General features: G+C 49.0%; 2 protein-coding genes across 5 annotated transcripts; one reads left to right on the top strand and one right to left on the bottom strand.

The window, feature by feature from the left end:
• Positions 1-19,627: 19,627 nt before the first annotated feature.
• LOC134352780 (zinc finger protein 239-like) lies at positions 19,628-31,132 on the bottom strand. The gene is made up of 2 exons (XM_063060230.1): positions 31,060-31,132; positions 19,628-21,287 (listed from the first exon to the last, which is right to left on the bottom strand). Exon 2 carries the CDS (start codon positions 20,689-20,691, stop codon positions 19,828-19,830), a length of 864 nt encoding a protein of 287 aa, XP_062916300.1. The 5' UTR covers positions 20,692-21,287; positions 31,060-31,132; the 3' UTR covers positions 19,628-19,827.
• Positions 31,133-31,155: 23 nt separating this feature from the next.
• LOC134352767 (zinc finger protein 239-like) lies at positions 31,156-61,920 on the top strand. 4 transcript variants are annotated; one of them, XR_010019459.1, is made up of 4 exons: positions 31,156-31,212; positions 34,441-34,516; positions 37,786-37,881; positions 42,162-42,388. XR_010019459.1 is itself a non-coding variant. In XM_063060202.1 (4 exons), exon 4 carries the CDS (start codon positions 58,907-58,909, stop codon positions 59,996-59,998), a length of 1,092 nt encoding a protein of 363 aa, XP_062916272.1. In that variant the 5' UTR covers positions 31,156-31,212; positions 34,441-34,516; positions 37,786-37,881; positions 58,030-58,906; the 3' UTR covers positions 59,999-61,920. The 4 variants fall into 4 exon arrangements, 3 of the variants coding, with proteins under 3 accessions (XP_062916272.1, XP_062916273.1, XP_062916274.1); XM_063060202.1 differs by lacking the exon at positions 42,162-42,388 and adding an exon at positions 58,030-61,920; XM_063060203.1 differs by lacking the exons at positions 31,156-31,212; positions 42,162-42,388 and adding exons at positions 32,355-32,456; positions 58,030-61,920.
• Positions 61,921-71,782: the final 9,862 nt, after the last annotated feature.

Raw genomic sequence — 71,782 nt, 5'->3', positions numbered from 1 at the left:
GGGGTCTCCAGTCTGATACATGGAGGGGCGCGGGGGTCTCCAGTCTGATACATGGAGGGGCGCGGGGGTCTCCAGTCTGATACATGGAGGGGCGCGGGGGTCTCCAGTCTGATACATGGAGGGGCGCGGGGGTCTCCAGTCTGATACATGGAGGGGCGCGGGGGTCTCCAGTCTGATACATGGAGGGGCGCGGGGGTCTCCAGTCTGATACATGGAGGGGCGCGGGTCTCCAGTCTGATCTCCAGTCTGATACATGGAGGGGCGCGGGGGTCTCCAGTCTGATACATGGAGGGGCGCGGGGGTCTCCAGTCTGATACATGGAGGGGCGCGGGGGTCTCCAGTCTGATACATGGAGGGGCGCGGGGGTCTCCAGTCTGATACATGGAAGGGGCGCGGGGGTCTCCAGTCTGATACATGGAGGGGCGCGGGGGTCTCCAGTCTGATACATGGAGGGGCGCGGGGTCTCCAGTCTGATACATGGAGGGGCGCGGGGGTCTCCAGTCTGATACATGGAGGGGCGCGGGGGTCTCCAGTCTGATACATGGAGGGGCGCGGGGGTCTCCAGTCTGATACATGGAGGGGCGCGGGGGTCTCCAGTCTGATACATGGAGGGGCGCGGGGGTCTCCAGTCTGATACATGGAGGGGCGCGGGGGTCTCCAGTCTGATACATGGAGGGGCGCGGGGGTCTCCAGTCTGATACATGGAGGGGCGCGGGGGTCTCCAGTCTGATACATGGAGGGGCGCGGGGGTCTCCAGTCTGATACATGGAGGGGCGCGGGGGTCTCCAGTCTGATACATGGAGGGGCGCGGGGGTCTCCAGTCTGATACATGGAGGGGCGCGGGGGTCTCCAGTCTGATACATGGAGGGGCGCGGGGGTCTCCAGTCTTCCGTGATACATGGAGGGGCGCGGGGGTCTCCAGTCTGATACATGGAGGGGCGCGGGGGTCTCCAGTCTGATACATGGAAGGGGCGCGGGGGTCTCCAGTCTGATACATGGAAGGGGCGCGGGGGTCTCCAGTCTGATACATGGAAGGGGCGCGGGGGTCTCCAGTCTGATACATGGAGGGGCGCGGGGGTCTCCAGTCTGATACATGGAGGGGCGCGGGGGTCTCCAGTCTGATACATGGAGGGGCGCGGGGGTCTCCAGTCTGATACATGGAGGGGCGCGGGGGTCTCCAGTCTGATACATGGAGGGGCGCGGGGGTCTCCAGTCTGATACATGGAGGGGCGCGGGGGTCTCCAGTCTGATACATGGAGGGGCGCGGGGGTCTCCAGTCTGATACATGGAGGGGCGCGGGGGTCTCCAGTCTGATACATGGAGGGGCGCGGGGGTCTCCAGTCTGATACATGGAGGGGCGCGGGGTCTCCAGTCTGATACATGGAGGGGGGGGTCGCGGGAGGTCTCCAGTCTGATACATGGAGGGGCGCGGGGGTCTCCAGTCTGATACATGGAAGGGGGTTCTCCAGTCTGATACATGGAGGGGCGCGGGAGTCTCCAGTCTGATACATGGAGGGGCGCGGGGGTCTCCAGTCTGATACATGGAGGGGCGCGGGGGTCTCCAGTCTGATACATGGAGGGGCGCGGGGGTCTCCAGTCTGATACATGGAGGGGCGCGGGGGTCTCCAGTCTGATACATGGAGGGGCGCGGGGGTCTCCAGTCTGATAGGGGGCTCTGATACATGGAGGGGCGCGGGGGTCTCCAGTCTGATACATGGAGGGGCGCGGGGGTCTCCAGTCTGATACATGGAGGGGCGCGGGGGTCTCCAGTCTGATACATGGAGGGGCGCGGGGGTCTCCAGTCTGATACATGCAGGGGCGCGGGGGTCTCCAGTCTGATACATGGAGGGGCGCGGGGGTCTCCAGTCTGATACATGGAGGGGCGCGGGGGTCTCCAGTCTGATACATGGAGGGGCGCGGGGTCTCCAGTCTGATACATGGAGGGGCGCGGGGGTCTCCAGTCTGATACATGGAAGGGGCGCGGGGGTCTCCAGTCTGATACATGGAGGGGCGCGGGGGTCTCCAGTCTGATACATGGAGGGGCGCGGGTCTCCAGGTCTCCAGTCTGATACATGGAGGGGCGCGGGGGTCTCCAGTCTGATACATGGAGGGGCGCGGGGGTCTCCAGTCTGATACATGGAGGGGCGCGGGGGTCTCCAGTCTGATACATGGAGGGGCGCGGGGGTCTCCAGTCTGATACATGGAGGGGCGCGGGGGATCTCCAGTCTGATACATGGAGGGGCGCGGGGGTCTCCAGTCTGATACATGGAGGGGCGCGGGGGTCTCCAGTCTGATACATGGAGGGGCGCGGGGGTCTCCAGTCTGATACATGGAGGGGCGCGGGGGTCTCCAGTCTGATACATGGAGGGGCGCGGGGGTCTCCAGTCTGATACATGGAGGGGCGCGGGGGTCTCCAGTCTGATACATGGAGGGGCGCGGGGGTCTCCAGTCTGATACATGAGGGGCGCGGGGTCTCCAGTCTGATACATGGAGGGGCGCGGGGGTCTCCAGTCTGATACATGGAGGGGCGCGGGGGTCTCCAGTCTGATACATGGAGGGGCGCTCCAGTCTGATACATGGAGGGGCGCGGGGGTCTCCAGTCTGATACATGGAGGGGCGCGGGGTCTCCAGTCTGATACATGGAGGGGCGCGGGGGTCTCCAGTCTGATACATGGAGGGGCGCGGGGGTCTCCAGTCTGATACATGGAGGGGCGCGGGGGTCTCCAGTCTGATACATGGAGGGGCGCGGGGGTCTCCAGTCTGATACATGGAGGGGCGCGGGGTCTGATACATGAGGGGCGCGGGGGTCTCCAGTCTGATACATGGAGGGGCGCGGGGGTCTCCAGTCTGATACATGAGGGGCGCGGGGTCTCCAGTCTGATACATGGAGGGGCGCGGGGGTCTCCAGTCTGATACATGGAGGGGCGCGGGGGTCTCCAGTCTGATACATGGAGGGGCGCGGGGGTCTCCAGTCTGATACATGGAGGGGCGCGGGGGTCTCCAGTCTGATACATGGAGGGGCGCGGGGGTCTCCAGTCCTGATACATGGAGGGGCGCGGGGGTCTCCAGTCTGATACATGGAGGGGCGCGGGGGTCTCCAGTCTGATACATGGAGGGGCGCGGGGGTCTCCAGTCTGATACATGGAGGGGCGCGGGGGTCTCCAGTCTGATACATGGAGGGGCGCGGGGGTCTCCAGTCTGATACATGGAGGGGCGCGGGGGTCTCCAGTCTGATACATGGAGGGGCGCGGGGGTCTCCAGTCTGATACATGGAGGGGCGCGGGGGTCTCCAGTCTGATACATGGAGGGGCGCGGGGGTCTCCAGTCTGATACATGGAGGGGCGCGGGGGTCTCCAGTCTGATACATGGAGGGGCGCGGGGGTCTCCAGTCTGATACATGGAGGGGCGCGGGGGTCTCCAGTCTGATACATGGAGGGGCGCGGGGGTCTCCAGTCTGATACATGGAGGGGCGCGGGGGTCTCCAGTCTGATACATGGAGGGGCGCGGGGGTCTCCAGTCTGATACATGGAGGGGCGCGGGGGTCTCCAGTCTGATACATGGAGGGGCGCGGGGGTCTCCAGTCTGATACATGGAGGGGCGCGGGGGTCTCCAGTCTGATACATGGAGGGGCGCGGGGGTCTCCAGTCTGATACATGGAGGGGCGCGGGGGTCTCCAGTCTGATACATGGAGGGGCGCGGGGGTCTCCAGTCTGATACATGGAGGGGCGCGGGGGTCTCCAGTCTGATACATGGAGGGGCGCGGGGGTCTCCAGTCTGATACATGGAGGGGCGCGGGGGTCTCCAGTCTGATACATGGAGGGGCGCGGGGGTCTCCAGTCTGATACATGGAGGGGCGCGGGGGTCTCCAGTCTGATACATGGAGGGGCGCGGGGGTCTCCAGTCTGATACATGGAGGGGCGCGGGGGTCTCCAGTCTGATACATGGAGGGGCGCGGGGGTCTCCAGTCTGATACATGGAGGGGCGCGGGGGTCTCCAGTCTGATACATGGAGGGGCGCGGGGGTCTCCAGTCTGATACATGGAGGGGCGCGGGGGTCTCCAGTCTGATACATGGAGGGGCGCGGGGGTCTCCAGTCTGATACATGGAGGGGCGCGGGGGTCTCCAGTCTGATACATGGAGGGGCGCGGGGGTCTCCAGTCTGATACATGGAGGGGCGCGGGGGTCTCCAGTCTGATACATGGAGGGGCGCGGGGGTCTCCAGTCTGATACATGGAGGGGCGCGGGGTCTCCAGTCTGATACATGGAGGGGCGCGGGGGTCTCCAGTCTGATACATGGAGGGGCGCGGGGGTCTCCAGTCTGATACATGGAGGGGCGCGGGGGTCTCCAGTCTGATACATGGAGGGGCGCGGGGTCTCCAGTCTGATACATGGAAGTCTGGGCGCGGGGGTCTCCAGTTGATACATGGAGGGGCGCGGGAGTCTCCAGTCTGATACATGGAGGGGCGCGGGGGTCTCCAGTCTGATACATGGAGGGGCGCGGGCTTCTCCAGTCTGATACATGGAGGGGCGCGGGGGTCTCCAGTACATGAGGGGCGCGGGTCTGATACATGGAGGGGCGCGGGGGTCTCCAGTCTGATACATGGAGGGGCGCGGGGGTCTCCAGTCTGATACATGGAGGGGCGCGGGGGTCTCCAGTCTGATACATGGAGGGGCGCGGGGGTCTCCAGTCTGATACATGGAGGGGCGCGGGGGTCTCCAGTCTGATACATGGAGGGGCGCGGGGGTCTCCAGTCTGATACATGGAGGGGCGCGGGGGTCTCCAGTCTGATACATGGAGGGGCGCGGGGGTCTCCAGTCTGATACATGGAGGGGCGCGGGGTTCTCCAGTCTGATACATGCAGGGGCGCGGGTGTCTCCAGTCTGATACATGGAAGGGGCGCGGGAGTCTCCAGTCTGATACATGGAGGGGCGCGGGGGTCTCCAGTCTGATACATGGAGGGGCGCGGGTGTCTCCAGTCTGATAGGTGGAAGGGCGCGGGGTCTCCAGTCTGATACATGGAAGGGGCGCGGGGGTCTCCAGTCTGATACATGGAGGGGCGCGGGGTCTCCAGTCTGATACATGGAGGGGCGCGGGGGTCTCCAGTCTGATACATGGAAGGGGCGCGGGGGTCTCCAGTCTGATACATGGAGGGGCGCGGGGGTCTCCAGTCTGATACATGGAGGGGCGCGGGGGTCTCCAGTCTGATACATGGAGGGGCGCGGGGGTCTCCAGTCTGATACATGGAGGGGCGCGGGGGTCTCCAGTCTGATACATGGAGGGGCGCGGGGGTCTCCAGTCTGATACATGGAGGGGCGCGGGGGTCTCCAGTCTGATACATGCAGGGGCGCGGGGGTCTCCAGTCTGATACATGGAGGGGCGCGGGGGTCTCCAGTCCGATACATGGAGGGGCGCGGGGGTCTCCAGTCTGATACATGGAGGGGCGCGGGGGTCTCCAGTCCGATACATGGAGGGGCGCGGGGGTCTCCAGTCCGATACATGGAGGGGCGCGGGGGTCTCCAGTCCGATACATGGAGGGGCGCGGGGGTCTCCAGTCCGATACATGGAGGGGCGCGGGGGTCTCCAGTCTGATACATGGAGGGGCGCGGGGGTCTCCAGTCTGATACATGGAGGGGCGCGGGGGTCTCCAGTCTGATACATGGAGGGGCGCGGGGGTCTCCAGTCTGATACATGGAGGGGCGCGGGGGTCTCCAGTCTGATACATGGAGGGGCGCGGGGGTCTCCAGTCTGATACATGGAGGGGCGCGGGGGTCTCCAGTCTGATACATGGAGGGGCGCGGGGGTCTCCAGTCTGATACATGGAGGGGCGCGGGGGTCTCCAGTCTGATACATGGAGGGGCGCGGGGGTCTCCAGTCTGATACATGGAGGGGCGCGGGGGTCGTCTGATACATGGAGGGGCGCGGGGGTCTCCAGTCTGCTACATGGAGGGGCGCGGGGGTCTCCAGTCTGATACATGGAGGGGCGCGGGGGTCTCTAGTCTGATACATGGAGGGGCGCGGGGGTCTCCAGTCTGATACATGGAGGGGCGCGGGGGTCTCCAGTCTGATACATGGAAGGGGCGCGGGGGTCTCCAGTTTGATACATGGGGGGGCGCGGGTGTCTCCAGTCTGATACATGGGGGGGCGCGGGGGTCTCCAGTCTGATAAATGGAGGGGCGCGGGGGTCTCCAGTCTGATAAATGGAGGGGCGCGGGGGTCTCCAGTCTGATACATGGAGGGGCGCGGGAGTCTCCAGTCTGATACATGGGGTCTCCAGTCTGAGGGGGGCGCGGGAGTCTCCAGTCTGATACATGGAAGGGGCGCGGGGGTCTCCAGTCTGATACATGGAGGGGCGCGGGGGTCTCCAGACTGAGACATGGAGGGGGGCGGGGGTCTCCAGTCTGATACATGGAGGGGCGCGGGGGTCTCCAGTCTGATACATGGAGGGACGCGGGGGTCTCCAGTCTGATACATGGAGGGGCGCGGGGGTCTCCAGTCTGATACATGGAAGGGCGCGGGGAGTCTCCAGTCTGATACATGGAAGGGGCGCGGGGGTCTCCAGTCTGATACATGGAGGGGCGCGGGGGTCTCCAGTCTGATACATGGAGGGGCGCGGGGGTCTCCAGTCTGATACATGGAGGGGCGCGGGGGTCTCCAGTCTGATACATGGAAGGGGCGCGGGGGTCTCCAGTCTGATACATGGAGGGGCGCGGGGGTCTCCAGTCTGATACATGGAGGGGCGCGGGGGTCTCCAGTCTGATACATGGAGGGGCGCGGGGGTCTCCAGTCTGATACATGGAGGGGCGCGGGGTTCTCCAGTCTGATACATGCAGGGGCGCGGGTGTCTCCAGTCTGATACATGGAAGGGGCGCGGGAGTCTCCAGTCTGATACATGGAGGGGCGCGGGGGTCTCCAGTCTGATACATGGAGGGGCGCGTGTGTCTCCAGTCTGATAGGTGGAAGGAAGGGTCTCCAGTCTGATACATGGAAGGGGCGCGGGGGTCTCCAGTTTGATACATGCAGGGGCGCGGGAGTCTCCAGTCTGATACATAGAAGGGGCGCGGGGGTCTCCTGTCTGATACATGGAGGGGCGCGGGCTTCTCCAGTCTGATACATGGAGGGGCGCGGGGGTCTCCAGTCTGATACATGTAGGGGCGCGGGGGTCTCCAGTCTGATACATGGAGGGGCGCGGGGGTCTCCAGTCTGATACATGGAGGGGCGCGGGGGTCTCCAGTCTGATACATGGAGGGGCGCGGGGGTCTCCAGTCTGATACATGGAGGGGCGCGTGTGTCTCCAGTCTGATAGGTGGAAGGAAGGGTCTCCAGTCTGATACATGGAAGGGGCGCGGGGGTCTCCAGTCTGATACATGGAGGGGCGCGGGGTTCTCCAGTCTGATACATGGAGGGGCGCGGGGGTCTCCAGTCTGATACATGTAGGGGCGCGGGGGTCTCCAGTCTGATACATGGAGGGGCGCGGGGGTCTCCAGTCTGATACATGGAGGGGCGCGGGGGTCTCCAGTCTGATACATAGAGGGGCGCGGGGGTCTCCTGTCTGATACATGGAGGGGCGCGGGGTTCTCCAGTCTGATACATGGAGGGGCGCGGGGGTCTCCAGTCTGATACATGTAGGGGCGCGGGGGTCTCCAGTCTGATACATGGAGGGGCGCGGGGGTCTCCAGTCTGATACATGGAGGGGCGCGGGGGTCTCCAGTCTGATACATGGAGGGGCGCGGGGGTCTCCAGTCTGATACATGGAGGGGCGCGGGGGTCTCCAGTCTGATATATGGAGGGGCGCGGGGGTCTCCAGTCTGATACATGGAGGGGCGCGGGGGTCTCCAGTCTGATACATGGAGGGGCGCGGGGGTCTCCAGTCTGATACATGGAGGGGCGCGGCGGTCTCCAGTCTGATACATGGAGGGGCGCGGGGGTCTCCAGTCTGATACATGGAGGGGCGCGGGGGTCTCCAGTCTGATACATGGCGGGGCGCGGGGGTCTCCAGTCTGATACATGGAGGGGCGCGGGGGTCTCCAGTCTGATACATGGAGGGGCGCGGGGGTCTCCTGTCTGATACATGGAGGGGCGCGGGGGTCTCCAGTCTGATACATGGAGGGGCGCGGGGGTCTCCAGTCTGATACATGGAGGGGCGCGGGGGTCTCCAGTCTGATACATGGAGGGGCGCGGGGGTCTCCAGTCTGATACATGGAGGGGCGCGGGGGTCTCCAGTCTGATACATGGAGGGGCGCGGGGGTCTCCAGTCTGATACATGGAGGGGCGCGGGGGTCTCCAGTCTGATACATGGAGGGGCGCGGGGGTCTCCAGTCTGATACATGAAGGGGCGCGGGGGTCTCCAGTCTGATACATGGAGGGGCGCGGGGGTCTCCAGTCTGATACATGGAGGGGCGCGGGGGTCTCCAGTCTGATACATGGAAGTGAGGTAGAAAAGATTCAAATCTGGATTGGGGAGAAGCCTTATGAGAATAAGTTGAGTGAACTCGGCCTTTTCTCCTTGGAGCGACGGAGGCTGAGAGGTGACCTGATAGGGGTGTATAAGATGATGAGAGGCATTGATCGTGTGGATAGTCAGAGGCTTTTTCCCAGATCTGAAGTGGCTACACGAGAGGGCACAGTTTTAAGGTGCTTGGAAGTAGGTACAGAGGAGATGTCAAGGGCAAGTTTTTTTATGCAAAGAGTGGTGAGTGCGTGGAATGGGCTGCCGGCGACAGTGGTGGAGACGGAAACGACAGGGTCTTTTAAGAGTCTCCTGGATGGGTACATGGAGCTCAGAAAAATAGAGGGCTATGGGTAACCCCAGGTAATTTTTAAGTTTAAGGACATGTTCGGCACAGCTTTGTGGGCCAAAGGGCCTGTATCGTGCTGTAGGCCTTCTATGTCTATGTTTCTATCTCTATCCATGGCCTCCTCTGCTGTCACCATGTGGCCAAAATGAAGGTTGGAGGAATGACATCTCATGTTCTCTCTGGGTGCCTCCAACCTGATGACATGAACATTGATTTCTCTAACTCAAGGTCATTCTCTTTCCTCACCTCTCTTTCCATCCCTTTGTCTACTCTCTCATCCCATTTCTTCTCACCTGGCCATCATCTCCCTCTGGCGCCCCTCCTCCTTCCCTTTTTTCCATGGTCCTTTTCTGCTCCCTCACCTATTAGATTCCTTCTTCTTCAGCCCTCTATCCTTTCCACCTATCTCATCCCAACTTCATTCTCTCTACCCCACCCACCCGTCCACCCTCCCCTCACCTATCACCTGCCAGCTTTGATCTCCCACCTGCCTTCTTCCTCTTTCCTTTCTAGTCCTGATAAAGAGTCTCAGTCCAAAGTCTCAACTAGTTATTCCCCTCCATAGCTGCTGCCTGTCCCGATGAGTTTCTCCGGCATTTTGTGCGAGAGGCATGGACCAAGGTGGGGGAAAGGGACTGTGAAGGAGAGAGATCCCAGGGGTCACGGAGGGGTGGGTGGGGATGGGGCAGCCACAGTGGGAATGGTCCCTGTAGAGGAGGGAAATGTAGAGGGAGGAGATGATTGCACCTGCTAGAAAGGAGCTGGCAGCTGAGGCTCCATCCAGAGATTCCTACTCTCCCACCTAACTTCAAGCTCCCCAAACTCCATCGGTACCACCACCATCTCTCACCCAGTTCCAAGCTCCTGGCACCCCTTTTCCTCTGTCCCCCACTGCTGTTCTCACCATGGGCTCCCACCTTCTAACTTTATCCAGTCCTGGATTCCTCATTCCCCACCCTGGACCCCCCATGCCGGACTTCTCCCTTTCTCTTTCCCTGTGCTCATCCCCTCTCACCCGTCCCTATATCAACCCCCTCCCCCCACCTTCCATGACCCCCCCCCTTCCCATACACCCAGCTCCAACCCCTACCAGGGTTTCTCCAAAGACCCCCTCCTCCCACCCCCCGCCCCACACCAAGACCAGCCCCTCTCTGATGCCGAGTGCTGTAATCTTTGTACCCTTGCAGCCATAGTGGGCCTGCCATAATATCCTCCTTCACTCCCGTCACTATTTCACCCCCAATGATGAACCTGACTCAAGTCTCCTTCGCTGCCCTTCCCCTTGGTCACCACCTTTGGGCCTTCTTCCCTGTCCTGAATTCTCCAATTGCACTGACATCAGCGACCTGGGTCTGTTCCACTCCCCTGGCCCGCTCCAACTTCACCTCCATTTCGTTGCACCAGTCAGAACCTGGTCATTAAGCCCACAGTCTAGGGCAGAGCCATTGTAGTCTGGCTGGCTGACCACTACATTGCAGAGGCCAGACACCTCTGGTATCTCCTCATACCAGCCTCTGAACCACACCTCTTCAATGAAAACCAGGCCACAATTGTTAGAGATCTCCCCTCCATAGCCTCTACCCCGATGAAATCAGTCAGTTTATTATCCCAGACAGGTCGTGAAATTTGTTGTTTTGCAACAGCAGTACAGTGCAACACAGAAAATCACTATAAGTTATAACAAAAATATGGTCAAAATTCAGTAAGTATGGACGGCTAATCCGGAAGATTGTGGATGATACCATGATTGGTGGAGTTGTGGATAGTGTAGAGGACTGGCAAAGATTACAGTGATCAGTTGCGGACATGGGCAGAGAACTAGCAGATGCAGTTTAGCCCAGATAAATGTGAGCTGTTGCACATCGGTAGGACAAATGCAAGGAGACGGTACACTGTTAAGGGCAAAGTCCTCAACAGTGTTGCAGAGCAGAGAGATCTTGGGATCCAAGTTCACGGCTCATCGAACGTGGATACACAGGTCAATAAGTTGGTTAAGGAGGCTTATGGAATGCTTGCTTTCGTTAGTTGAGGCATTGAGTTCAGAAGTCAAGAGGTTCTAATGGAATTTTATAAAACTCTGGTTCAGCTACATCTGGAGTATTGCGTACAGTTCTGGTCGCCTCACTATACGAAGGGCGTTGAGGCTTTGGAGAGGGTGCAGATCAGGTTTATCGGGAAGTTGCCTGGTTTGCAGGGAATGTGCTATCGTGAGAGGCTGGACAAACTTGGGTTGTTTCTCTGGAGTGAAGCTGAGAGGAGATCGGATAGAAGTTTATTAGAGGCATAGATAGACTGGGCAGGAAGTATCTTTCTTCCAGCATAGTAGCCATGCATTGAAGGTGAGAGGGATAGGTTCAAAGGGGTTGTGACAGGCAAGTTTTTTTTTAACTCAGAGTGCAGTGGATTCCTGGAATGCACTTTCTGGTAGAAGCAAATACATTAGAGTATTTTAAGAGACACACAGGCACATAGATGTAAGGAACTTGGAGGGATATGGACATTGTGTGTGCAGGAGGGATTAGTTGTAGGGTTTTTAAAATTTACTTTTTAGCTGGTTTGGTACAACTTTATGGGCCGAAGGGCCTGTTCGTGCACTGTACCATTCTATGTTCGAGGGAGTACAAAAGAAGAGAAAGAAGTGAGATAGCATTCATGATCTACTCAGAAATTTGGTGGCAGAGAGGAAGAAGCCGTTCCTAAAATGTTGAGTGTGTGGCTTCAGGTTCCTGTACCTTCTCTAAGATCCTCTTCTAGGTCTCCTGCTTTCACCCACTGAAAATTCTCCTCCAGTCTCCTGTTTTCTAACCAGTGACAATCCTCTTCCAGTCTCCCACTTTCCACCCACCGACAATCCTCCTCCAGTCTCTTGTTTTTCACCCACCGGTAACAACCCCGCACCCCCCCCCCCCCGCCACCTGGAATTATAAGAAAAGTGGAAAGTCTGTAATATTGTCAACGTAGAAAACTGGGATAAAGGACAATGGAAAAATGGCCAATTTGGGAAGAAATATGGATCGGGAAAGTGTTCAGACTACAAGGCATAGCTAGCTGGAACATGAACATTGCAAAATAGCTTTAAGTGTGGAAGAGCTGTACAGAAAGATAAACTGAGTCACGTTGCAAGGACATGACCATAAATTACAGTACCCATTTGCAGGGGGAATGGAGGAAACAGCTCTCTGGCAAAGGAAAGCAAAGTCCCATTTGTCAGGCAGTTACAACAACCCCTGCAGAGATTAAGCAAAGATCCAACGTTGCAAAAGAAAAGTGGTCAACATACAAAATATAAACATAAGAGAGTCTGCAGATGCTGGAACTCCAAGCAACACATAGAAAATGCTCCAGGAACACAGCAGGTCAGGCAGCATCTATGGAAATGTTTTGGGGTGAGAACATTCATCAGGACTAGATGGGGGGAGATGCCAGAATAAAAAAAGGTGGGCAGAGGGAAAGGAGGGTAGCCGGAAGGTGATGGGTGAATCCAGGTGATTGGGGGAGGCGAGTGAAGTATGAAGCTGGGAGGTGATAGGTTTAAAGGGTAAAGGGCTGGAGAAGAAGGAATGTGATAGAAGAGGAGAGTGGACCATGGGAGAAAGGGAAAGAGGAGGGGCACCAGAGGGAGGTAATAGGTAGGCAAGGAAAAGAGAAGACATAAGAGTGTGGAATTGAAGAAGAGTGAAAGGGAGTGGGAAAAATTACCAGGAGCTGGAGAATCAATATTCATGTGGTCAGGTTGGAGGCCTCCCAAATGGAATATGAGGTGTTGCTCCTCCAACCTGAGAGTGAAGCCAAGGACCGACATGTTGGATCCGAAATGAGGATTGGAATCAAAATGTTTGGCCACCGGGAAATCCTGCATTTTGCAGATGGAGTAAAGGTGCTCGACAAAGTGAAATTCCCAATCTAGTGCACGTTGTATGCTGGACCCTACAATGTACAGGAAATCACATCAGGAGCACCAGATACAGTAGATGACTCCAATAGATTCACAGGTGAGGTGTTGCCTAAACTGAAAGGACTGTTTGGGGACTCTGATGAAGGGACTCGGTCGGAAAGGTCAACTGTTTATCCTCTCCACGGACGCTGTCTGACCTGCTGAGTTCCTCCAGCATCTGCAATATCTCTTGTGATAAAGCAAGGTGGATGACAGATGAAATGGTGAAATTGTATGTTACTATGGTAACACCAATCCTATAAATCACTGCAAGATCAGTGGAGTATCTTTGAGCTCACAGTCAAAATGCTTCTGGACAACCAAGCCTGAATAAGCCGATTTGTTCGAGAAACTCACACTGCTGTACGAAAGATCGGGGTTCATTCTTAATTATAAAATTATACTGGGGCCTTAGAACAGCCCGCTTTTCCTCCCACGTTGCAAAGACGTACAAGTTAGTAGGTTAATTGGGCCAGAAGGGCCTGTTATCATACCAAGGTTCCTTTGAATTTTCTTTGCAACTGCGTAGAGCAACCATTGCTCTGCGCAAGAGTTTTACATGGCCTGAAAACTGCATGGCACTCTAGTAAAACTTTTAAAAAATTCCAGATGCACAGCAACAAAGGCTACGGTCATCTCTGTTACTGTGCAGCCGTGCACCTGTACAGCTGAGTGTATTGTACCTGTACATAAATGTACAGAAGGGATAAGCGGGGCAGCCATTGTCGGGAGTAGGTCAGTGGCGAGAGTAGCAGTGACAGGCTTTGGCTGAAAAGAGGCTTCGTTCCGGAACAGGGGTCACCTCTGTGTAAACTGTCTGTTAAGGTTTCCTTTTTATCTTGTTTCCCTCTCTTACTGTACCATCTAAATGGCGGTGGTGTGTTCTTCATGCCGGATGCTGGAGAACTGGGAGGCCCAGAGTCTCCCGGGGAACTACATCTGTGTGAAGCGCATCCAGCTGCAGCTCCTTGAAGACCGTGTTAAGGATCTGGAGCAGCAACTGGATGTTCTTCAGCTTGTGCGAGAGAGCGAGGATATAATTGATCAAAGTTACGGGGAAGTAGTCACCCCCGAAGTTGCAGGAGGCGAGTAGCTGGGTGAATGTCAGGAGAAATGGAAATAGGTAGCTAGAGCAGAGCACCCAGTGGCCATTCCCCTCAAAATCAAGTATACTGCTTTGCATACTTATGTGGGGGAAGATCCTGGGAGAATCTTCGGCAGCAGGTCACAGGCACTGAGCACGGTCCGTGGTTCAGACGGGAAAGAGAGAGAAGAAGGGCGCAGTAGTGACAGGGGACTCAATAGTGAGGGGAACAGACAGGATATTCTGTGGATGTGAGCAGGACACCCAGATGGTATGTTGCTTCCCAGGTGCCAGGGTCAGGGATGTCTCGGATCAGTTTTGGAGAGGGAGGGGGAGCAGCCAGATGTCTTGGTACATATTGGTACCAATGACATTGGAAGGAAACGGTGAGGTCCTGAGAAGAGAATTTAGAGAGCTAGGTAGAAAGCTGAGAAGCAGGACCTCCCGGGTAGTAATTATTTCTGGATTGCTGCCTGTGCCATGTGCCAGAGAGGGTAGAAACGGGAATTTTTGGCAGGTATTTGCGTGGCTGAGAAACGGGTGCAGGGGGCAGGGTTTCAGGTTCTTGGATCTGGGGGAGGTATGACCTGTTCAAAAGTGACGGGTTGCACCTGAACTCAAGGGGGACCAATATTCTCACGGGCAGGTTAGAGCTGTTGGGGAGGGTTCAAACTAATTTGGCGGGAGAGTGAGAACCGGTGTGGAGGAACTCAGGATAGGACAGATGGTAAAGAAGTAAAGATAGCGTGCAGTCGGATTGTCAGGAAGGGCAGGCAGGTGATGGGACAAATTTGCAGCCATCATTGTATTAAGGATGCAGAATCAAAAAAGGAAGCAAAAACAGTACTCAAAGTGTTATATCTCATTGCACGGAGCATAAGAAATAAAGTGGATGATCTTGCTGCACTATTACAGATTGTCAGGTATGATGTGGCCATCACTGAATTGTGTTGCAGTTGGAAGCTGAATATCCAAGGTTACACATTGTATTGGAGGAATATGGAGGTAGGCAGAGGGGATGGTGTGGCTCTGCTGGAGAAGAATGGCATCAAGTCAGTAGAAAGATGTGAGATAGGATCATAGGATGTTGAACCCTTGTGGGTTGAGTTAAGAAACTGCAAGGATAAAAGGACGTTGATGGGAGTTATATACAGGCCTCCCAGCAGTGGCTGGGATGTGGACCATAGGTTACAACAGGAAATAGAAAAGGCGAGTCAAAAGGGCAATGTTATGGTAGTCATGGGAGATTTTAACATGCAGGTCGATTGGGAAAATCAGGTTAGTAATGGATATCAAAAGAGTGAGCTTGTTGAATGCCTAAAAGATGGCTTTTTAGAGCAGTTTGTCGTTGAGCCTACTAGGGGATCAGCTAGACTGGATTGAGTATTATGCAATGTACCGGAGGCGATTAAGGAGCTTAAGGTAAAAGAATGATGATCACAATATGATTGTGTTCAACTTGAAATTTGATCGGGAGAAAGTAAAGTCTGATGGAGCAGTATTTCAGTGGAGTAAGGGAAAATACAGTGGTATGAGAGGGGAGTTGGCCAAAGTAAATTGGAAGGAGCTGCTGGCAGGGATGTCAGCAGAGCAGCAATGGCATGCATTTCTGGGAAAAATGAGGAAGGTGCGGGACATATGTATTCCAAAAATGAAGAAATACACAAATGGTAAAATAGCACAACTGAGGCTGACAAGGGAAATCAAAGCTATTGTAAAAGCAAAAGGTCATACAATAAAGCAAAACTTAGTGCGAAGATAGAGGATTGGGAAGTTTTTAAAAACCTACAGAAAGCAACTAGAAAAAAAATCATTAGAAGGGAGAAGAGGAAATATGAAAGAAAGCTAGCAAATAATATCAAAGTAGATAGCAAAATTTTTCTCAAGTATGTTAAAAATAAAAGAGAAATTAGAGTGGATATAGGACCACTAGAAAATGAGGCAGCAGAAATAATAATAAGGGAAAAGGAGATAGCTGATGAACTAAATAAGTATTTTGCATCAGTCTTCACTGTGGAGGACACTAGCAGTGTGCCTGATGTTGTAGTGTGTGAAGGAAGAGAAGTGGGTGCAGTTACTATTACAAGGGAGAAGGTGCTCAAAAAGCTGGAAGACCTGAAGGTTCATAAGTCACCTGGATCAGATGAACTGCACCCTAGGGTTCTGAAAGAGGTAGTGTTAGAGATTATGGTGGCATTAGAAATGATCTTTCAAAAATCATTGGACTCTAGCATGGTGCCAGAGGACTGGAACATTCCAAATGTCACTTCACTCTTTAAGAAAGGAGGAAAGCAGCAGAAAGGAAATTATAGACCAGTTAGCCTGACCTCAGTGGTTGGGAAGATGTTAGAGTCAATGTTAATGATGAAGTGATGGATTACTTGGTGACACAGGCCAAAGATAGTACAAAGTCAGTGACTGGGTGGCTAAGCATAACTCCAACACCATATACAAGTTTGCTGACGACACCACTGTTGTGGGATGTATCAAAGGGGGTGATGAATCAGCATACGGGAGGGAGATTGAAAACTTGGCTGAATGGTGTAATAACAACAGCCTCTCACTCAATGTCAACAAGACCAAGCAACTGATTGAAAACTTCAGGAGAGGGAAACGAGAGGTCCATTTGCCAGTAACCATAGGAGGATCAGAAATAGAGAGGGTCAATAACTTTAAGATCCTGGAAGTCACTTTCTCAGAGAATCCATCATATAAATATTATTGCAAAGAAAACGCCACACCTCTACTTCCTCAGGAGTCTGCAGAGGTTCGTCATGTAATTGAAAACCTTGGCAAACTTCTATAGATGTGTGGTGGAAAATGTGCTGATTGGCTGCATTACGGCCTGGTTTGGGAACACCAATGCCTTTGAGTGGAAAATCCTACAAAAAGTAGCGGATTCGGACCAGCACTTTACGGGTAAACATCCTTCCAACCATTGAGCACGTCATAGGAAAGCAGCATCCATCATCAAAGATCCTCTCCACCCAGGCCATGCTCTTTTCTCACTGCTGTCATCAGGTTGAAGGCACAAGAGCCTCAGGACTCTCACCACCAGGTTCAAGAACAGTTACTACCCCTCAACCACCCGGCTCTTGAGCAAAAGGGGATAGCTACTCTCATTTAAGGACTCTGTTATCTTGCTATTTAATGCTTTATTGCTATTTATTTATATCTGCATTTGTACAGTTTGTTTACAGTTAACAGTAACTGTTCAATAGATTTGCTAAGTATGCCCACAGAAAAGGAAGCTCGGGGTTGTATGTGGTGACATGTATGACCTCTGATAATAAATTTTACTTTGAACTTTGAACCCATGGACTCACTTCCAAGGAGGCTACAACCCATGTTTTCAATATCATTTACTATTATTAATTTTTTTTGTATTTACCGTTTGATCCTTTACACATTGGTTGTTTTTCAGCCTTTGTGTTGAGTTTTTCACTGATTCTGTTGTGTTTCTTGTACCTACTGTAAAGGTCTGCAGGAAAATAAACCTCAGGGTAGTAAACGGTGATAGATATGTACTTTGATGATAAGTTTACTTTGAACTTTGAAACCTTATCACTGCTAGTAAGCGATATTGTTTTGAATTTCTATGGTAAACACGAGGAAAATCTTTGTAACTAACTTGTACTGAGCGTGAGAACGTGGGAACATGAAAATCGGAATCACACACATCAAAATGCCATTCAGTTCACTCAGTCCATTCTATCTTTCTAACATGGTTTGCTTCCTTCTCCACTCTTCCCCCCACCTCGCCTGCCCTTCAAACAGTTTCAAGTTGCTGGGTGACAATATATCTGAAGATCTATCTGGGCCCAACATATTGATGACCTTATGAGAAAGGCATGCCAGTGGCTCTACTCATTAGCGGTTTGAGATTTGGAATGTCTTCAGCAAATTTCAATAGATGTACTGTGGAGAGGAATCTAACTGGGTGCAACACTGTCAGATACGGAGGCACCAGTGCACCCCTGGAAAAAGCTGCCAAGGGCTGTTAAGCTCGGCTTCATCAATCATGGGCACCGGCCTCTCTAGCATCGAGGACATCTTCAACAGGCAATGCTTCCTAGAAAGGTGGCATTCATCACTGGAGACCCTCACCACCCAGGACATGCCCTCTTCTCATCTCTAGCATCAGGAAGGAGGTACAGGAGCCTGAAGACCAACACTCAACGTTTTAGTACCAAATTCTTCCCCTCCGCCATCACATTTCTGAATAGTCCGTGGACCCATGACCACTACCTCACTTTTTACATCAATTATATTTTTATACACTGTATTTCTTGTTTTAACTTTTTGTTATTGTACTGGAGTGCTGCCACAAAACAACAAATTTCACAACATAATGATAATAAACTTGATTATGTTTCCCTCACTTTCACCTTCCTCCTCCTGGGTATTCTCCTACTTTCGGTGGCTGAAGATAGAGGAGCCTACTGTCTTCGCCCATCTTCTTCAGCAATCACCTCCCAGCTTCTTACATTATTCCCTTCTCCCCCCACCTGGTTTCACCCTTCGCCTTCCTGCTCCTTCACCACCTTCTCATTCTGGCTTCTGCACCAGTCCTGGTGAAAGGTTTCAGCCCAAGACATCGACTGTACATTTTCCTCCACAGATGCTGCTTAACGTGCTGGGTTCCTCCAGCATTTCATGTGTTTTAGAAACACACACACACACTCACAATTGCCTCTGTGTGTCTGTGTTGATCTGCTTGTTCCCCAAGGCCCAGTAGTGATTTCCTCTTTCTACAAGGAGATCCGATTCGTTTCCCGATCAGAGAAGCTCAGTGTTGTAACGCGATGGTCAGGGGAGAGCAGCTGAGGGCCAGAGTATGAAAGGAAAGCAGATCCCTCTGGAGCAAATGGGGGAGACAGAAGTTTAGGGAGATGAAGGGCCTATTGGGGGGAGATGGTAAGGAACATGTGGTCAGTTTGATGCACAATGCTGATTAGAATTATCCAGGGTATTAGGAGATGTGGGTGCCATTCAAAGTCTCTTTCGAAAAGGGCACTGGAAGCAGAGTTCAGTAATTTTTTTAAGGCAGTGGTAGACTCTTGATAAGCGAGGGGGGCGGTGGCGAAGAGTCACTAGGAAGTTACAATCAGACCTGTGGTTGATGCGGTAAAACGGAAGAGTTGGAGTGGACTGCTGCTCCTACACAAGTGCCTGGAAGGGGAAGCTCGATGAACACAGAGAGGAGAGGAAAACAGAAGGATTTTTCAGTACTCCACCATGGATGGTGCCAAGGCCGGCTGCAGAGATGGGCACAGGGTTGGCAATGTCATCCCGTAAAAACCCAGAGCTACAGAAACACCAAAGGCCTCAGCCCTGGGAGAGGAAGGATCTTCGACAGGCTACACCTGGGGACAATTTGAAAGGCTGACCCGTAAGACGACTCATTGCTAACATCAAGGAGGAGGTACAGGAGCCTGAAGACACACACTCAACATTTCAGGAACAGCTTTTTCCCCTCTGTCCTCAGATTTCTGAACGGGTAACGAACCCATGAACACTGTTCTTTTCCTCTCCTTCTGAATTACTAATTTTAATTATATATTATACACTTACTGTAATTTACAGTTTGCATTATGTGTTGTAACACACTGCTGCCACAAAACAACAAATTTTGCAGCATATGCCAGTGATACTAAACCTGACTCTGACTCAGGCGAGCTGCTGTCGGCAGTCAACGCCGCAGTAGAGCTTAGGAAGACGAAGAGTTGGGAAGAGGCTGGTGTGGAGCAACTAGACCGAGGGGCCTCTCGATTGTAAAGGACCCAAGACACGGAGTTTTAGACAAAACGGGTTTATTTGTCACAGGTACAGAATGCTACACTGCAGCCTGGTTATAGTAGTGACGGACATCAGAAGAAACAGACCCCAACTGTGGCCAGCGATCAGCCTTCAATCCTGACAGCACCCAGCAGCAGCGGTACGAGCTGCCCCGTGTGCTTGCGTGTGAACTCAGCAGCAGTAACAAACATGCACAGCATGTGTGATCGGTCTCCTCAGGGTGAATTTGATGGCTTTTCACTGGGCGGCACAACTAAGTGAACCCCATCCCACACCGAGCGGGCAAACGAGCCCTCCGCAGTATGAATCAACCGGTGCGTCAGCAGCTGGGACGAGCGGGCGAACGCCTTCCCGCACAAGGAGCAGGCGAACGGCTTCTCCCCGGTGTGAACGCGCCGGTGCTTCAGGAGCTGGGACGACTGGACAAAGCCCCGTCCGCACTCGGAGCAGGTGAACGGCCTCTCCCCGGTGTGGATGCGCTGGTGTATCAGCAGGTTGGACGAGCGGGCGAACCGCTTCCCGCACATGGAGCAGGGGAACGGCTTCTCCCCGGTGTGAACTTGCTGGTGGATCAGCAGCTCCGAGGAGCGGCTATACCCCTTCCCGCACTCGGAGCAGGTGAACGGCCTCTCCCCGGTGTGGATTTGCTGGTGGATCAGCAGGCTGGACGACCGGGCGAATCTCTTCCCGCACTCGGAGCAGCTGAATGGCCTCTCCCCGGTGTGAACCCGCTGGTGCGTCATCAGGCTGGACGACTGGGTGAATCTCTCACCGCACTCGGCGCAGGTGAATGGCCGCTCCCCAGTGTGAACCCGCTGGTGTCTCACCAGGTGGGACGACTGGGTGAAGCCCTTCCCGCACTCGGAGCAGGTGAACAGCCTCTCCCCGGTGTGAAACTGCTGGTGCCGCATCAGGCTTGATGAGCGGGTGAACTTCTTCCCACAGTCGGGGCAAGCGAACAGCCTCTCCCCAGTGTGCACTGTCTGGTGCGTCAGCAGGTGGGACGACCGAGCGAACCCCTTCCCACATTCCGAGCAGGCGAACAGCTTCCCCCCGGCGTGACTTCGCCGGGGTGTCATCTTGCTCGGCGGCCCCTCTCCCACTCTCAGTGCGGCCGAACGGCCTCTCCGCGGCGCGGACGACTGAGCGAATCCCCTTCCCACACCGGGAGCAGGCGGGTGTCCAATCTCCAGTGAGGACGTGCCTCAGGGTTCGGCATCAATGAATTTCCAACGGGTGCACGAGACACTGAACTTCATTCCCGGCAAAAAGCAATTACGCGAGGACGGAAAACCTTCACAACAATCCACACCAGTACCCCAATTTTATCATGGAAATACTTGCTCCCTTTTCAAACTTGTGAAGAAAAGTCACGTAGCTTCTCGCCAGGGTGGTTCATCAGAAGGTAACATACATGTTTGTGTTTTCCATGGAGAGATGGTGGCGCTCCCTCCTCGGGCTGAGGTTCCCGCCACAGTCGGGGCACTTGAACACTCTCACAGCCGGACAGACCACCCCGTGGATTGTAACCTTTTCTCAGAGATAAAACAGACGAGCATCTTCCCTTCCGTATCAAAGGTCAACGACAGGCAGGGGGGGATGAACCCACAGTGCAGATCCGATGTGATGTTGAGTTTGCGAGCTGTCCATTCACACGTCCTCTGCCTGTTCTACCCTGTTAGAGGAGTTGACAGAAAACTTCAGTGAGTATGTGACAGTATCTCCGATCAGGTAACTAGTCTCTGCGGTGAGGCTCAGCCCAAAATGATGGAGTAGTTCCTCGCCTTCTAACTGAGCACGTTTCAGACATCTGGACTGAATGCCTCAAACTCTCTAACTTTCTTCTGACTGATGGGGCCATTAACTGCCATTTGTCTCTGCAAGGAAAGAATGAAACTTGATTCCCCCTTGGGAAATGCTAAAATATGTAACACCAGACAGAAGCTTGTTAGTCTGGGACGTGGAACTGTTTTTTGAGACAGTGCACAGGAATGTTTTGAGAACAGTGTGAGCAGCAGTCGAAGGTCTTGAGAGTAAAGAATGGCAGGAATATGTTTGTCTGCAAAAGGACCAGGGTAAATGTTATGATAGAGATGATGAAGGGTTGGAAAAGGGACAATTTCTTTGCGCAGGTGGCAATCTTCTGTTAGGTTGTGAGCAGTGCACAGAGTTGGAGACGGAGACAAGGAGAGAGAGAAAGAAAGAAAAAGAGAGAGAGACACAGAGAGAGAGAGAGAGAGAGAGAGAGAGAGAGAGAGAGAGAAAAGGGGGGAGGGAGGGGGGAGAGAGAGAGAGAAGGGGGTGAGGGGAGAGGCAAGGGGGGAAGACGGGGGGGTGGAGGAGAGACAAGGGGGAGGAGGGTCGGGGAGGGACTCAGGTGGAGGGGACACATGGGTGGGAGAAACAAGGGATGGAGAGATAGAGATACAATGGGACAGAGACAGAAACATGGGGGGGAGAGAGAGAGAGAGAGAGAGAGAGACAGACACACACACGAGGAGAGATAGAGAGACTAGGGGAGAGATTGTGTGTGCGCTGTCGTGTGTCTACAGTTCTCTCCATCAGTATATTGTGTGGACTGGCTTCGTGATTGGTTGATAAATATTATTTTGTCTCTTTTACTACCTTCACAGGCGCAGTCGCAGGAAGGCAGCGTCTATCATCAGGGACCCCCACCACCCAGGCCACGCTGTCTTCTCGCTGCTGCCATCAGGAAGGTGATTCAGGAGCCTCAGGACCCACACCACCAGGCTCAGGAACAGTTATTACCCCTCGACCATCAGGGTCCTGAACCAGAAGGGATAACTTCACTCACCCCAACTCTGAACTGTTTCCACAACCTATGGACTCACTTTAAAGGACTCTACAGCTCACGTTCCCAATATAGAAACATAGAAAATAGGTGCAGGAGTAGGCCATTCGGCCCTTCGAGCCTGCAGTGCCACTCAGTACGATCATGGCTGATCATCCAACTCAGAACCCTGTACCTGCCTTCTCTCCATACCCCCTGATCCCCGTAGCCACAAGGGCCATATCTAACTCCCTCTTAAATATAGCCAGTGCAATGGCCTCAGCTGTTTCCTGTGGCAGAGAATTCCACAGATCCACCACTCTCTGTGTGAAGAAGGTTTTCCCTCATCTTGGTCCTAAAAGGCTTCCCCTTTATCCTCAAACTGTGACCCCTCGTTCTGGACTTCCCCAACATCGGGAACAATTTTCCTGCATCTAGCCTGTCCAATCCCTTTAGAATTTTATACGTTTCAATAAGATCCCCCCTCAATCTTCTAAATTCCAGAGAGTATAAGCCGAGTCGATCCAGTCTTTCATCATATGAAAGTCCTGCCATCCCAGGAATCAATCTGGTGAACCTTCTTTGTACTCCCTCTATGGCAAGGATGTCTTTCCTCAGATTAGGGTTATTTAAGGCTTATTTATTATTATTATTATCTTTTTTTTTGTATCTGCTCAGTTTACTGACTTTTGTTTTGGTTGGTTGTCCATCTTTGTCATGTGTGGTTTTTCAATGACTCTATTGTGTTTCTTTGTGTTTGGTGTGAATGCCCGCAAGAAAACGAATCCCAGTGTTGTACATGGTGACGTATATGTACTTTGACAATAAATTTACTTTGAACTTTTAACCATATTTTTCTGTATTTTATTCTGTATATAACTGTAATAATTTCTTGTGACCTTTATTGAGTGTACAGTGCCTCCTTTGTTCGTGGACACCTCTTGCTGCTGAATCAGAAAGGAACAATGAACAGACGGTAAAATAGTTTTATTACAATCTCTCTGTGCTGTGGCCTAGTTTTTCTCTCCAGCTGACACACTTCACCTGCTGCTGACATAACACAGTCAGAGTCTGTGCCTCTCCCTGCCACAGGGATCCATTAGGTCTCAGCGAATAAAACCGATTCATTTAGCTCTGCCCTCCTGCCTCTGGTACTGACATCTCACTTGTTTTCCATCTCTCCCAGTTCTGACAAGGCCTCCCAGACCCAAAGCATTAACTTGTTCTCTTTACACAGATGCCAACTCACAACAACAGAACACTATAAGACCCAACATATCGGAGCAGAATTAGGCCATTTCATTTTGACTGATCCATTTTCCCCTCAGCCCCAATATCCTGCCTTCTCCCCATATCCCTTCATGCCCTGACCAATCAAGAATCTATCAACCTCTGCCTTAAATATACCCAATGACTTGGACTCCACAGCCATCATAACTCTCTCGCTAAAGAAAGTTGTCCTCTTCTCCATTCTAAAAGGACTTTCCTCTATTGCGAGGTTCTGTCCTCTGGTCTTAGATTCTCCCACCATAGGAAAGATCCTCTCCATATCCAGTTGACTGAGGTAGTTCAACATTCAACAGGTTTCACTGAGGTCACCCCCCATTCTTCTGAATTCCAGTGAGTAGAGACCCCCAAGCTATCAAATGCTCCTCACGTGACAAGCCTTTCAATCCCGGAATCATTTCCGTGAACCTCCTTTGAACCCTGTCCAGTTTCAGCACATCCCTTCTTAGATAAGGGGTCCAAAACTGCCCACGATACTCCAAGTGAGGCCTCACTGGTGCTTTATAAAGCCTCAACATTACACCCTTGCTTTTATATTCCCGTCCTCACCACCAATTCAATCTGCGAATTAACTTTTAGGGAATACTGCCCAAGGACTCCAAATCCCGTAGTGCCTCTGATTTTTGAATTTTCCCCCATGCTTTCATTTCTTCTACCAAAGTGCATGACCACACACTTCCTGACACTGTATTCCATCTGCCACTTCTTTGCCCATTCTCCTAACCTGTCCTTCTCTAGCCCCTCAAAACTACCTGCCCCTCCCTCCACTTATCAGCCACAGCTCAGTGATGCCCACAACGTCATACCCGACAATCTCTTAGCTGTGCTATAAGAACATCCATATACTGCATGCCTTCAAATACAACATCTTCAGGCCTATACTCACCACCCTTTTTGATTTTGCCCCCATGTTACACTTCAACTCATCCCACTGACTGCAATGTTGCCCCATCATCTGCTTGTCCTTCCTCACAGTCTCACTCTGGTCCTGCCCCGTCCACAGCCCTATCACTCCAGTTCCCATTCCCCTGCTAAATTATTCTGAATACTCCCCAGCTGTTTCAGCACACCTGCCCGCAAGGATATTGGCTCCCTCAAGTTCCGGTGTGTAACCTGTCCTTTTTGTAAAGGTCACATCTTCCCCAGAAGCGATTCCAACGATCAGAGATCTGAAACCCTGCCCCAATTCCTCGGCCACTTATGCATTTGCCAAATCACCCTATTACTGTCACTGGTGTGTGGCACACGCCACAATCCAGAGATTGCTACCCCAGAGCTCCGCTTTTCAGCTTTCTACCTAACTCCCTATTAGGGTGATTGGAGGTGGAGAGGGTACATAACTTCAAATTCCCTGGTGCTCTATCAGAGAACCTGTCCGGGGATCAGTAAGTAAACGCCATCACAAAAAGAGCACAAGACCACCTCTACTGCGTTAGGAGTTTGTGCAGATTCGGCATGACATCGAAAAGTTTGACAAACTTGTACAGATGCGCAGTGGCGAGTATCCTCACTGATTGCATCACGGCCCGGTGTGGAAACAGTCCATCACAGGCAAGACCCTCCCCACTAGGACCAGGAACAGTTATTACCCTTCAACCATCAGGCTCCTGAACCGGTGTGGGTAACTCGGACTTTAGACACAACACTGAGCCATGTCATCCGCAGAAATCCTCTGATGACTCAGCAATAGTTGGGTGTATAAAGGGAAGACGGGAGGATGAGTACAGGACTCTGGTGGAGGACTTTGTCAGATGGTGCAAGCTGAATCATCTGCATCTCAACATCAGTCAGACACAGGAGATGGTGATGGACTCTAGGAAGACTGAGCCTGCACTGGTCCCTGTTACTACTGATGGTGAGGACCTACAAGTACCTGGGGGTGCACCTGGATGACAGACTTGAGTGGAGCACCAACACAGAGGCTGTGTATAAGAAGTCACCTTTACTTCCTGAGGAGACTGAGGTCCTTTGAAGTGTGCAGGTCTCTGCTTCACATGATCTACCAGTCTGTTGTCGCTAGTACAATCTTCCATGTGGTGGTGTGCTGGGGCAATGGCATCAACACGGCTGATGCCAACAGGCTCGATAAACTGATTAGAAAGGCTGGCTCTGTTATAAGACTCAAACTGGACACACTGCAGGCTGTGGTAGAACAAAAGACCCTGTGTAAAACCCTGGCAGTTCTGGACAATGTTTCTCACCCTCCGCAGGCCACCTTGGCTGAACAGAGGAACACTTTTAGTGACAGACTTAGACAACTACGCTGCTCCAAAGAGCGATATATGAGGTCATTCTTACCCTCAGCCACTAGGCTCGATAATGAATCAACCTATAGCTGGGGAATTGATGACCCCCTCCTGTTTCTGAGTTAACAATTTTTATTCTTTCTTACTTCTCTTTTAATATTTGTATATCTACGCACTTGTAATGCTACCGTGACACTGTAATTTCCTTTGGGATCAATAAAGTATCCACCTGTCTATCTTAACTCACCTCAACTCTGAAATATTCCACAACCTACGGACTCACTTTCAAGGACTCTACAACTCATTTTCTCAGGTTTGTTTGTTTGTTTGTTTATTTATTGTGCTTGTATAATTTGTCTTCTTTTGCACATTTGTTGTTTGCCAATCTTTGTGAGTTTTTCATTTATTCTATTGTATTTCTTTTCCCTACTGTGAATGCCTGCAAGAAAATGGAATCTCAGGGTAGTAAATGGTGACATCTACATACTTTTATAATAAATTTACAGTACTTCAAACTTTGAGGTAAGTTTGGAGAGGGGAACAAAGAAGAAGAAAACTGGTTGGGGGTTTGGGGTTAGATGTTCTAGCTGCCGTCTTCCGGGTGAGTGATATGCTAGTTTTTTTGTGCAAGGGAGGGGATTGGTGGTTTGGGGTTTGTAAGATTTTGTTTTTTGTGTGTGTGTGTGTGTGTGTGGGGGGGGGAAGATGATGACCCTTCTTTGAAGGTATGAGACGTGAATTAGCTAAGATAGACTGGCAAATGACACTTAAAGGATTGACGGTGGATATGCAATGGCAAGCATTTAAAGGTTGCATGGATGAACTACAACAATTGTTCATCCCAGTTTGGCAAAAGAATAAATCAAGGAAGGTAGTGCACCCGTGGCTGACAAGAGAAATTAGGGATAGTATCAATTCCAAAGAAGAAGCATACAAATTAGCCAGAGAAAGTGGCTCACCTGAGGACTGGGAGAAATTCAGAGTTCAGCAGAGGAGGACAAAGGGCTTAATTAGGAAGGGGAAAAAAGATTATGAGAGAAGACTGGCAGAGAACATAAAAACTGACTGTAAAAGCTTTTATAGATATGTAAAAAGGAAAAGACTGGTAAAGACAAATGTAGGTCCCCTACAGACAGAAACAGGTGAATTGATTATGGGGAGCAAGGACATGGCAGACCAATTGAATAATTACTTTGGTTCTGTCTTCACGAAGGAGGACATAAATAATCTTCCAGAAATAGTAGGGGACAGAGGGTCCAGTGAGATGGAGGAACTGAGCGAAATACATGTTAGTAGGGAAGTGGTGTTAGGTAAATTGAAGGGATTGAAGGCAGATAAATCCCCAGGGCCAGATGGTCTGCATCCCAGAGTGCTTAAGGAAGTAGCCCAAGAAATAGTGGATGCATTAGAGATAATTTTTCAAAACTCTTTAGATTCTGGACTAGTTCCTGAGGATTGGAGGGTGGCTAATGTAACCCCAATTTTTAAAAAAGGAGGGAGAGAGAAGCCGGGGAATTATAGACCGGTTAGCCTAACGTCAGTGGTGGGGAAACTGCTGGAGTCAGTTATCAAGGATGTGATAACAGCACATTTGGAAAGCGGAGAAATGATCGGACAAAGTCAGCATGGATTTGTGAAAGGAAAATCATGTCTGACGAATCTCATAGAATTTTTTGAGGATGTAACTAGTAGAGTGGATAGGGGAGAACCAGTGGATGTGGTATATTTGGATTTTCAAAAGGCTTTTGAAAAGGTCCCACACAGGAGATTAGTGTGCAAACTTAAAGCACACGGTATAGGGGGTAAGGTATTAGTGTGGGTGGAGAATTGGTTAGCAGACAGGAAGCAAAGAGTGGGAATAAACGGGACCTTTTCAGAATGGCAGGCGGTGACTAGTGGGGTACCGCAAGGCTCAGTGCTGGGACCCCAGTTGTTTACAATATATATTAATGACTTGGATGAGGGAATTAAATGCAGCATCTCCAAGTTTGCGGATGACACGAAGCTGGGCGGCAGTGTTAGCAGTGAGGAGGATGCTAAGAGGATGCAGGGTGACTTGGATGGGTTGGGTGAGTGGGTAAACTCATGGCAGATGCAATTTAATGTGGATAAATGTGAAGTTATCCACTTTGGTGGCAAAAATAGGAAAACAGATTATTATCTGAATGGTGGCCGATTAGGAAAAGGGGAGGTGCAACGAGACCTGGGTGTCATTATACACCAGTCATTGAAAGTGGGCATGCAGGTACAGCAGGCGGTGAAAAAGGCGAATGGTATGCTGGCATTTATAGCGAGAGGATTCGAGTACAGGAGCAGGGAGGTACTACTGCAGTTCTACAAGGCCTTGGTGAGACCACACCTGGAGTATTGTGTGCAGTTTTGGTCCCCTAATCTGAGGAAAGACATCCTTGCCATAGAGGGAGTACAAAGAAGGTTCACCAGATTGATTCCTGGGATGGCAGGACTTTCATATGAAGAAAGACTGGATGAACTGGGCTTGTACTCGTTGGAATTTAGAAGATTGAGGGGGGATCTGATTGAAACGTATAAAATCCTAAAGGGATTGGACAGGCTAGATGCAGGAAGATTGTTCCCGATGTTGGAGAAGTCCAGAACAAGGGGTCACAGTTTGAGGATAAAGGGGAAGCCTTTTAGGACCGAGATTAGGAAAAACTTCTTCACACAGAGAGTGGTGAATCTGTGGAATTCTCTGCCACAGGAAACTGTTGAGGCCAGTTCATTGGCTATGTTTAAGAGGGAGTTAGATATGGCCCTTGTGGCTACAGGGGTCAGGGGGTATGGAGGGAAGGCTGGGGCGGGGTTCTGAGTTGGATGATCAGCCATGATCATAATAAATGGCGGTGCAGGCTCGAAGGGCCGAATGGCCCACTCCTGCACCTATTTTCTATGTTTCTATGTTTCTTTTCAACTACTTCCACGTTGTTTCTTTGTGTCGTGGCTATCTGGAGAAGATGAATCTCAGAGTTGCATTCATTTGGTAATAAAATGAACCTCTGGACCTTTAAAAAGTGAGTGCATGCAGGAGAACGCAGAGAGTGTAGGTTACTTCAAATAGGAAAAGTGTTCATACCTTTGGCAGAATTTGAAATATTATCCATCCAATTTGCACTTAGCCTCTCCAAAGCATTGGAGAAAGCCAAAGGAGGTCAGTGGGGGAGTGGGATGGAGGGTTAAAATGACGCCCAACCAAAAGCTCAAGGAAGCCTTTACAAACACAGTTTTTACCAATGCAAAGGAGGCTACATTGCCGGTACTGAATACAGCAGACCAGGATGGAAGAGGTACAGTTGAACCTCTGGAAGGGACTTTAGGCAAACATTTCACAGAGCAAACCTCCCGCCCACTCTGCATCCAACTACATCCTGGCAATCTTTGCTCTTGCTCTTCCCTCCTAACCCCGGTGCAGAAATAACCCAAAACCTTGACTTACGCTATTTGCCTCCCCAGATTCGGGTGTAAATGCACAAAGCGCACTTAGTAAACTTGCTGATGATACTAAAGTAGTGGGTACTATGGACAGTGTAGAAGGTTACGAGAAATCACAGGGGAATCCTAATTGGCTAGGCATGTGCACTGAGGATGGGCAAATGGCTTTCCATCACAATAAACCCAAGGTATTGCATTTTGGAAGATCAAACCAGGGTAGGACTGACACAGTGAATATTTGGGACCTAGGGAGTGTCATAGAACAGAGGGACCAAGGAGTGCAAAGTGCACAATTTACTGAAAGCAACATCTCGGGAAGATAGGGTGGTGAAGGTGGTGTTTGACACATTGGCCTTCATCAGATAGGGCAATAAGTATAGAGTTTAGAAATTACGATGCTGATGCGACCTCACTTAGAGTACAGTTTTGATCACCCTGTTATAGGAAAGATTGTAGTAAATTAGAAAGAGTGCCTCCAGCACCCAGGGCATGCCCTTTTCTCACTGTTACCATCAGGTAGGAGGTACAGAAGTTTAAAGGCACACAGTCAGCAATTCAGGAACAGCCTCTTCCCCTCTGCCATCTGATTCCTAAATGGACGTTGAACCCATGAACACTACCTCACCTTTTAAATACATATTATTTCTTCTTTATGCATGATTTTTAATCTAGTCAATATACATATACTGCAATTGATTTACTCACTTTTTTTTCTCCTATATTATGTATTGCATTAGAACGTAAAACACAGAACAGTACAGCACAGTGCCGATCCTTGAACTGTTGCTGCTAAGTTAACAAATTTCACAACACACGCTGGTGATAATAAACCTGATTCTGATTCTGAAAGAGTGCACAAACCATTGACCAGAATACTGTCTAGACTTGGATGTCTAAATTCTAAGGGAAAGGCTAGCATTGTATTTTCTGAAATGGACTTGATAATCAAGTGTGGCCTGACATTGGTCTACAGGATTATGAGGAGCATAGACAGCGTGAAATCACAGAGAGATTTAACCTGGAAAGAGGATGCTAAAGACAAGAGACCTTAGCTTATGATCAGAGGCAAAATATTTTAAAAGGACATTAGGGCAGCTTCTTCCTGCAATGGGTGGTGAGTATTTGGAACAGACTACCAGAAATAGTGGCTGAGGCAGACACATTAGCAATGTTAATGTCTATCCAGATAAGAGAAATGTATAAGGCCATGGATCAAACGTGAACAGATGGGACTGACTCGCTACACAACACTGATAGTATGCGCAAAGAGACAATTTCTGGACTCTTTGACGCTATGAAATGTGGAGTTCTTCCAACGTCGTGTTATTTTTTTAATCCCAAATTCCAGAATCGGCAGCTCTTTAGTTCACATATTGTCCCATCTACGTTCCTAAGTGCTCAACCTGTGGCCCATGGCTGCCTCTTTACCCATAACACCCCACGAACGAGAAACCGATCTATCCTCCACGCACTCCAAGAAACACGCATGCGCATTGTGGCCTCTGGGCCGAGATGGCGTCAGCGCATTCGGATCAAAGGCTGAAGGGAGAGTGGAAGGGCCGGGATTGTGCCAGCGTGTGTATCCGAAAGTCGCACCGATTCTTCCCCCCAACCGCAGACTGCTCCAGGCCGGACCCCTATGCTAATAAATCTGCCGCCCGGCGTCCCGTTCCTACCTGCCGCCGATTCCCCCTGAGCTTTTGTCCACTCAGCGCGCGAGCCCCTTTCCGGCACGACTTCCGGTTCTCGGCGCCTGCGCACTCGGCGCGCACGGTGAATGCGGGAGCGTGGGGATCGCTGGCGAGAGCAGCGGCTCCGCTCAAAACTCGGTAGCTAATCTAATACAGCAGTGTGAAATTGTGGATGGCATTGCAAAGTCTTCCTTACAGAGCAGGCAAGTAGAAATTAGAGTTCCCCTCGGCAGAGCAGAATTGAGAAGTAGGATTAAAAAAGTATAGAGAAGAAGTGTCAGGAGGATTGGAAAAATGAACTAAGGGGTAGGCATTATTTTTCTAGGCACCCACTAATTAGAAAGGTCTCAGACTGTTATCTTTTAAATCGTAGAGATATGGTGAAATTTACAAGACTTCGGTTGGGGCATTGTGGGCTAAACTATTATTTAAAGATAATAGGAAAACATCCTACTGGATTATGCGACTTTGGTAGTCCAGAGACAGTCCAGCATGTTTTGCTGAGCTGTAATCGATACAAAATCGAAAGAAGCATGTTGTTCAAGAGGCTATCTGGCTTAAATTTATTTTGGTTTTCTATTAAATCTTTGTTTGGCCATCAAGAGAAACAACATCTGATTGAAGAGTCTATTACTCAGTTTATACGTGAGACTAGGTTGTATTCGAGAATTTGAGTTCCTTGAAATTCTTTAATTAATTATACATCCTGCGGAGGGCTGTAATACGCCTAGCTGCGTCTAAACAGCCGGAAATAGAAGAAGAAGAAAACATGTGCTGGAAATTAGAAATAAACGAACAGAAAATGTTGTAAACACTCATAAGGACAATCGACCTTTATGCAGCATTGGTAGGACCCGATGAGGAGACAGACCCTGCAAGGTGAGGTATGCAAACAACAGGAATTCTGTAGATGCTGGAAATTCAAGCAACACACATCAAAGTTGCTGGTGAACGCAGCAGGCCAAGCAGCATCTCTAGGAAGAGGTAGAGTCGACGTTTCAGGCCGAGACCCTTCGTCAGGACTAACTGAAGGAAGAGTTAGTAAGAGATTTGAAAGTGGGAGGGGGAGGGGGAGATCCAAAATGATAGGAGAAGACAGGAGGGGGAGGGATGGAGCCAGGAGCTGGACAGCTGATTGGCAAAGGGGATATGAGAGGATCATGGGACAGGAGGCCCAGGGAGAAAGACAAGCGGGGGGGGGGCGGAATCCCAGAGGATGGGCAAGGGGTATAGTCAGAGGGAGAAAAAGGAGAGAGAGAGAAAGAATGTGTGTATATAAATAAATAACGGATGGGGTACGAGGGGGAGGTAGGGCATTAACGGAAGTGAGAGAAGTCAATGTTCATGCCATCAGGTTGGAGGCTACCCAGACGGAATATAAGGTGAGGTATGCAATCTGTGGAATACAGAACAGCACAATTCAGACCCTTCTGCCAAACTTTTAACCTGCTCTAAGATCAATCTAACCCTTTCCTTCCACACTTCCCTCTATGTTTCTGTCATCCAAGTGCCCAAGATATTATCTGAAATGTCGCCAATGTATCTGCTTCTATCACCACGCACCACAGTGCCATCACACACTTACCACTCTACCGTTCCAAAAACAACCTAACTCTGATATTACCCCTATACTCTATACCAATCACCTTAAAATTATAAACACGAGAACATCTGCAGATGCTGAAAATGCAAAGCAACACACACAAGATGCTGGAGGAACTCGGCAGCTCAGGCAGCATCCATGGCAGAGAGTAAACAGCCGATGTTTTGGGCCGAGATCCTTCATCAGGGACTTTAAAATTATGCCCTTGTGTATTAGACATTGGTGCTGTGGGGAAAAGGGACAGGCTGTCCACTCTACCTACGTCTCACGCATCACTATTGCGTAACCCTCATCCTCCTTAACTCCAAAGAGAAAAGCCTTGGCTTGCTCAACCACTCCTCAGCCGAGGTGCTCTCTGGTTCAGTCAGTATCCTGGGAAATCTCAGCACCTCTCCAGAGCTTCCACAGCCATTTATAATGAGGGGACCAGAGATTAGATTAGATTATGAGGACACTCAGTCCTCTTTTATTGTCATTTAGAAATGCATGCATGCATTAAGAAATGATCCAATGTTTCTCCAGAGTGATATCACAGAAAAACAGGACAAACCAAAGACTAACAGTGACAGAACCACATAATTATAACATATAGTTACAGCAGTGCAAAGCAACACCATAATTTGATAAAGAGCAGACCATGGGCACGGTTAACAAAAAGTCTCAAAGTCCCGATCGACTCCCGAGTCCCCGATAGCAGGCGGCAAAAGGGAGAGACTCCCTGCCATAAACCTCCAGGCACCAACAACTGCCGATGCATTGGAAGCAGCCGACCCTGAGTCCGTCCATCCGAAAACTTCGAGCCTCCGACACAGCCTCCCGAGCGCCTTTGACCTCGCCCCGGCTGCCGAAACAAGCAAAGCCGAGGATTCAGGGCCTTCTGCTCCAGAGATTCCAGAGCACACAGTAACAGCGGCAGCGAAGCGGGCATTTCAAAAGTTCCTCCGTACTCTCACGTCCGTCTCCATCAAATCAGAATTGTGCACGGTACCCTACTTGACACATAACAGATATCATTCACCGGAGTGGCCGCACGCAGTGAACACAATACTCCAAGTGTGGTCTAACCAGAATGTTAAAGAGTTGCAGAGTCTTGCAGCTCTTGAACTCAATCCCCTGACTAATGAGGCCCACACACTGTACACCTTCTTAACCACCTTATCAACTTGTGCGGCAACATTGAGAGATCATGGGACATGAACCCCAAATCCCGCTGTTCATCCACATTTCTAATAATCCTGTCAGTAACCTCACATTTTTGACCTTCAAAGTGAATCACTCCACACCTTTCCAGATTAAACTGCATCTGCCACGTCTTAGCCCAGCTCTTCATCCTGTCAACGTCCCTGTTCTAATCTACAATCTTCCACACCATCCACAACACCACCTACCTTCATATCATCTGCAAACTTATTAAACCTTCCACTTCCTCATCTAAGTCATTTATAAAAGTCACTAAGAGCCTGGTGGTGGGGGGGGGGGGGGCGGGTGTTGTTGAACAGATCCCTGTGGAACACCACTGGTCATAAACCTCCAGACAGAATATGCTCCATCTATAAGCACCCCCCCCCCCGCCTACTGTGGGCAAGCCAGTTCAGAATCCACACGAGCAAGTTAACCCGGATCCCACACCTCCTCACTTTATGAAAGAGCCTAAAAAGTGGTAACCACTTTGAACGCCTTACTGAGTTCAAAGTTCAAAGTACATTTATTATCAAAGTACATATATGCAACCATTTACTACCCTGAGATTCTTTTTCTTGCAGGCATTCACAGTAGAACAAGGAATCAATAGAAAAACAGCAAAGCCTGACAAACAACGAGAAAAAGATGACAAACTGTGTAAGTAAACAAGTAAATAACTAATACGAGTTGTCGAGTCCTTGAAGGTGAATCCATAGTGTGCAGACTCAGTTCAGAGTCGAAGTGAGTGAAGGTATCCACGCTGGTTCAGGAGCCTGGTGGCTGAAGGGTCTTAACTGTTCCTGAACCTGGTGGTGCGGGACCCAAGGCTCCTGCACCTCCTTCCCGACAAAAAGAATGCTCGAAGATGGAAACACGAGGAAACCTGCAGATGCTGGAAATTCAAGCAACACACATCAAAGTTGCTGGTGAACGCAGCAGGCCAGGCGGCATCTCTAGGAAGAGGTACAGTCGACGTTTCGGGCCGAGACCCTTCGTCAGGACTAACTGAAAGAAGAGCTAGTAAGAGATTTGAAAGGGAGAGGGGGAGAGGGAGATCCGAAATGATAGGAGAAGACAGGAGGGGGAGGGATGGAGCCAAGAGCTGGACAGCTGATTGGCAAAAGGGATATGAGAGGGTCATGGGACAGGAGGCCTAGGGAAAAGGAAAAGGGGGAGGGGAAGCCCAGAGGATGGGCAAGGGGTATAGTGAGAGGGACAGAGGGAGAGAAAAGAGAGAAAAAAAGGGGAAAGAATGAATGAAAGAACGAATAAATAAATAACGGATGGGGTATGAAGAGAATTTGGGGCATTAACGGAAGTTAGAGAAGTCGAAGTTCATGCCATCAGGTTGGAGGCTACCCAGACGGAATATAAGGTGTTGTTCCTCCAACCTGAGTGTGGCTTCATCTTTACAGTAGAGGAGGCCGTGGATAGACATATCAGAATGGGAATGGGATGTGGAATTACAATGTGTGGCCACTGGGAGATCCTGCTTTCTCTGGCGGACAGAGCGTAGGTGTTCAACTTGAAGATGGGTGCTGTTTTCTTGTGGCAGCAAACTTTCGCAGATGTGCTCAATGGTGAGGAAAGCTTTTCCTGTGATGGCCTGGGCTCTACCAACTACTTTTCAGTAAGCCTTTCCGTTCTCGGGCAGCATTGTTGCCATTCCAGGCCGTGATGCAACCAGTCAGTATACTGTCCACCGTGCTTCTCTGGAAGTTTGTCGGAGTTTCAGGTGACACATTGCATCTGCACAAACTTCTAAGAAAGTAGATGAGCTGCCTTGACCCCTTTGTAACGGCAGCCACATGCTGCACTCAGAACAGATCTTCTGGAATGATACCCCCGAAGAATTTAAATTACTGACCCTCTACCTCTCTGATCCCCTTGAGGACTGGCTGATGGACCTCCCAAGTCTTTCTCCTGTAGTCGATAATCTACTCTGTAGTTCTGCTGACTTTGAGTGAGAAGTTGTTGTTGTGGCACCTCTCTGCCAGACTTTCACTCTCACTCCTTCATGTTGACTCCTCGCCATCTTCGATTCGGCCCACAACAGCAGCATTTCATCTGCCTCATCAGTCTAGTTCAAGATTCAGGATTGTTTAATGTCATTTCCTGTACACAAGTGTAAAGGAAAGTGAAATAATTGTTACTCCAATCTGATGCAGCACAAAAAAACCCTCAAAAAACAAGGACCCAATAATAATTTTTTAAAAATACAATAACTATAAATACCTAAGATAGCTTATATACATAGATCGATTGTATGTCCATACAGTGATGATAGGCTGTTCATAAGGTTGCTAAAGGAAATGATAAAGTTGTGGTGGAGGTGTTGATCAGCCTTACTGCTTGGGGAAAGGAACTGTTTTAAGGAAACAAATTGAAGCAGCAGAGATGTGGTTTTTGAGGAGGATGCAAAGAATATCATGGACGAAATGAATATCTAACGAGGATGTCATGAACAGAGCAAGCACAAAAAGAGAAATAGTGTATGAGATCATGAAAAGGCATCGTAACTTCATTGGACATGTGATTAGGAAAGGGGAGTTAGAATGCACGGTAATTATGGGAAAGATTGAAGGGAAGAAAGCAAGAGGAAGACAAAGACAAATGATGATGGAGATTGCAGCCAGAGAATTGGAAATGAATACCAATGAATTGATCCACTTGACCCGAAACAGGAGTGTGTGGGCCATGGCAGTCAAAGCTCAAACTGGGCACGGCACCTGATGATGGTGGTGGTGGTGGTGGTCCTGGTGTGGATGTAGCTTCCTCCCTGATGGGAGTGGGACAAACAGTCCATGAACATGGTGGGTGGGATCCTTCGTGATGTCACTGGCCCTTTTCCAGCACCTTTCTGTGTATACATCCTTGATGGTGGGTAGGTTGGTCAGTGATGCATTGGGCAGTTTTGACTACCCATTATCATTGTGAGTTGTGTTGTATGACATCATCATTATGTGCCATGTCATATGACATCATCATTATGTGCTGTGTCATACAATGTGAGTGATCATGGTCTTACCACGACCATGATTGTTCTTGGCAAATTTTTGTATGAAATAGTTTGCCATTGCTTTCTTCTGGGCAGTGTCTTTACAACACAGGTGACCTCAGCCATTATTAATACTCTTCAGAGATTGTCTGCGTCAGTGGTCACATAACCAGGATTTGAGATAGGCACAGGCTGCTCATACAACCATGCATTGCCTTCTCCCGTGGCTTCATGTGACCCTGATCTGGTGGGGGGGGGGGGTGGTTACACAGGTACTACATCTTGCTCAAGGGCAGCCAGCAGGCTAGCGAAGCCTTACACCTCCTTTGGTAGAGACGCATCTCCTCCCCGCCATCCTACACTGATTATATGTGTAAACAAAACCAAGCCTATCAAAGGAAATCTAAAATTTCAAATCAGTACGTAACGAGACATGAACAACTTCTCTTAAACTTCTGGCAAAAGCATTCTTGTTATGAAAAGCAATATCTAATACTCTCTGAATATTTGGCCAACCCGTACAGATGTGTGGTGGAAAGTGTGCTGACTGGCTGCATTACGGCTGGTTTAGGAACTCCAATGTCTTTGAGCAGAAAATCTTAAAAAAGCTAGTGGATTCAACCCAGTACAACAGGGGTAAAAACCCTCCCAACCATTGAGCACATCTACGTGAAATGTAGCTGTAGAAAAGCAGCATCCATCATCAAAGATCCTCACCACCCAGGCCGTGCTCTTTTCTCACTGCTACCATCAGGTGGAAGATACAAGAGCCTCAGGACTCACACCATTCGGTTTAAGAACAGCTACTACCCCACAGCCATCAGGCTCCTGAACAAAAGGGGATAATTACACTCATTTAAGGACTGTTTTATCTTATTATTTCATGCTCATTATTTATTGCTAGTTATTTATATCTGCATTTGCACAGTTTGTTTACAGGTTAGTTCCTGTTTACAGATACTGTTGCATAGATTTGCGAAGTGTGCCCACAGAAAAGAAATCTCAGAGTCATGTGTGGTGACAGGTATGTACTCAGACAATAAATTTTACTTTGAACTTCGAACAGTCTACCCACCAAAACTTTGAAATTCATATGCAAGTATACACAATCACCAGTTTCCCCAAATGCCAGCTCCTCGGCTAAGTTTGGGAAATTCATAGCCAGAATAGAGATACTCACATTTTTTTACCTCTTGATCTGGATTCCATATGGCCAGTTTCAATTTCAGATGTTCCTCTCTCTCTACCAAATCAACTCTAAAGGGAAGAAATAAAATAAACACAAATGGACAAAGTAGAACTAAGTCCATGTTTAGACTTTCAGAACCTCGAATAATCAACTAATTTCAAGAGAGAAAAACTTTGAATAAACAATTTGAAGAATAAAGAGGAAGACAAAGTAAACAAAAGGGGGCCTCATCCCTTCTAAAAGAAACACCACTTTGTAAACATAGGTGCTCGTGCTGATCTACTTCATAAAAAATAGTAGGGCCTTTCATTGGGAGAATAGGGTTAATTCAGCATTCTCCCAATACAGATTTAACAAACAAACAAGTTCAATTCACTCGTGCACTTCATGCATTCTCTCTCTCCTCTCTCTCTTTCCCACCTCTTACCTTTCTCTCTATCTCGTTCCCATACTGCTCTCTTCCTATCTATCCCCTTCTCTTTCCCCTCTCTAGCTTTCTCTCCCTTTCTATCTCTCCCATCCCTCTCTCTCTCTATCTCTCCCATCCTTCTTTATCTTTTCTATCTCTCACCCCCTTTCTATTTCTCTCACACCTCCTCTTTCCCCCTCTCCCCTTGCCCTCTTTCTCTCTCTCTCTCTACTCTTCCCCTCCCCTCTCTTTCTATCTCTCTCCCCTCTCTCTCTCTAAAAACTAAAGCTGATTTCTCCCAAAGCCTGTCTTGAAAAAAGACGGGTAGCATTTGTTTCCGTTTGTTTGCCGATTAAAGCCTGGGATATGGTTGATGCCCTTTTTCTTCATCTGCGTGATCTTCTCCCCACCACCAACCGCTCCCTTTTCTTACCGTGCCGACTGCAACCAGAACTGTGCCGGGCTTATAAAATCTCATTCACTTTCCGGAACATCTCACAATCCCCCTGTGATTTAAGCAACTCTTCCTATAACTCAAAGAACCCCTTCTCCCTGACTCGCAGTATGTCCTCAGTTCGGGTAACTTTTTGCCTGGGAGCTCTACGCCGCTGTTCCGAGTTCTGATTTTTTAACCCTCTCTGCCCTGCCTCTGTCAAGTCACACAACAGTCACTTTTCTCTCTCCATTCCCTTCTTATCCTCTCCACCGTGCGTTCTGATCTTCCTGTTTTTTATAAAATCTAATCATGCCACTTTTAGGTATATATCCCCCCAACTTTAGTACAATATTCAGAGGCAACCCCTCCCCCTGCCACTGATCCTCTGTATCGACAGGTAGGTCCGTACAGCGCAGAGTTGCCGGCTAATCTCCCGGCTCCGGCCTGCCAGTATTCAGTGACAACCCCTTCCTCCTATCCCACCCCGCCTGGATTCTGTCACTGATTTTCCTACCGGTGTAGTGCTGATTTTCCTACCGGTGCAGTGCCAATTTTCCAAGCTTCAGCTCCCCGACTCACGTAACGGATTTACTGTTTCTTTCGGTTCCAGTCCGCCGCGCCGTAGCGTTAGTTCCTCCGGTTATCCGAACTTCTCTCCATCAACGTCCCGGATTCCCAGCGCAGTGGTGCTCCATTCGGCCAGCATTCCGGGCTCCTGCTCACAGCGCCAAATGGAGACGGAAAGAATTCACAGTCACGCACACAAAATGCTGGGAGAACTCAGCGGGTCAGGCAACATCTATGGAACTGAATAAACAGTCGCCATTTTGGGCCAAGACCCTTCATCAGGACAGTCCTGGGGTTTTACAAAGCTGTGGCTTGGATAGTAACCATGACTTTACTACAGTTTGTGGCTCGGCCCAGTTTCAGGCTTTCACTACCTGGTACCAACCCTGCAGGGGCCCCTTTATCTCTCTGCTCCATACTCTCTCTCTCTCCCTCCCGTGCTACAGAGCCAAGGATTTACTGTCCCCGCTTTTCTTCACGTACGTGGAAGGGACACCTTGGAGTTTACCTCAATCCTATTCCAAGGCCTCATGAACGCCTCCTTTTCTTTCTTTTTGTATTAACACACAGTTTGTTGTCTTTACACGCTGGTTGTTTGGCCGCCTTGTTGCATAAGTCTTCCGTTGATTCTGTTGTGTTTCTTGTATTTACTGTAAATGCCCCCAAGAAAATGAATCTCAGGGTTGTATATAGTGACATATCTGTACTTTGATAATAAATTCACTTTGTACCAGTTTTTGTACTTTGTAGCTCTCAAGTCCTTTTTCTCAGCTACTTCCTGGCTACCTGACGAGTCCCGATCGATTGTTGCTTCATAAACCTACCTTCCACATGACTAACCATGTCAACTTCTGGTTCCTACATGTGTCCCTGCCTAAACTGGACAAACCTATTCAGAACCCTATGCAAGTGTTTCCTGAATAACATCTGCGCACCCATTGTACATTTCCCTGACAGCATCCGTTCCCAGTTTACACCACCAAGTCCCTGCCTGGTAGCATCATAATTCACCCTTCCCCAGTGAAGTACTGTCCCATGCTGTCTGCTCCTATACCTAAACTAAAAGTCAGGAAGTCTCAGAAACGCTCACCCGCCAAGTGATCTGTCACCTGACCAGGTTCGTTGATGTATTAGATCCGGACTGTTCCCTCCTCCAGTCGGCCTGTCCCCGTGTCGCATTAGGAATCCCTCTTGGACACATGTAATGGATTCTGCTCCGTTTAAACCTTGTGAACTGAGGAGCTGCCACTGAACATCAGGGAAGCTGAGGTCACCCATGACAACGACCCTGTTATTTTCGCACCTTTCCAAAATCTGCCTCCTGATCTGCTCCTCAGCGTCTCTGTGAAAGGGGGTGTCCATAGAATACTCCCAAAAGAGTGATTGCTCCCTCCCACCCACACGGACTGAGTAGACAATCCCTCCATGGTGTCTGCCCTGTCTGCAGCTGCGGTACAATCCCCGATCAGCAACTCCACTCTCCCACCTCCCTGTCCCTTTTGAAAGTTCTAAACCCCAGGACACCCAGCAGCCATTCCTGCCCTTGTGACAGCCAAGTCTCTGTAGGGCCACAACGTCATCATTTCAGGTACTGGCCTGTGCTGTAAATTCATCGCTCTTGTTCCTGATACTTCTTACATTAAAGTAGACACTCTTCAACCCGTCCAGCTAACTACATTTTTGGCCTATCATCCCTCACAGTCTCTCTGCATGTTGCGCTCCATCCTCTGACCTAACACTCTGGACGAGTGGAACCCTATCCCAGGTAGGGTGGCAGGAGGATGGGGTGAGAGCAGATGCACACCCACCGCCCCACCAGCCTCCGCGTCCGAGCACATTATCCTCCACAGCTTCCCCCATCTCCAGTGGGATCCCACCGCCAAGCACATCTTTCCCTCCCCCCCCCAACTTTCTGCTTTCCACAGGGATCGCTCCCTATGCAACCACCTTGTCCATTCATCCGTCCCCACTGATCTCCCTCCTGGCACTTACCCATGCAAGTGCCACGCCACCTCCCTCACTACCATTCAGGCGGCCCCAAACAGTCTTCCCGTGAGGCGGCACTTCACCTGGGAGTCTGTCGGGGTCATATACTGTGTCCGGTGCTCCCGGTGTGGCCTCCTGTATATCGGTGAGACCCGAAATAGATTGGGAGACCGCTTCGCCAAGCATCTACGCTCCGTCCGCCAGAAAAACCGGGATCTCCCAGTGGCCACTCATCTTTAATCCCACTTCCCATTCCCATTCCGATATGAGCATCCATGGTCTCCTCCATTGTTGTGATGAGGCCACACTTAGGTTGGAGGAAGAATACCTTCTATTTTGCCCAGATAGCCTCCAACCTGATGGCATGAACATCAATTTCTCAAACTTGTGATAATACCCTCTTCATCGTTCCCCATCCCTTTTCCCTCGCTCACCTTATCTCCTTGCCCGCCTGTTGTCTCCCTCTGCTGCTCTGGTCCTTTCTCCTTTCCTTTTTTCCATGGCCTTCTGCCCTCTCCTGTCAGACTCGTCCTCCTCCAGCCCCGTATCTCCTTCACCCATCAACTTCCCAGCTCTTAACTTCATCTCTCCCCTCCCGGTTTCACCCATCACCCTCTCTTTCTCTCCCCCCACTTTTTAAATCTACTCCTCGGCTTTTGTTCTCCAGCCCCGCCGAAGGGTCTTGGCCTGAACCATCGATTGTACTCTTATCCACAGATGCCTCCTGGCTTGCTGAATTCCTCCAGTATTTTGCAAGTTTTGCAACAGATGTGCACTGAAGGGGAAGTAAACCTGAAGCTACTCTAAGCATAATGAACTACCAAGTCCAGTTTGTTGTTCATTGTTTAAAAGAAATAAAAGAACACACATCAATGAGTTTTATTTCTCAGAAACTCTGCAGCAACATGTCATAATATCAATCTTTTCACAGTTTATTAAAGTTATTAAACCTTTTCCATTCTGTTTAAATTCCTTTCTGCTCTGGTAGCAAAGGAAATGTGCGCTCACACCTTAGGGGGAAAATTGGTTCTTATTCCCCTGCAAACCTAGTTTAAACCCTCCACAACACACATCAAAGTTGCTGGTGAATGCAGCAGGCCAGGCAGCATCTCTAGGAAGAGGTACAGTTGACGTTTTGGGCCGAGACCCTTCATCAGGACTAACTGAAGGAAGAGCTAGTAAGAGATTTGAGAGGGGGAGGGGGAGATCCAAAATGATAGGAGAAGACAGGATGGGGAGGGACAGAGCCAAGAGCTGGACAGGTGATCGGCAAAAGGGATATGAGAGGATCATGGGACAGGAGGTCCGGGGAGAAGGAAAAGGGGTGGGGGGAACCCCAGAGGATGGGCAAGGGGTATAGTCAGAGGGACAGAGGGAGAAAAAGGAGAGAGAGAAAATGAATGTGTGTATATAAATAAGTAACGGATGGGGTACGAGGGGGAGGTGGGGCATTAGCGGAAATTTGAGAAGTCAATGTTCATGACATCGGGTTGGAGGCTACCCAGACGGAATATAAGGTGTTGTTCCTCCAACCTGAGTGTGGCTTCATCTTTACAGTAGAGGAGACCGTGGATAGACATATCAGAATGGGAATGGGATGTGGAATTAAAATGTGTGGCCACTGGGAGATCCTGCTTTCTCTGGTGGACGGAGCATAGATGTTCAGCCAAAAGATCCATACTGCGTCCGGCGCTCCCGATGTGGCCTTCTGTATATTGGCCAGACCCAACGCAGACTGGGTGAAAATCTTCTCTTAAACCCTCCACAACAGGTTCAGCAAACCTGCCTGCAAGGACGTTGGTCCGTCTCGATTTCTGGGGTAACCGTAACTTTCGTGCAGGTCATACCCTCTGCAGAAGAAATCCCAATGATCATTGAATCAGAAACCCTGCACCCTGCACCAATTCTACAGCCATATCATCCCATTCTCACCCTCACTGTTGTGTGGCACAGGTAGCAATGCCGACATTACTACCCGTGAGGTCCTGCTTTTTTAGCTTCCTTCTTCGCTCCCTACATTCGCTCTTCAGGACCCCAGCCCATTTCCTACCTATTGCATTGGTACTAATATGTACCTTGACTTCCGGTTTCTCCCCTCCCCCTGAGGATTCAGTCTGAGACATCCTGACCCTGCCATGGGCCATCTGAGTGTCTTTCACGCCCAACAGTATATCCCTGTCTGTTTCCCTTAATTAGGGTTGCCAGCTTTCTCACGCCCAAATAGGGGTCAGAAGTAGCAGTCAAATACAGAACAGAGAACATAGAATAGTACAGCACAGTACAGGCCCTTCGGCCCACAATGTTGTGCCGACCCTCAAACCCTGCCTCCAATATAAGCCCCCACCTTAGATTCCTCCATATACCTGTCTAATAGTCTCTTAAACTTCACTAGTGTATCTGCCTCCACCACTGACTCAGGCAGTGCATTCCACGCACCAACCACTCTCTGAGTAAAAAACCTTCCTCTAATATCCCCCTTGAACTTCCTACCCCTTACTTTAAAGCCATGTCCTCTTGTATTGAGCAGTGGTGCCCTGGGGAAGAGACACTGGCTATCCACTCTATCTATTCCTCTTATTATCTTGTACACCTCTATCATGTCTCCTCTCATCCTCCTTCTCTCCAAAGAGTAAAGCCCTAGCTCCCTTCATCTCTGATCATAATGCATACTTTCTAAACCAGGCAGCATTCTGGTAAATGTCCTCTGTACCCTTTCCAATGCTTCCACATCCTTCCTATAGTGAGGTGACCAGAACTGGACACAGTACTCCAAGTGTGGCCTAACCAGAGTTTTATAGAGCTGCATCATTACATCGCGACTCTTAAACTCTATCCCTCGACTTATGAAAGCTAACACCCCATAAGCTTTCCTAACTACCCTATCCACCTGTGAGGCAACTTTCAGGGATCTGTGGACATGTACCCCGAGATCCCTCTGCTCCTCCACACTACCAAGTATCCTGCCATTTACTTTGTACTCTGCCTTGGAGTTTGTCCTTCCAAAGTGTACCCCCTCACACTTCTCCGGGTTGAACTCCATCTACCACTTCTCAGCCCACTTCTGCATCCTATCAATGTCTGTCTGTAATCTTTGACAATCCTCTACACTATCTACAACACCACCAACCTTTGTGTCATCTGCAAACTTGCCAACCCACCCTTCTACCCCCACATCCAGGTCGTTAATAAAAATCACGAAAAGTAGAGGTCCCAGAACAGATCCTTGTGGGACACCACTAGTCACAATCCTTCAATCTGAATGTACTCCCTTCACCACCACCCTCTGCCTTCTGCAGGCAAGCCAATTCTGAATCCACCTGGCCAAACTTCCCTGGAACCCACGCCTTCTAACTTTCTGAATAAGCCTACCGTGTGGAACCTTGTCAAATGCCTTACTAAAATCCATATAGATCATACCCACTGCACTACCCTCATCTATATGCCTGGTCACCTCCTCAAAGAACTCTATCAGGCTTGTTAGACACGATCTGCCCTTCACAAAGCCATGCTGACTGTCCCTGATCAGACCATGATTCTCTAAATGCCTATAGATCCTATCTCTAAGAATCTTTTCCAACAGCTTTCCCACCACAGACGTAAGGCTCACTGGTCTATAATTACCCGGACTATCCCTACAACCTTTTTTGAACAAGGGGACAACATTCGCCTCCCTCCAATCCTCCGGTACCATTCCCGTGGACAACGAGGACATAAAGATCCTAGCCAGAGGCTCAGCAATCTCTCCTCTCGCCTCATGGAGCAGCCTGGGGAATATTCCCTCAGGCCCCGGGGACTTACCTGTCCTAATGTATTTTAACAACTCCAACACCTCCTCTCCTTTAATATCAACATGCTCCAGAACATTAACCTCACTCATATTGTCCTCACCATCATCAGGTTCCCTCTCATTGGTGAATACCGAAGAGAAGTATTCATTGAGGACCTCGCTCACTTCCACAGCCTCCAGGCACATCTTCCCACCTTTATCTCTAATTGGTTCTACCTTCACTCCTGTCATCCTTTTGTTCTTCACATAATTGAAGAATGCCTTGGGGTTTTCCTTTACCCTACTCACCAAGGCCTTCTCATCCCCCCTTCTTGCTCTTCTCAGCCCCTTCTTAAGCTCCTTTCTTGCTTCCCTATATTCCTCAGTAGACCCATCTGATCCTTGCTTCCTAAACCTCATGTATGCTGCCTTCTTCCACCTGACTAGATTTTCCACCTCACTTGTCACCCATGGTTCCTTCACCCTACCATTCTTTATCTTCCTCACCGGGACAAATTTATCCCTTACATCCCGCAAGAGATCTCTAAACACCGACCACATGTCCATAGTACATTTCCCTGCAAAAACATCATCCCAATTCACACCCGCAAGTTCTAGCCTTATAGCCTCAGAATTTGCCCTTCCCCAATTAAAAATTTTCCTGTCCTCTCTGATTCTATCTTTTTCCATGATAATGCTAAAGGCCAGGGAGTGGTGGTCACTGTCCCCCAGATGCTCACCCACTGAGAGATCTGTGACCTGACCCGGTTCATTACCTAGTACTAGATCTAGTATGGCATTCCCCCGGTCGGCCTGTCCACATACTGTGACAGGAATCCGTCCTGGCCACACTTAACAAACTCTGCTCCATCTAAACCCTTGGAATTAATCAGGTGCCAATCAATATTAGGGAAGTTAAAGTCACCCATGATAACAACCCTGTTATTTTTGCACCTTTCCAAAATCTGCCTCCCAATCTGCTCCTCTGTATCTCTGCTGCTACCAGGGGGCCTATAGAATACCCCAGTAGAGTAACTGCTCCCTTCCTGTTCCTGACTTCCACCCATATTGACTCAGAAGAGGATCCTGCTACATTACCCACCCTTTCTGTAGCTGTAATAGTATCCCTGACCAGTAATGCCACCCCTCCTCCCCTTTCCCCCCTCTCTATCCCTTTTAAAGCACTGAAATCCAGGAATATTGAGAATCCATTCCTGCCCTGGTGCCAGCCAAGTCTCTGTAATAGCCACTACATCATAATTCCATGTATGTATCCAAGCTCTCAGTTCATCACCTTTGTTCCTGATGCTTCTTGCATTGAAGTACACACATTTCAGCCCTTCTACCTTACTGTCTTTACACCGTTTATTCTGCTTCTCTTTCCTCAAAGCCTCTCGGTATGTCAGATCTGGCTTTACTCCATGCACTTCTTTCACTACTCTATCACTCTGGGTCCATCCCCCTCGCAAATTAGTTTAAACCCTCCCGAACCATGCTAGCAAACCTACCTGCAAGGATATTGTTCCCCCTTGAGTTCAGGTGCAACCCATCCAATCTGTACAGGTCCCACCTTCCCCAGAAGAGATCCCAATGATCCAAAAATCTAAAAACCTGCTCCCTGCACCAACTCGTCAGCCATGCATTCAACTGCCATCTCCTCCAATTCTTACCATCACTGTCACGTAGCACTGGCAGCAATCCTGAGAACACCACCCTTGAGGTCCTGTTCTTCAGCCTTCTGCCTAGTTCCCGAAACTCACACTTCAGGACCTCATCCCTCTTCCTGCCTATGTCGTTGGTCCCAACATGTATCACGACTTCTGGTTGCTTTCCCTCTCATACCAGGATGTCGTGCACCCGGTCAGAGACATCCCGGACCCTGGTACCTGGGAGGCAACAAACCATGCGGGTGTCCTTCTCACGTCCACAAAATCTCCTGTCTGCTCCCCTGACTATAGAGTCTCCAATGATGACAGCTCTCCTCTTCTCCGTCCCACCCTTCTGCACCACCGGCTCAGACTCAGTGCCGGAGGCCCTGCCACCGTGGCTCACACCTGGTCGGTCATCCCCGCCAACAGTGTCCAGGATGGTAAACTTATTATTCAGGGGAATGGCTGCAGGGGTGCTCTGCACTACCCGTCTGCCCACCTTAGCTTTCCCCCCTCTGACTGTCACCCAACGACCTGCTTCTGACAGCCTTGTTGTGACTTCCTCCTACCACTTGTGCTTACCCCGAGAAAGACTACTATGACCATGAAGCCTTGCACGGGCACCAGTGTGCGGATGCGTGACGTGCACATACATGTATGTGCCGATTTTTTTCTACAAATCGGTTTTGGTTTAATCTTCCCGATTCTGATACACTGTACCTACATTATTTCTGATTTACATGGTTTACATGATATTTATTATATCATTCCTGCTTTTACTATATGCTAGTGTTATTTTAGGTTTTATGTGTGATTGGTATGGTTTGGTAGGTTTTTTTTGGGTCTGGAAACGCTCAAAAATTGCTTCTGTTCATTACGCCATTTCGGCTTACAAACGGTTTCATAGGAACGCTCTACCTTAGTTGGGGAAATACGGGACAAGGGTGGTCCCGTATGGGACAAACCAATTTAGCCCAATGTACAGGATGTCCTGGCTCATAAGGGACAGTTGGCAACCCTATCCTTAATATTGAATCTCATCACCACAACACATCTCATCTCCCTCTTCACTTCTGAGCCACAGAGCAAAGCTCAGTGCTATAGACCATGTGGCTCTCCATTGGTAGATAGACCCTCCCCCCAGCCTGAATAATATCCAATGGGATAAACTTGGTATTGAGGGAAGTGACCACTCTGCGCTCCCTTTCTCTCTCCTGACAGCTACCTGTCTCCTGCAACTTAGGGGTGATGGTCTCCGTGTTACTCTTCATTGTCTCAAATCTGTAAGGCATTCGGCTCCAGCTCTGGTTCCCTAACATGATCTACAGGAGCTATATAGATCATCCAGATGCACTTCTCGTAAATGTGGCCACCAGGGACACTAGAGGTCTCCTGGGCTTCCCACAACAAGGAAACAAATATTTCAAACCACCTATTTGTGTAGTAAAGAGGTTATGGCATTTTGCAGGACTCAGCGGGTAGCCATGGGCACCTGCATGGGCCCCAGCTATGCCTGCCTTTTTGCTGGCTATTAGAACAGACCATGTTTGAAGCTTTCCCCAGTAATCCTCCACAACTCTCCCTCTGCTACATTGATGACTGCATTGGTGCTGCTTTGTGCACCCCATGCTGAGCTCGTCAATTTCATCAACTTTGCCTCTAACTTCCAACCTGCCCTTAAATTCACTTGGTCCATTCCTGACACTTCCTTCCCCTTTCTCGATCTCTCTGTCTCCATCCCTGGAGACAAACCATTAACTGACATCTTTTATAAAACTACCGATTCCCGCGGTTAGCTTCACCATACCTCTTCCCACCCTGTCTCCGGTAAAAAAGTCATTCCCTTTTCTCAGTTCCTTCGCCTCTGCCACATCTGTTACCAGGTGGCAGCTTTCCTTTCCAGAACATCCGAGATGTCCTCCTTCTTCAAAGAACTGGGGTCCTCTCCCTCCACTATTGATGCTGCCCTCACAGGAATTTCCACCATTTCCCGAGCATCTGCGCTCACCCCTTCTTCTCGCTGGCTTAACAGTGATAGAGTTCTTCTTGACCTTACCTATTACCCACGAGCCTCTGCATCCTTCACATTACCCCCTGCAATTTCCGCCATCTCCAAAGGGTCCCTACCATTAAACATCTTTACCTCCCTCCCTCGCTCTGCTTTCTGCAGGAATCACTCCCTCCGTGATTCCCTTGTCCCTTTGTCCCTCCCCACCTATCTCCCTCCAGGCATTTATCCCTGCAAACGGCCAAAGTATTGCACCTGCCTGTTCACCTCCTCCCTCACCTTCATTCGGGGTCCCAAACAGTCCTTCTGGGTGCGGCAACACTTAGCCGGCGAATCTGCTGGGGTCGTCTGTTGTGTCCAGTGCTCCCGATATGGCTTCCTCCATACTGGTGAGACCTGTCATAAATTGGGGACCGCTTCGTTGAGCACCTCCTCACCATCTGCCGAAAGCGAAACTTCCCGGTGGCCAAACATTTTAATTCCCATTCCCATTCCCGTTACGACGTGTTGGTCCATGCCCTCCTCTTGTGCCAAGGTGTGCCACCCTCAGTGTCGAGGAGCAACACCTCATATTCCATCTGGGTGGCCTCCAAACTGATGGCATGAATATCAGTTTCTCCTTCTGGTAAAATTTCCCTCCTCCTTCTCTCTTCTTCTGTTCCCCACTCCGGCCTCTTACCTCTTCTGCTTCACCGTGGGTCCCCTCTTCCTTCCCTTTCTCCTGTGGTCCACCCTCCTCTCCTATCAGATTCTTTCCTCCCCACCTACCTGACTTCACCCATCACCTCACCTTCCCCCCACCTTCTTATTCTGGGGTCTCCCCCATCTTCCTTTCCAGTCCTGAAGAAGGGTCTTGGCCTGAAACATTGACTGTTTACTCTTTTCCATAGATGCTGCCTGGCCTGCTGAGTTCCTCCAGCATTCTGTGTGTGTTGCTTTGGATTTCCAGCAACTTCAGAATTTCTGGTATTTTGTAATACTCTTAGCGGCCTCTTTATTAGGTACCTGCCGTCGAGTGTACTTTTGTGGCCTTCTGCTGCTGTATTCCATCTATTTCAAGGTTCAGTATGTTATGCATTCAGAGATGCTTTTCTGCACATCATGGTTGTAACACATGGTTATTTGAGTTACAGTTGCCTTCCTGTTGACTTGAACCAGTCCGGCCATTCTCCTCTGACCTCTCTCGTTAACACAGAACTACCACTCACTGAATAGATCTTGTTCCTCGCACCATTCTCTGTAAACTCTAGAGATTATTGTGTGTGAAAATCTCATTTTCTGAGATACTCAAACCACCCTGTCTGGCACCAACTGTCAGTCACTTAGATCGCATTTTTCCCTATTCTTATGTTTGCTCTCAACAACTGCACCTTGACCATGTCTGCGTGCTTTTATGGATTCAGTTGTCGCCACGTGAGTAGCTGATTACATTGGCATTAGCGAGCGTGCATAAGAACGTAAGAAGTGGGAGCAGGAGTCTGCTCCGCCATTCAATAAGATCACGGCTGATCTGACCGTGGATTCGTCTCCACCTACCTGCCTTTTCCCCACAACCCTCAATTCCCCTACTATGCAAAATCTATCCAGCCTTGTCTTAAATATATTTACTGAGGTAGCCTCCACCGCTTCCCTGGGCAGAGAATTCCACAGATTCACCACTCTCTGGGAAAAGCAGTTCCTCATCTCCGTCCTAAATCTACTCCCTCGAATCTTGAGGTTATGTCCCTTAGTTCTAGTCTTACCTATCACAGTCCTGCCTCTATCTTAACTATACCTTTCATAATTTTGTATGTTTCTAGAAGATCTCCTCTCATTCTTCTGAATTCCGGTGAGTACAGTCCCAGGCGAGCAGATGTACCAAATAAATTGGCCACTAACTGTATAATCAGCAAGCACAGAGAATTGTCAGTCCAATGGGAATAGAGGAAGTTGGGAAATTGGGAATATTTTCAGGTTTGTAAAGGTAGTGAGGTGCCAAATGGTTCAACCCTGGGACCATGATCTAGAAGATGATGACATCAGGAGCATTTTGGTTGCATCGTGGAAACACCAATGCCCATAAACGGAAAACTCTACTGAAAGTAATGGACACGGCAAAGACCCCTTCCCCACCGTTGAACACATGTACAAGGTGCGCTGCCACAAGAAAGCTAGAGACTGTAAGGAAGGAGGACGGCCCAGAGTGGAAGCGGGGGGGAGGATCCGGAGAAGGGAAGTATGGAAGGGAGAAACCCAGACACAGGAGGGGAGAAGGAAAATGGACCGACCAGAGTTGAGGTGAAAGGGAAGGTACACAGAGACAGTGTGTAGGCGCATCTCAGTGGAGGAGGGAGTGGGAAGGTGACCCCCCCCAGCAGGGGAACAAGGGATGAAGCGCAGGGTCAACCAGGACCTCAGTGTGGAGCAAGTTTCACTGGGTACCATTCAGATCCTGCTGTTACATTCATTGGTCTGTACTCCCAGTTCTCATTCCCTTGGTCAGTACGGAATCTGCCACACTGCATCCACACTCTCCCTGTACCTCCCCCCCCCCCACCGCACCAGTCTTTGCTGATTTCGCTCTGGTATCCAGCCCCTACTGTTTCCCCACTCCCATCTCAGGGCTGCAGACGACAGACACCCGACCCGTCTCTGTAAAGAGGCGATGCCTCGTGAGGTCAGAGTCCATCATTGACAACCCCACCCTCCAGCACTTCCCCTCCACCCTCAGATTCCTGAATGGTTGATATCACCACCCCTCTATTCCTCTTTTGCACGATTTCGTCATTGATCTTTGTGGCGTCTGGTAATTTTCATCTCATCATGGAACTGCTGCCAGAAAACGACAAATTTCGAGACATATATCAGTGATAATAAACCTGATTCTGCGGCACTTCGAAGCCACCAAAATTGTCCATAATGTTGAAAAGAGTTGGGAAAAAGAAGTAAATCCCCACTGTATTCCCCCTCGGCTGTGATGATTATGGGATGGGGAATATCTGAGCTCAACTCTTCTGTCTACAGGAAGTCACACAGGGAAAACAAGGGACACCAGTCAGCCATGGCATGGCAAGGGTTAAGACAGTCTGCAGCTAAACTGAGCAAGGAGCTTGGGAGAAATGCTCCCTTTGTACAGCACGGACACCAGGGACACAAGCAGACCAAAGCAGGAGAAAGGAGATGATAGGGTGAGAAGCACACATTTTCCAATGGACAATTACTCTAATTAAAACTAAGGTATAATTGGCCACTTTTGATCAGATTAAATGTGTTGGCGCATGGCCAAGTGGTTAGGGTGTTGGTCTAGTGATCTGAAGGTCGCTAGTTCGAGCCTCAGCTGAGGCAGCGTGTTGTGTCCTTGAGCAAGGCACTTAACCACACATTGCTCTGCGACGACATCGGTGCCAAGCTGTATGGGTCCTAATGCCCTTCCCTTGGACAACATCGGTGGCGTGGAGAGGGGAGACTTGCAGCATCGGCAACTGCCGGTCTTCCATACAACCTTGACCAGGCCTGCGCCCTTTCAAGATGCAAATCCATGGTCTCACGAGACTAACGGATGCCTATAAATGCAAATGAAGTAAATCGCATGCAGTTTTGTTGGTTATTAATACGTGTAAGAATGTTTCATGATTGGTACTCTATGTATGTAAATACATGTTCACTCAGTCACTCGGCATTCAAGATGAGATAGTAAATTGGATTAGACATTGGCTTTGTGGGAGAAGCCAGAGAGTGGTAGTAGATGGTTACCTCCCTGACTGGAGGCCTGTGACTGATGTGTGCTGCAGGGATCAGTGCTGGGTCCGTTGTTGCTTGTCATCTAGATCAATGATCTGGGTGAACTAGGCCAGCAAATTTGCGGATGACACCAAGATTGGGGGTGCAATGGACAGTGAGGAAGGTAATCACGGTTTGCATCAGGATCTGCACCAGCTGTAAAATGGGCTGGAAAATGGCGGATGGAGTTTAATGCAGACAAGTGCGAGGTATTGCACTTCAGTAGGACAAACCAGGGTAGGTCTTACACGGTGAACGATAGGGCACTTAGGAGGGTGTAGAACAAAGGTATTCAGGAATAGAGGTCTACAATTCATTGAAAGTGGCATCACAGGTGGATAGGGTGGTGAAGAAAGCTTTTGGCACGTTGGCCTTCATAAATCAAAGTACTGAGTACAGAAGATGGGATGTTATATTGAAGTTGTATAGGACATTGGTGAGGCTAAATTTGGAGTATTGTTTGCAGTTTTGGTCACCTGCCTGCTGGAAAAATGTAAATAAGGCTGAAAGAGTACAGAGAAAATTTAGCAGGGTATTGCCGGGACTGGAGGACCTGGGTTATGAAGAAAGATTGAATCGGTTACTTTACTTCTTGGAATGTAGAAAATTGAGAGGAGATTTGAATTGACTTTGAATTGAATTGACTTTATTTCTTACATCCTTCACATACATGAGGAGTAAAAATTTTTACTCCATCTAAATGTGCAACGTTCAGCTCACAGTAAATTGTGATAAATAGCAGAGGGGTGGTGGTGGTGGAGCATCAAGGAAGCTCACCTCTGTCCCAGGATACTGACGGGCTTTTACCGCTGTACCACTGAGAGCATACTCACCAACTGCATCTCAGTGTGGTACGGCAATTGTCCCGTATCGGACCGCAAAGCACTCCAGCGTGTGGTGAAAACTGCTCAGTGGATTATTGGCACCCAATTGCCCACCATTGAGAACATCTGTGCGTGCGCAGCCCTCCGGTGAAAGTGATATCGTATCCGTTAAATAGGGGCCGTGGACAATTCTGATTTGATGGAGACAGATGTGAAAGCACAGAGGAACATCTGGAGAAATTTCTGAAATGCAGGTTTGCTGCTGTTGGTACTGCGCGATCAAGAATCTTCCAGAGGGAAGGCCTCAAAATCCCCGGCTTTGCCTGCTGTTGGCGACTGAGATTGAGGTCGAATCATTCGGATAGAGATGGTGCTCGGTACTCGGTGTCAGAGAGCTGATCGGAGGCTTTTCGGACGACTCAGAGTCGGACTGTGGTTGGGCATGGCAGGGAGAGTTTTTCTTCCTTCTCCCGTCTGCGTGAGATGTGGGACATTTGAGAGACTTTGGACTTTTTACTGTGCTTATGGATTTCTTCATCAAGTTATGGTATTGTTGCACCGTTGTAACTATATGTTATAATTATGTGGTTTTGTTAGTTTTTTTAGTCTTGGTCTGTCCTGTGTTTTGTGATGTCACATCGGAGGAAATATCATTTCTTAATGTATGCATTACTAAATGACAATGAAAGAGGACTGCATGTCTTCATAATCTAAACGCAGCCTGGGCAGGGCGAAAAGCATTATCAAGGATGCATCTCACCCTAACCATGAACTTTTTACTCTCCTCCCATCTGTTAGTTGCTACAGGAGCCTCTGCTCCCGCACCAGCAGGTACAGGAAGAGCTTCTTCCCTGAGGCTGTGACTCTGCTGAACCTCACACCACAGCGCTAAGCAGTATTGCACCCATATTGTACTGTCTCAGTATTTTTATATTTGTGTGCTGTAGCACTTACTTTTTATTCGCAGTTATTTTGTAAATAACACTATTCTTTGCATTTCTGGTTAGATGCTAACTGCATTTCATTGGCTTTGTATCTGTACTCGGCACAATGACAATAAAGTTGGATCGAATCTAATGTAATCTAAAAGGAAGAGGGTTAAGAGTGCACCATAGGGACAAGGGAGAGGGAGGACTCACACGAGAGGGGCGGGCAGGCGGAAGGTGGTGATCCAGATATAGGGGAGGGGGTTGGTTGGGAATGAGAGAAAGGGACAGTGGGAGGTAGTGGGGGTTAAGGATGCCAGTGAAAGGGGGCGACACACAGATGGGGGAGGGAGGAATGTTGGACCCAGAAATGGGATGGTGATGGACGAGTGAGATCAGAAAGCAGCGAGGAAACTGTAAAATGGTGACAGGCGCTGTATAAATGCAAGTTGACGCAAGGATTATTCCCCGCAATGCAGAGCGCATGCGCCTGACGTCGGCCGTGGCGCCACCAATCGTACAGTCCGGTTCGGCCGCGGTTTGGAGACCGGGGTCGGCTGCCGGCTTCATCAACATCAAGGGGCCGCCCCCAGCGGGGGAAAGGACCGGTACGGGCGCCTCAAGCATTGCGAGCTTCCGCGATGATGTTAAACCCTCCTTACCCCCATCTTCCAGAGCCCGCCCTGGGACTATCGGCCCCGAGTCTCCATTGCCGACCCGAAGCGTACAAGACTGCGCATTCTGTCGTGCGCGGGATTCTGGGTAACGAGGCGGCCATTGATTCCATAAGGCCCGGTGCGCGGGCAAACGATTTGTGAGCTGGCGGCGAGGCTTCCAGACCTGCCGAGCTCTCCATACCCAAATCTCAGCACCCAGCGGCTGGAGCTGGAACTTAGACCGGATAAAGAGGAACTGAGTAGATAAATAACTGCTAGCAAATAAAGAGAAAAAAATCTCATCTAGATAAAATAAGGGGAGGATGAATGAAGATTCAGTGTATCTCGTTAACATATATTTGGGTAAAGGGGCCTATTTCTGTGCTGTATCTCTATGATCCTAACATCGATTTATGGGAAGAAAATGATGATTGCAAAATAGAAATAGATCAAAAGATTAGGAATAAAGGTTATTTCTATGTTAGGGAAATAAATAGAGCAGTGGATTACTTTGTAAATGACTACAGATTCAGAAGTGAGGGTGTTCAGAGAGACCTGGGAGCTTTGTACATGACTCAGTGAAAGTGAATGTGCAATTAAGGTGGCAGAAGGTATTACAAAATAATTTAAATATATAATGCTGCAGTTACACTCAGTGGCCATCTTATTAGCCACCTCCTGTACCTAATAACGTGACCACCAAGTATATGTTTGTGATCTTCCACTGCTGCAAGGTTTGATGTGTTGTGCATTAGGTAATGCTTTTCTGTGCACCGCTATTGTAACGCATGGCTATTTACGTTACCATTGCCTTCCTGTCAGCTTGAACCAGACTGGCCACTCTTCTCTGACCTCTCATTAACAAGGCATTTTTGCCTACAGTACTACTGCTCAGTAGATTTTTTGCACCCTTCTCTGTAAACTCTAGAGATTGTTACATGAAAAAATCCCAACAGATCACCAATTGCTGATATACTGTGGGTAACAACAATCATTCTACAATCAAAGTCACTGGATCACATTTCTTCCCCATTCTGATGTTTGGTCTGAACAACCATTGAACTTTGTGACCATGTCTGCATGCTTTTATGAATTGAGGTGCTGTCTTCATCATTGGCTGATTAGATCCTAGTGAGATGGTTTCTGGAATATTGCATGTGAGCGTGATCTCCATCCCAGCCTGCGGTAAGAGTCCACCCTAGACGGCCCTCGAGGTTGAGTCTGTGAGTGCAATTAAGGGAAAGATCAATGGATGTTAAGGTACCTGGAATGGGCTGCCGGGGAAGTGATGGGAAGCAGATACAACTGGAACGTTTAGACAGATGTGTGAAAGGCAGGGAATGGGGTCAGATGGATCCTGTGCAAGGGGACGGGATTAGTTTGGATCGGCATCACGGTCAGCACAGACATGGTGGGTCACAGGGCCTCTTCATCTGCTGTACTGTTCTGCTCTCCATACTGAGGGGCGAAAGAAATGGGGTCAGTGCAGGGAAGATGCAGCGAAGGAAGAGATCAGAGGTAAAGTGATGAATCTCACGCTGCCCCCTCTTACATTGTTCTCCCAATCTCGTCTAAAACCAACCCATCGATTTTGAACATCTCTTTTCTGCTCGTTGGGAAATCTCACTGACTGCTCCAGTCGCTCCAGATAATTATGATCCCCGTGACATTACAGTTGTATTACAATCTCACAGATCCCTCGATGTCCTTCCTGATGGACCAGCAGAGGCCCAGTCGATGATTTGTAAAGATTTCGGAATCAAGTTTATCATCACTGACGTGTGTTGTGAAATTTCTTGTTTTGTGGCAGCAGTACAGTGCTATTCATTACATATACTATATGTTACAATCAGAAATGTATATTAAAAATTAAATAGTGGAAAAAGAGAGCATAAATGAGGAGGTGTTCATGGGTTCGTTGTCTATTGAGAATCTTGATGGCAGGGGGAAGGGAGCTTTCCCTAAAGATTGAGTGTATCTTCAGGCTCCTGTGGCAATGAGAAGAGGTCACGGGTGGTGAGGATCCTTAATGATGGATGGCTCTTTTTTGAGGCATTACCCTACGAAGATGCCCTCGATGTTTACAACCTTGTGCAGCTTTTCCTAATCCTGCACAGTGGTCCCTCCATACCAGATGGTGAAGGAACCGGTTGGTATGCTCTCCGTGGTGCATCCGTAGAAACTTGCTAGCGTCTCGGGTGACAAACCAAGTCTCCTAATGAAATATAGCCGCTTGGCATCATGTCTTTGCTTCTCTGCTACAACAGTGTGTCAGCTGTGAGGTGCCCGTGGAACAGGAGGAGAGGCAAAGCCTCATTGCACCAAGTTAAACAGGGCAATCACACCATCCAGGGCATTAGAGCACTGTTTGCCCAGGATGGTGTTTGGGAGCCAGACGTTGCTGCCTCATGTCCTGGCCAGTAATGTTGTTTCCCCAATGATTAAAAGATCCCTGGTTCACCATCAGGCTGGTTTTTCATGTAGGACCTCAGTGCAGGAGTCCACTTCCTCGGCTCCTGTGCAGCCCAAAGGTGCTTCCTTATCCCTTGTGGATATGTTCAATAACTCCAACTCCATTGCGATCTCGACAGAGAATTTCAAAAGTTTGTGTCCAGGGATTTCTAATCTTTATGCAGTGATCTGAGATCGGAGTGTGAACTAATTGACCTCTCTGCCCAGTCCTGTGCTCAAGTCTCTGGAGCTGGACACAAGCACCCTGATCCTGACCCAGAGGCAGGGTAATCATAGAGCACTACAACATGGTAACAGGCCCTTTGGCCCATCTACTCCTTGTCAGCTGCCCATTCACCGCTATCTGAACCATAGCCCTCCCTAACCCTCTCATCAATGTACCTGTCCAAAGTTCCCTTTAATGCTACAATTACAGTGTCATAACCAGACAGCCAGCAACTGAGTCACAGCTGACCCAGGAGATTATAGTGATCTGCTCTGAGTCACTACCCTGTACTTACTGATGCTTTTTGTAATGTTTTACAGAACATCAAATGTGGAGGAATTGCGACTGGGTATCTCAGATGGAATATCACATCAGATCGACACCCCACTCAGCTCCCCAGCACCTGAATATCATCGGCCTGTGAACGTGGAAGGAGAGATGCTGGTTTGTTTCACTTCAGACCCCAGGCAGTGAGGGCTGTTGCAGGGCACCAACCGTAACACATTGGGGAGACGATGTCCTCAGCGACGATGAGAGAAACTGTTGACGTGAGGTCGGGAACCAGTTGCAGAGAAGCCGTGTAACTTCTTCCAGCCTGTGAAGGAGCGGGCAGTGATCACTCCAGTGCAGATTGGGAAAGGAACACCCACTGCAACGAGAGACCGTGTGTGACACGCTGGGGGAGGTGAGCTGACCTGATCTGTGACCGGGAACGTGTTCACCACATCCTTGTTTCTGCACCAGTGAAACGTTCCTTCTTTTGACTGAGATAAACTTGATCCATTTCCCTGAGAGTATTCCCATGTTCTTTCCACCTGTTTCCATTTGAGGACAGTAATTAATTTGGCCATCTTTTTACTGACTGATCACTGAGATCCTGGGGAAACATTGTCTTCCTGCTTCAGGCGCATGTAGGAACTCACTCGGAGGCACGGGCAGATTCACACCGGGAAAAGCTTCTCTGCATGCAGGAAAGGATTCACTTGCCCCATCCCTCTTGGTGATACACTAGTGAGGAGCAGCCGTTCATCTGCTGCTAGTGGGACAAGCGGTTCATTCGGTTGTCCAGCCTACTGATACAACCAGCAGGGAGAGACTGTTCACTTATCAAAGTGCGGAAAGGGATTCACTCGGTCGTCCAGACTGCTGATAGACCAGCAAATTCACGCTCGGAAGAGACTGTTCACCTGCTTTTGGATGTGGGAAGGGATTCACCCGAAATCCGGCCTACTGCCTCACCAGTGGGTTCACACCGGGGAGAGGCAGTTCACCTGCTCCGAGTGCAGGAAGCAGCTCACTTGTTCATACAGCCTTCAGATGCACCAACAAACTCACATCGGAAAGAAGCCCTTCACCTGCTCTGAGTGCGGGAAGGGATTCACTCGTTCATATGATCTTCTGACGCACCACCGAATTCACACTGGGGAGAGGCCATACATCTGCTCCGAGTGCGGGAAGGGATTCAATCAGTCGTCTGTCCTGGTGAGGCACCAGCAAACTCACACAGGGGAGAGGCCGTTCACCTGCTCCGAGTGTGGGAAGGGATTCGCGCAGTCGTACAACCTACTGATACACCAGCAAATTCACACTGGGAAGAGACTGTTCACTTGCTCCAAGTGTGGGAAGGGGTTCACCCAGTCGTCCAACCTGCTGGCTCACCAGTTGGTTCACACCGGGGAGAGTTCCTTCAACTGCTCTGAGTGTGGGAAGGGGTTCACCCAATTGTCCAAGTTGCTGGCTCACCAGCGGGTGCACACTGCGGAGAGGTCTTTCAACTGCTCCGAGTGCGGGAAGGGGTTCATTCGGCCGTCTGAGCTCCTGAGGCACCAGCAAATTCACACCGGGGAGAGACCCTTCATCTGCTCCGAGTGTGGGAAGGGGTTTACTCGGTCGTACAATCTTAAGGCGCACCAACGAACTCACACCGGGGAGAGGCCTTCCACCTGCTCCGAGTGCGGGAAGGGATTCTGTCAGTCACATGACCTCCTGCTGCACCAACAAATTCACACTGTGGAGAGGCCATTCACCTGCTCTGAGTGTGGGAAGGGGTTCACTCAGTCATACAACCTACTGATACACCAGCAAATTCACACCGGCGAGAGACCGTTCACCTGCTCTGAGTGTGGGAAGGGGTTCACCCAGTCGTACAGTCTACTGATACACCAGCAAATTCACACTCGGAAGAGACTGTTCACCTGCTCTGAGTGTGGGAAGGGATTCACCCAGTCATCAAAGCTGCTGGCTCACCAGCGGGATCACAGCGGGGGGAGTTCTTTCAACTACTCCTAGTGTGAGAGGGGGTTCTCCCAGTCATCCAGATCACTGGCTCAGCAGGCTGTTCACTCCGCGGAGAGGCCTTGTATCTGCTTTGAGTGCGGGAAGGGATTTACACGGTCGCATAGCATATGAGAGCTTAAATATGCAGTACTTACGTGAGGCATTTAAACACTTTTGCTGATGACACAGCAGTGAGTTCACAAGTGACTGTGGGAACTGATTCTGCAGTTATTGCTGCTGTTGATCACATCCAGGTTTGGACCCTGGTTATGGGGCACATTTGGGTTGTTTCCCCCTTGAACTGCAGGTTATACCCTCTGGAGCATAGTAGGTTGGGGTGTCACCCATGGAGGTTTATAAAGTGATGAAGGGCATTGGTATGGTGGATAATCACAGAGGTTTATCAGGGTAGGGGAGTGTAAAACTGGAAGAGGGGACCAAATGTAGTGTATCTAAATTGAGTGGAGAAGCAAATTGTGCAGACGCTATGAAGAGTCTGCAGAGAGATATAGATAGGTTAAGTGAATGGGCAAGGGTCTGGCAGATGGAGTACAATGTTGGTAAATGCAAGGTCATCCACTTTGGTAGGAAAAATGGAAGATCAGATTATTATTTAAATGGTAAAAGACTGCAGCATTCTGCTGTGCAGAGGGACTTGGGAATGCTTGTGCATGAATCACAAAAGGTTGGTTTGCAGGTGCAGCAGGCTATCAAGAGGCAAATGGAATAATGATCTTCATTGCTAGAGGGATTGAATTTAAGAGCAGGGAGGTTATGCTGCAGCTATACAAGGTACTGGTGAGGCCGCACCTGGAGTACTGTGTGCAGTTCTGGTCTCTTTACTTGAAGGATAAACTGGCTTTGGAGGTGGTGCAGAGGAGGTTCACCAGGTTGATTCCAGAGATGAGGGGGTTAGACTATGAGGAGAGATTGAGTCACCTGGGACTGTGCTGGAATTCAGAAGAATGAGAGCAGATCTTATAGAAACATATAAAATATTAAAGGGATAGATAAGTTAGAGGCAGGAAAGTTGTTTCCACTGGTAGGTGAGACTAGAACTAGGGGACATGGCCTCAAGATTCAGGGAGTAGATTTAGGACAGAGATGAGGAGAAACTGCTTTTCCCAGAGGGTGGTGAATCTGTGGAATTCTCTGCCCAATGAAGCAGTGGAGGCTACCTCAGTAAATATATTTATGACGAGGTTGGATAGATTATTTGCATAGTAGGGAATTTAGGGTTGTGGGGAAAAGGCAGGTTTGTGGAGTTGAGTCCATGGTCAGATCAGCCATGTTCTTATTGAGTGACGGAGCAGGGGCAATGGGCCAGATGGCCGACTCCTGCTCCTGCTCCTAATTCATAGGTTGTTATGTTAGAGGATATTGGTTTCAGGTGAGAGAGAGAGAAAGATTGAAATGGCTCATTGGGGGCAAGTTTTTCACACAGAGGGTGGTGGGTGTCTGGCTCACAATGCTAGAGGGAGTGGTAGAGGCAGGTACAATTACAGTGACTGAAAATCATTTGGACAGTTTCATGGACAGGAAAGGTCCAGAGGGATGTTGGCCAGATGCTGGTCAATGGATGAGTTCAGGTCACAACTAGTCAGTCTGAGGCAGTTGGGCTGGAGGACTTGTTTCCATGCCTTCCACCTCAGACTCTGTCTTGTCTTCACACAACCCACTGGTATGGACATTGAGGTGGGGTGGGGCATCACCCTGATGTCACTGTGGTGCACTCTTCCCCCCTCCCACCCATCCTGACCTTGACCCCTCAGGATTGTCACATACCAGCTGCCCTCAGTGCTCGGGCTCATTGTGTTTTATCCCAATCCCTGCCCCTTGCTCTGACCCCCCGCTTCTCCACACTACCCTGCAGTGGGGTCACTCATAGCAAAGCATAGTGTGGGGGGGGGGGGATTATTCACAGCTCGGGAACATGAATATCTATACCAATATTCTACATATCTGTTCCTCCAGCTCCTGCTGACATTTCGAAGGATGATATAACATCATTATGGTAATTGCTCTTTGTTTTATTCCTGAGGTCTACCTGAGTGTCCTTGCTGAATGAGCCCTCTCCATAACAGTCTCCATAATCATGCCTACTGGTCCATAGTTCCCAGGGTTCTCTTTCCAGCCTTCGTAAATAAAGGTACAACATTAGCCATCCTCCCATCTTCCTGCACCTCACCCATCACTAACTGATGCTAATATCTCAGCCAAGGCTCTCACAAATTCTTTTCCAGTTTCCTACTGTGTGCTTGGATACATCTGACCATGTCGTGGACATTTACCTACCTCAACAGACGATGACACCCAGCATCTCCTTTGGTGTAATGCGCACTATTCCCAAGATGCCCCCTTCACCTTCCCTAGTCCTGAAGTCTTCACAACGTTCTTCATGGTCAAAGCAGTGGAGATGTATTCAGTGAGGAACACACCCATCTCCTGTGGCTCCAAACAAAGTTGTCCTCTTTGGTGTTGGAGGGGCCCTATTTGCTTAGAGTCTTGGCCCAAAACATTGACTGTTTATTCCTCTCCATGGATGCTGCCTGACCTGCTGAGTTCCTCCTGCATTTTATGTGTCTCTCTCTAAATACTCATTTCCCCTCATTGGATTTTCCATAATCTTCTTTGCTAAAGCTGTCTCGGTGCCCACATTTTGCCCTTCTGATTCCACTGTGAGTCCCCTCCTGCGTCCCCTATAGTCCTCCAGGGATTCACTTGATCCCAGCTGCCTGTGAGATGTAAGATGGCGCTGCTGGAGGTAGTTAACGAAACAAGAAATACTTTTTTAACAACACTTTTTCTGTAAAAATAATGGTAAATGATCACTGCAAACGCAGAGGCAAGTGAGGGCAAGGCTGAGACGACGGTCGAGAGTTGAGGTGAGCAGATGCGATGCAAGGTGGAGGCGTATATGAAGTGAAGTTGTAGTGAGTGCAGCGGAGGAGAGGTCCATTCAGCTAAACGGAAAGTGCGGTTTGATCGATCTAAGGTTGGGTCTGGGCCAAAACATGGCGGCAGAGTCCAGGCCCAGAGTGTATCAATGCCACAGGGCCTGGGTCTTGGGCTGAGGAACGACCTGATGTTTGGATGACTTAAACGCCGAGCCAGATGGATTGAAAAAGCAGGGTGTCGGGACAAGAGGTGAGGTTCTGCTCGCTGCCTCGAGGTGTTTACTCGGCTCTTCACTGAACTGATCCTGGGGCTGTGGCCTGCTACAGACTTTGTATCTGTGGGCTCCATGCTTACTCTGCTATGTGCTGAACTGGGGCTGAAGCTGTGGGGCTGCTTCGGGCTTCGTGTCTGAGGACTCACTTTCCTTCTGAACACTATTTGCTTGCTTTTGTTCTTTGCGTGATTTGTTCCCCCCCCCCCCCCGCCTCGCACATTGGTGTTTGTTGGTCTTTTTTATGGGTTCTTTTGGGTTTCTTATTTTGTGGCTGCCTGTAAGGAGATGAATTTTGAGGTTGTATAACGTGTACATAGTTTGATTATAGATGTACTTTCAGCTTTGAACTGCACTTGATGCATGCCTCCTTTCTCCTGACTACAGCTTCGATGTTCCTTGTCATGTTGTAACACACACAAAATGCTGGAGGAGTTCAGCAGTCAGACACCACATATGGGGGGGGGGGGGAATAAACAGGTGATGTTTCAGATCGAGACATTCATCTGGTTGAGACAGGAAAGGGGAAGAAGCCAGAAAAATGGATTGGGGGGAAGGGGGTCTACCAGCTGGCAGGTGATAGGTGGAGCCAGGTGAGGGGGAAGATGGGTGAGTGGCGGATGGCGGATGAAGTGAGAAGGTGGGAGGTGACATGTGGAAAACATAACGGGCTGAAGGAGGAATCGGATAGGAGAGCATAGAGGAACATGGGAGAGAGGGAAGAAGGGGCACAAGGGGAAGGTGATGGGCAGGTGAGGAGAAGGGTTAAGAGAAGACCAATTGAATAATTACTTTGGTTCTGTCTTCACTAAGGAGGACATAAATAATCTTCCAGAAATAGTAGGGGACAGAGGGTCCAGTGAGATGGAGGAACTGAGCGAAATACATGTTAGTAGGGAAGTACTGTTAGGTAAATTGAAGGGATTAAAGGCAGATAAATCCCCAGGGCCAGATGGTCTGCATCCCAGAGTGCTTAAGGAAGTAGCCCAAGAAATAGTGGATGCATTAGTGATAATTTTTCAAAACTCGTTAGATTCTGGACTAGTTCCTGAGGATTGGAGGGTGGCTAATGTAACCCCACTTTTTAAAAAAGGAGGGAGAGAGAAACCGGGGAATTATAGACTGGTTAGCCTAACCTCGGTGGTGGGGAAACTGCTGGAGTCAGTTATCAAGGATGTGATAACAGGCCATTTGGAAAGCGGTGAAATCATCGGACAAAGTCAGCATGGATTTGTGAAAGGAAAATCATGTCTGACAAATCTCATAGAATTTTTTGAGGATGTAACTAGTAGAGTGGATAGGGGAGAACCAGTGGATGTGGTATATTTGGATTTTCAAAAGGCTTTTGACAAGGTCCCACACAGGAGATTAGTGTGCAAACTTAAAGCACACGGTATTGGGGGTAAGGTATTGGTGTGGGTGGAGAATTGGTTAGCAGACAGGAAGCAAAGAGTGGGAATAAATGGGACCTTTTCAGAATGGCAGGCGGTGACTAGTGGGGTACCGCAAGGCTCAGTGCTGGGACCCCAGTTGTTTACAATATATATTAATGACTTGGATGAGGGAATTAAATGCAGCATCTCCAAGTTTGCGGATGACACGAAGCTGGGTGGCAGCGTTAGCTGTGAGGAGGATGCTAAGAGGATGCAGGGTGACTTGGATAGGTTGGGTGAGTGGGCAAATTCATGGCAGATGCAATTTAATGTGGATAAGTGTGAAGTTATCCACTTTGGTGGCAAAAAAAAGAAAACAGATTATTATCTGAATGGTGGCCGATTAGGAAAAGGGGAGGTGCAACGAGACCTGGGTGTCATTATACACCAGTCATTGAAAGTGGGCATGCAGGTACAGCAGGCGGTGAAAAAGGCGAATGGTATGCTGGCATTTATAGCGAGAGGATTCGAGTACAGGAGCAGGGAGGTACTACTGCAGTTGTGCAAGGCCTTGGTGAGACCACACCTGGAGTATTGTATGCAGTTTTGGTCCCCTAATCTGAGGAAAGACATCCTTGCCATAGAGGGAGTACAAAGAAGGTTCACCAGATTGATTCCTGGGATGGCAGGACTTTCATATGAAGAAAGACTGGATGAACTGGGCTTGTACTCGTTGGAATTTAGAAGATTGAGGGGGGATCTGATTGAAATGTATAAAATCCTAAAGGGATTGGACAGGCTAGATGCAGGAAGATTGTTCCCGATGTTGGGGAAGTCCAGAACGAGGGGTCACAGTTTGAGGATAGAGGGGAAGCCTTTTAGGACCGAGATTAGGAAAAACTTCTTCACACAGAGAGTGGTGAATCTGTGGAATTCTCTGCCACAGGAAACAGTTGAGGCCAGTTCATTGGCTGTGTTTAAGAGGGAGTTAGATATGGCCCTTGTGGCTACGGGGGTCAGGGGGTATGGAGGGAAGGCTGGGGCGGGGTTCTGAGTTGGATGATCAGCCATGATCATAATAAATGGCGGTGCAGGCTCGAAGGGCCGAATGGCCTACTCCTGCACCTATTTTCTATGTTTTCCATGTTTTCTAAGATCCAGAATGGCAAACAGAAAAAAGGAAAGGGAGGGTGGAGAAATTACTGGAAGTTAGAGAATTAATGTTCATGCCATCAGTTTGGAAGTCATTCAGATGAGGTGTTGCTCCTGCAACCAGATCGTGGCCTCGTCCATAGGAGCTCAGAAAACCTACAGCACAATACAGGCCCTTCGGCCCACAAAGCTGTGCCGAACATGCATAGGCTTTACAACCTCATCCATCGCACAAGATACTTTTAATCATAGAACAACCAATGACTGCATGTTTCTTTACGGCTATCTGCAATCAGTGCTGCATCATGATTATGAAAGACTGCTTTCTGCAGGTCCAAGCTTAAGACATTGGGTTATAATTTCAAATAGAAAAATGCAAGTTAGCTACTTAGGTCATTAACCCTTTTACTGACCCTCAGTAGGCCAGTGAGTCTGACATCAGTAATGGATGAGTTATTGGAAGGTATTCTATGAGACAGGATATATTAGAACTTGGATCGGCAGGGCCCGATTAGATAGATACTTTATTGATCCCAGAGGAAATTACAGTGTCACAGTAGCATTACAAGTGCACAGATATACAAATATTAGAAGAAAGATTAGAAGTTAACAAATTTCACGAAACATGCCGGTGATAATAAACCTGATTCTGAGATAAAGTGGCTATCTTCGGGATAGTTAACATGGCTTTGTGCATGGTGGGTAGTGTCTAACCAATCTTAGGAAGTTGTTCGAGGAGGTTATAGAAACATAGAAAATCTGCAGCACAATACAGGCCCTTTGGCCCACAAAGCTGTGCCGAACATGTCCCTACCTTAGAAATTACCTAGGGTTACCCATAGTCCTCTATTTTTCTAAACTCCATGTAGCCATCCAGGAGTCTCTTAAAAGACCCTATCGTTTCCACCTCCACCACTGCCGCCGGCAGCCCATTCCACGCACTCACCACTCTCTGCGTAAAAAATGTACCCCTGATAGCTCCTCTGTACCTACTTCCAAGCACCTTAAAACTATGCCTTCTCATGCTAGCCATTTCAGCCCTGGGGAAAAGCCTCTGACTATCCACACGATCAATGCCTCTCATCATCTGGTACACTTCTATCAAGTCACCTCTCATCCTCCGTCGCTCCAAGGAGAAAAGGCCGAGTTCACTCAACCTATTCTCATAAGGCATGCTCCCCAATTCCACTGCCATTTCTCAGCCCAGTTTTGCGTCCTATCAATGTCCCGTTGTAACCGCTGACAGCCCTCTACACAATCCAAAACACCTCGAACCTTGGTGCTAACCTATCCCTCCACTTCCTCATCCAGGTCATTTATAAAAATTACAAAGACCAGGGGTCCCATAACAGATCTCTGAGGCACAACACTGGTCACAGGCCTCCAAGCAGAATATGACCCGTCTACATCCACTCTTTGCCTTCTGTGGACAAGCTAGTTTTGGATCCACAAAGCAATGTCCCCTTGGATCCCATGCCTCCTTACTTTCTCAATAAGCCTTGCATGGGGTGCCTTATCAAATACCTTGCTAACATCCATATACACTACATCCTACAGCTCTACCTTCATCAATGTGTTGTCACATCCTCAAAAAATTCAATCAGGCTCATAAGGCACGACCTGCCTTTGACAAAGGCATGCTGACTATTCCTAATTATATTATACCTCTCCAAATGTTCATAAATCCTGCCTATCAGGATCTTCTCCAACTTACCAACCACTGAATTAAGACTCACTGGCCTATAATTTCCTGGGCTATCCCTATTCCCTTTCTTGAATAAGGGAACAACATCCGCAACCCTCCATTCCTCCAGAACCTCTCTTGTCCTCATTGATGATGAAAAGATCATTGCCAGAGGCTCAGCAATCTCCTCCCTCGCTTCCCACAGTAGCCTGGGGTACATCCCATATGGTCCCGGTGACTTATCCTACTTGATGCTTTCCAAAAGCTCCAGCACATCCTCTTTCTTAATACCTGTAAATCATCCCTACAATTGCCAAGATCCTTTTCCATAGTGAATACTGAAGCAAAGTATTCATTAAGTACCTCTGCTATCTCCTCCAGTTCCATATATATTTTTCCATTGTCACACTTGACTGGTCCTATTCTCTCACTTCTTATCCTCTTGCTCTTCACATACTTGTAGAATGCCTTGGGGTTTTCCTTAATCCTGTCTGCCAAGGCCTTCTCTTTGGCCCCTTCTGGCTCTCCTAATTTCATTCTTAAGCCCCTTCCTGCTGGCCTGATAATCTTCTAGATCTCTATCATTACCTAGTATTTTGAACCTTTCATAAGCTGTTCTTCTTGACTCGATTTACAACAGCCTTTGTGCACCACAGTTCCTGTACCCTACCATCCTTTCCTTGTCTCATTGGAATGTACCTACTCAGAACCCCACACAAATATCCCCTGAACATTTGCCACATTTCTTCTGTACGTTTCCCTAAGGACATATGTTTCCAATTTATGCTTCCAAGTTCCTGCGTGATAGCCTCGTAGTTCCCCTTACTCCAATTAAACGTTTCCCTAGCTTGTCTGTTCCTATCCCTCTCCAATGCTATGGTAAAGGAGATATAATTGTGATCAGTATCTCCAAAATGCTCTCCCACTGAGAGACCTGACACCTGACCAGGTTCATTTCCCAATACCAGATCAAGTACAGCCTCTCCTCTTGTAGGTTTATCTACATATTGTGTCAAGAAACCTTCCTGAACACACCTAACAAACTCAACCCCGTCTAAACCCCTCATTTAGGGAGATGCCAATCAATATTTGGGAAATTAAAATCTCCCACAACAACCTTGTTATTATTACTCCTTTCCAGAATCTGTCTCCCTATCTGCTCCTCGATGTTCTGTCACTATTGAATGGTCTATAAAAACACCCAGTAGAGTTATTGACCCCTTCCTATTCCTAACTTCCACCCACAGAGACTCCGTAGACAACCCCTCCATCGTAGTTCCCTTCTCCTGCCAGCCTTGCCTTCACTTTAACAGAAACTTGCAAACAAAGAACTTTCAATTAAAAGCCTCAATCTTTTACCAGACACCCGCCTTCCTACAAACAATCTATCCCAATCAGCTTTTGCAAGTTGTTGTTTAATCTGAGTGTAGGGTGGCATGGTAGCATAGCAGTCAGAGTAGCACTATTACAGTGCCATTGACCCAGGTTCAATTCCCACCACTGTCAGTAAGGAGTCTGTATGTCCGTGTGGGTTTCCTCCTGGTGCTCTGCTTCCCACCCACATTCCAACGAGTTATGGGTTAGTAGGTTGATTATGTCACCTGGGTAATTGGGCGGTGCGGGCTTATTGGCCTGTATCTCTAAATAAATGTAAAAATAGTATTTTCCAACATTTTGTGTTGTCATTTCACAATCCCTGTATCTGGAATATAATTTTGTTGTCATTTCCTAAATCTTTTACAAGTGTACAAGTGACCCATCATTAATTCCCATTTGTGGATAAATTCCATAATTGTACCACGTGGGAATGATCCACCAGCCTGCTCTGAAAAGGCCTGCTTATTGGTACAAGATAAGGCTTAGATATAGTGAGTGGGAAGAGGATGTCTGAATCAGAATCAGGTTTATAATCACCACCATGTGTAGTGAGATTTGTTAACTTAGCAGCAGCAGTTCAGTGCACTATATAATATAGAAGAAGAAAAAATAATAATAAATAAGTAAATAAATTGTCTCCTATTGTGAGGAGTCAAGGACCAGAGGGCACAACCTCAGAATTAAAGGACATCCATTTAGAACAGAGATTAGGAATTATTTAGCCAGCAGGTGGTGAATCTGCAGAATTCATTACCACAGACGGCTGTGGAGGCCAAACTGGACTCTCTGACGGTGGTGTCTGAAGAGAGGATGCTGTCCAAGCTGCATGCCATCTTGGACAATGTCTCCCATCCACTACATAATGTACTGGGTGGGCACAGGAGTACATTCAGCCAGAGACTCATTCCACTGAGATGCAACACAGAGTGTCATAGGAAGTCATTCCTGCCTGTGGCCATCAAACTTTACAACTCCTCCCTTGGAGGGTCAGACACTCTGAGCCAATAGGCTGGTCCTGGACTTATTTCCTGGCATAAATTACATATTACTATTTAACTATTTATGGTTTCATTACTACTTAATTATTTATGGTGCAACTGTAACGAAAACCAATTTCCCCCGGGATCAATAAAGTCTGACTATGACAAATCATGGGGTATATTTAAAGTGGAGATTGATAGGTTGTTCATTATTAAGGATGTCAAAAGTTTTAGGGAGAAGGCAGGAGAATGCGGTTGAGAGGGATAATAAATCGGCCATGATTGAATGGCCGAGCAGACTCGATGGGCTGAATGGCCTAATTCTGTGCCTATGTAAAATGGTATTAAAACTCTCATTACTACGACAGATTCTGTCTATCAATGAAAACCGATGATACATTAAATTGAGTCTAACACAGGAATTAATTAGACAAAACTCCATGCTCAAGATCAAGGATTTATTGGGCACTGGTAAGGGACATTAAAAATCATCCCAGTAACAGGAGCTGTAAACATCAGGGGGACGCCAGGCTGGGATAGTGTCCCCAGTCCAATTCTGGACATAATTCTCAGGAACAATTACTGTGGAATCCAGCTCCTACAGTCACTTGCGGACCCACTGGTGATTCCACAGACTGGCTGACTGAGCGAGTCCCTCCTCCTACCTGGGGTTGGTGAACACCATTCTCTCCAGTATGAATGTACTGGTGTGACATAATGCTCAACGACTGAGTGAAGCCCTTCCCATTGTGAAGGGGAAGGTCTCTTCATATGCATTCACTGGTGAAATTAAAATGGAGGGTGACTTAGCTGTGTTATGCACAAGGCAACAAATACAGAGGGATAAATAAACATTGTAAGAAAAGTTGGAACAGCTTCGAAGAAACCAGGAAGAAAAAAAATGGGAGAGCTTTGGAGAAATGAGAAGCAGTGGAGGAGAAAGCCGAAGGAGCTTAAGTTGCAGGAAAAAAGTTTCAGCAAAGATGACCATAATTAAGGTGTTGTGGGTGCTCAATATGCTCCAGCAGGATAGTTCTGCGGTGGGAGTTCCTGTGCTAACATGGAACAGAGGAAAACCAGCATACTCAATGTCAACGTGGATACATTTGAGGATCAAATGTCTGTGAGGCACGAGTTTGAACCCCAAGGGGTAGCTCAGGGTGTTCATTCTCAGCCCGTACTGAGGAGGCTCTCTGAACCTACGCCATATCCAATAGTACGAGGTGCTGCCAAGGACATTGAGTTATAGTACGATGACACTTGTGTTTCAGATGATTAAGGTTTGAATGCCGTGCTGGAGGACATAAGGAAATGAAAGGAAATGGAAGGAAAGTGAAGCAACAACAATGCATCACATCTCTGACTTAAAAAGATTCAAATCTTCGATGGTGACTCATTGCAGTTTCATTCATTTGAGGCTTTCAAAAACAACAATGAAGGCAAGACTGATCATTATGGTGACCACATCTATTGTCTCAAACAGTTCACTGGAGGTTACCCTAGACAGCTTGTCAAAAGTCGCCAGCCGGCCGGCCCAGAGCAAGAATATCTAAGGGCTCAAGCTTTACTACCAGAGCATTTTGGTGATGAGTACAAAATTGCTGTGGCCTACATGGAAAGGGCTCTTTCTTGGCCACATGTCAAATAAGAAGACATGAAAGTTCTTCAAGATTATAGTCTTTTTCTTTTTGAGGTTGTTGCAATGCCATGAAAGATGTGCAGGACATGTGTGAGTTTGCAAACTTGAGGATTTTGTAAGTTAATTGCCCAATAAACTTTGGGCCAAAATGGAGATCGGCAGTCTACAAACTGTAAGAAAGGCACGACCGTGAGGTTACTTCATTGACCTTGTTGATTTTATTGAAAGGCAAGTAAAGATTGCTACACACCCAGTGTTTGGGGAAAAAATACAATGCTACAACACCGACAGTAACTAAAGGTGTGAACAAAACTGGATCACAAATTCATTCTCAAGCTAAAGGAACTACCACTGCTGTGGAAAGTGAAGCTACAACTGAGCCCAGAACTGATGAAAAGGGTGCAAATTGGAAACAAGCCGTG

Source organism: Mobula hypostoma, chromosome 10 (genome assembly GCF_963921235.1).
Source record: "Mobula hypostoma chromosome 10, sMobHyp1.1, whole genome shotgun sequence".
Classification (NCBI taxonomy): Eukaryota; Metazoa; Chordata; class Chondrichthyes; order Myliobatiformes; family Myliobatidae; genus Mobula; species Mobula hypostoma.
Note: the sequence above shows the minus strand (reverse complement) of the source record. Positions and strands in the feature narration are given on the sequence as shown.

What these genes read in the sequence shown, in the direction of transcription:
- LOC134352767 (XM_063060202.1), top strand. Translation starts at nt 58,907, where the DNA reads ATGTGGGAAGGGATTCACCCGAAATCCGGCCTACTGCCTCACCAGTGG.
- LOC134352780 (XM_063060230.1), bottom strand. Translation starts at nt 20,691, where the DNA reads ATGACACCCCGGCGAAGTCACGCCGGGGGGAAGCTGTTCGCCTGCTCG.